This window comes from Polyodon spathula, chromosome 4 (assembly GCF_017654505.1).
Source record: "Polyodon spathula isolate WHYD16114869_AA chromosome 4, ASM1765450v1, whole genome shotgun sequence".
In the NCBI taxonomy this organism is placed as follows: Eukaryota; Metazoa; Chordata; class Actinopteri; order Acipenseriformes; family Polyodontidae; genus Polyodon; species Polyodon spathula.
In genome coordinates this window covers 89,941,383-90,013,471 of record NC_054537.1, presented here as the reverse complement: position 1 = coordinate 90,013,471, position 72,089 = coordinate 89,941,383, and the positions used below count along the sequence as shown (strand labels likewise).

The window sequence follows — 72,089 nt, the reverse complement described above, 5'->3', positions numbered from 1 at the left end:
TGCCTTGACATTGCATATTTTTTGGTCCAAATCAACATCCTCTCATGCTGGAACAATAGACCCCTAGATGTCAGAAGCTAGACATCATTGCAAAACTCAAATGGAAGCAAATAAAGAGATCCACTGTTCTTTTAATAAAGTATTATTATTATTATTATTATTTTTTTAAGAATGATAAAAGGACCAGCATTAAATCTAACCATCTGTATGCCTTATCATTAAAAGGCATCTCATTATTGCATGAACTTTATCCCAGCAAAAGCCTGTTTGTTCCACATTACTTTATGTAAATATCAGCAAGGCTTTTCATGACGCCTACAGTAAATGAAATTGACAGAGTGAACACTGAATGTTTATCTGCTTTCCAAAAAATGAGAATTGGTCTTGGAATTTTCTTCTTCGCATTCTTTTTCAGCAAAAGTGCTAACTGTAGGCCTCACAAAGATTTGTTTGTTTGATGCAGTTTTAGGACTTTAAAAATAAATGGACCTTTAATCCCCATATACAAGTTTACTGTGGTATACCACCCATATTGCCCGTATAGATATTATGTCACTAGCTAAAAATAAGTTCACATATCAAATCAAATGTTAGGTCTTTAGGTAAATTCGGCCACCGATATGGCTATGAACAAAACATGAAACCTTAAAATGACTTCTGTCAGTCAAATGAATTATGAATCTAAAAGACATACCAATTTTGAAGTAGATTACAAATAGTTGGTTCCTAACTGACCTAAACCTATTTCACAATGTCAGCCACATATTTTATTAAAGATGTTTGATGTGGAATTGCCCAATTACATTCAATTAATCACCTCTCAGTAACGACTAATTACATATATTGAACATAATGGCACTGACATTATTCTGAAAATTAAAATAGAACCCAAGTTCAAGCATACCAATAGAAATGAAATGAACATCCCTGGCTAGCTTTTAAACTGGCACTTTCATCAGTATAGCATAAGCATAGCTACTTAAAACTTTGCTATGATGAGCCATAATTAATCATTCTCAACCACACCAGTACCCGACTCGGACCTTTGCTCCTTAATCCTGGATTCCAGGCCAACTACTTGCACCCTGGATCCCCTTTCTACTCGCTTCTTCCAATCCATTGCCCCTGCTCTTCTTCCTTTCATCTCCTCTCTCATTAACACCTCTCTGATCTTTGGCTCCTTTTCCTTAGCCTTCAAACTGCTCATGTGGCCCCCATTTATAAGAAACATTCTCTTGACCTGTCCTCCACCCAGAACAATCGCGCTATCTCTCTCCTCTATGCTTGTGCTGCCTCCCTCTCCTCCATTCTAATTATCCTTGACGTCTCTTCTGCCTTTGACGCTGCCAATCATGCTATTCTTCTCTCCACTTTCTCTGACCTGTGGATCTCATGTACCGCTCTTGCCTGGTTTTCTCTCAACACATCTCCTACGTGGCATGCACTTTCTGCTTTTTTTTTAGCAACATCTACCGAATCCATCCTTTTCTCACTACTTATTCCACTCAACTCCTGGTCCAAGCTCTTGTGCTCTCTAAATTGGACTACTGTAACTCTCCCCTTGCTGGTCTCTCTGCTTCAGCTATCAGTCTCCCTTCAGCTCACTCAAAATTCTGCTGCTTGTCTTGTTTTCTCCCAACCTCACTACTCTCATGCTACCCCTCTGCTTCGCACCCTCCACTGGCTACCTATCTCTGCTCGTGCTCAACTCAAGACCCTTGTTCTTGCCTACTGCTCTCTTCCCCGTGCTCCCCCCTCCTACCTCCAACTGCTCGTGTCTTCCTACACCCCTCTCGTCCTCTCCGCTTCTCCTCTACTGGCTGATTGGTCATGACTTCTCTCTCTCCATCCTCCCATGCCCACTCCTTCTCTTCCCTAGCCCTTCTGTGGTGGAACCAGCTACTAGAGAACTTGATGACTGCTCCATCTCTCACCGCCTTATGCTGCCTCCTCGAACCACCTGTTTAAACTGCACTTGTAGATCTCTTGATCTACCCATCTTACCATACACTGGACTTGCCTAACCTAAGCACCATGTTCCGGACCCTCAATGAATGCACTATTCTGGCACTACTATTGACACTGTAGATATAACTTGTTGTAATCTTAACTTGTTGCTTCCCAGTTCATACTGTATTTTAGTTGTACTAACTACAGTATTTAAATATTAAGCTTCCTTTGTAGCCCTGTACTGCCTTGTACGTGCCTTGGATAAAGGGGTCTGCCAAATAAATAAATAAACAAATAAATAATAATGCCCAATCACTGCTGTACAAGTTTAAAGATTGTAATCTTAGTGGATAACTAATGATTCAATATTTACCCGCAAAAAGCACTAGGCAGAATTTTTTTATGACCACACAAGTAACCTTTCAGGAGATGGATACAGGTGCATAAGAAAAGTTAACTGACACATATATCTGTACTATGTGATATAATGCACCCTACTTTTATTTGATTTCGAAAGACATGGTCTTCTGGAAAGCTATATGACTAAGATTTTCTGTAAAACACTATTGCCGAATATTTTATTTCCCCAGCTGTTAAACCACAAAGCATGACACATGCAGCACTAACCTGACACACAGCTGCCTGGAACATAGCATCAAAACCTCCTTCTGGTGTGTCCATGTTTCCAGAAATGCGCTGCTGTTGAACCACTCTTGTAAACTCTGTGACGCTTTCAGTAAGAGAAAGCATGTGGATAAACCCATGTGCTGGCCTGCACTGTATATCATAGTCACTGTGTAACAAAGAATTGGCAATAAAAAATACAGACAAGTCATGTTTTGGTTGATCACCATTATACAGGCTGCATAGCAGATGTGAAAGTTCAGAGACAACAGATTCATATCAATATTATTTAAATATGCAATACATACTTGTTTTAAAATGTTTGAAATTTGAAGAAACAAAAGGACCATGTCTCCCACATGCATTGAATTTGTTCACATACAGTACGAAGCAGATATGAGACATGTGTTGCAGTAGTAAAACATTGGATAAAAGTTTGGAATCAGGTAATCAAAAGCAATACACACCTGCAGGGATTCACGATTTTAGGTGGATGGACATTAATGTAAGGGGAAACCGGCTTGTCCACAAATGATCCAAAGCCAAGCCGAAAGTCACTGGAAAATTCTTGCATTTTTTGCGACAGAGAAAATCCAACAGACTTTAGTTTATCTAAATTGTCTTGCATCGATGCAGATACATCCACCAAAAAGTACATGTCCACAGGATACCTTTCCAGTTGGTGTACTTCTAAAATAAAGTGTACTTCACTGCCTGGAAATAAATGGATTAAAATATATATATATATATATATAATAAACAGTACATGGTACTCTTAAAGGAGTGATGAGCAAGTCATTATCAATGGTGCCCATTTCATTGACAGAAAATCCGTCACTTTTTTTAACATCTGGATATGCCAAATTAAAATATAAAAACAACAGTAGCAGATAGAATAACTGTTTCAGTGTTGGTTGCATCCCCAGTACCTATATGAGCCACTATGGCATCTCACTTAACAGCATATTCTTTTACAATGTTCACCCTTAAAAGGGTCTTTAGTTGCTTAAGTTAGCTACTCAAATGTTTTCTCAGCAATACAAGATGGAAAATAACATAAAACTGGAAAGACCAACCTGGTCGCAGATGTAATGAAACATCTCTTGGTGTGGCCTGTGAGCTTGTTGAGACGGCATTCATCAGTACCTTCACTAAGGGAGACTCAATAAAATCTGATATACAGCCTTTCTTAATTAGGTTGGAGACAAGGTCACATCTTTCATGCAGTGCAGCTCCAACCAGGAAATCCTATTGAAATTGTTGAAGCACAGAACACATTAATGAATAACTTAAATATAATGGTATTAAAGCTGCTACATTACTAAGACAAAACGGAATTTACAGTACTAAGCAAACGTTAGTGCTAACAGTTAGGGTTCCCTTGACCATATGCATACCGTGATCTATAGCTGTTGCTCCTAGTGCACATTTCAGTGAACACATTTATTAAGTAGCAAAATAAACAACAAAAAACAAAAGTAAAATGTATTTAGGGGATCTCCTGATGATAATTGGAAATTAGATTGATTATAAGCTATAGCAGCTAAACTTCCCATCTTGTGAGTTTTGATTTAAAATTGTTACACTTTTTTTTTTAAACTTGCCCATCCTATGAATACAGGACCAATATTGACAAGTAAGCTCAAGAAAAAAAAAAAAAAAAAGATACAAGGGGTGTATCTTCGTAATGCTCCCTCTTTTTTTTCATATAGGGTTACTACAGCAGAAACGTTTTTTGTTCTTGTTTGAATTTGTTATGCTGCCTTCTGTTCTATGCACTGTGCTTCTTTGAAAACTGCCCCCACATTGCTTTCGGCCACTCAACCATGGCCTAATAAAGGAAAAACCATTTGCTTCCTTTCAAATACTGGAATAAATCAACACATAGCTCAAAATCTACTAAGCTTGTCTTTGTTTATATTATCTAGAGCTTTTATTTGTGTGGAAGAGACAACGGCAGGATTACATTTCATTCTTTATCATCAGAGTTTTGAGAAAAACATATGTATGAAAAATTCCAAAGCAAGCATGATCCTCTCTAGATTTAATAACTTTACATGTTGAAATTCAAGGTTATATTCTTATACAGTAGGTAACAGATTTACTGTATGCTCTGTTTCTTTAAAGTGTTTGTGTACCCCTTTACAGAAATAACTATTTGGTACATGCTATTGTTAATCTGTTTTGTTAATATTAGTAGTACATACAGGAAGAGCACTGTACCTCTTGAAAACACCATCCACATTCTGGTCCACGGTACAGACAGTCATTGCAGCTTGATATAGAGGAAGAGGTACACCTGTCACTAGCTGAAAAAAAACAAAATATGCTTGCATTGATAAATGTTGTACTTTTTGAAATCATAATGAAATGCATCACAATGGCTGAAAAAAAGGGTTAGGTAGTGTGTTAATTACACGCTTTAATTTTATGTTCACTAGTTTGTTCCGATTGTGTTTGCGTTTGCTAACATTTCTGTGTACCTTTTTGTGAGAGGTGGCTTACCGTCAGTCAGCATCAGAGTGTACTATAAATAGGGCTTCATTACAATTACTAGAAGAGGAGGATTGTTTTTTCTTGCGAGACTATGTTACAGTTCCATCATAGGGAGTATTTACACGTTCATGGAATTTAAAACTAAAATAAAAATTGTGTTGAAATATTAAAAAATGCCTAAACACACAGAAACCCCAGAAGAATATGGGTATGACCAGAAGGATTTCGTTGTGGAAGACAGCAAAGGAAAGAAGGTACCATTGAAGTGTGCAGGTACTGTCAAGTTCATACATGTTATGACAGAAAAAAAAAAAAAAAAACTGCCAAGAATTTTGGAAAGTAACTGAAAACAATAATTTCATACGGTATATAAAAAGCGAAAGCTCCCCCAAAAATGATTTACCTTAACCTTAAAAACGGCTAAAAATAACCACTGAAAAATTAAATTAATAAACAGAAAAACAAAAGCCCTAATTATAAAGCCTCTTTGTCTGTGCATGGGAGATTTCTTGGGGTGGCCGATTTCTAGATGTTTATGGTGACTCCCTCATGAGAAATGCAGTTTGGCCTGCAGATTGAAAGCAGAGAGCCTGTTACCAAGATAGTTTCGATGTTGGAAATGTGCGTTTATCTTAGAATTACCTGCTTTTCCTGTACATACTAGATAATTGTGGACATGTGTTGCTGTTTGACAGCTTGTGCTGGCTAGCGCTCTGTTGCTGGTATTAATGAGCGCATGTTTCCCCATATCAACCGGCCTTGTGTTATGGGAAATATCAACTGGATGAGCTATTTTAAAACTTGAAAAACTTGCTCACCAGTGCTTGGAAATTCTGGGCTGTGACTAGTTAAAACCGTGTGGGTGCGTGCATTTGCTGCTGAATGACAGGCAAGGGATTGAGATGGAGATTGAAGCTGATATGACCCGAGAACAGGATTTACTTACATATCAACACGCTGAACAGCTCATGTGACACTACCAGCAATGGCAGCACACACAGTACATACCACACATTGTACAAAAACTCTGGCAGGATCTACAATCTGTGAACGAATCTTCTCTGTCCAATAGCAAACAAACTCTGGCTGCTCGCCCAGCTGTCAGTAGTTTGGACTTGCTTGCTCACACTTCAGTATCCAACCCTGGTTCTCGCTCTCTCGCCCCCCCCATCCCCCCGTTTGGGCCAAAGCCCTTCAGCTGTTTAAAAATAAAAGTAAACACAGTGCAGTAAACATATAACAACACTGCACTGTGTTTACTTTTCTTTTCAAACAGCTGAAGAGCAGCTTATGCCCGAAATATCCTGAAAATAAAAGATTTAGTAATATTTTAAACGAAACCTTTCTATATTATAAAGATATATCTATCTTTTAATATATATATATATATATATATATATATATATATATATATATATATAATATATATATAATATATATCCTTCAGCTCACAGGTTCACCAGCAGGAGGCGTTCATGGTAGGCTAGGAACGAGCCCACAAGTGTTGAAGATAACACAATGATAGCTGTGGTCAGCGTACTTGCCTGCAATGTCAAGGAGCTAACGGAAGAACATGCTGCATGTGTGGTTAGGTAGGGGATCAGGGTTATACCATGATTAATTCTCATTAGCCTTAATTGGCCCGCACCTGTAGTCTGCAACCATCCAATTCCTGGATGATCCAGCACCTTTAAAAGAAAGCCTTTACAGCCAGTCAAGGCCGGCTTCTGACCAGTGAGCAGCGTGAGCTTATCTAAACCCAGGACTGAATGGGAGTACAAGAGAGCAGCTGAAACTGCTTTTGCGACTGCAATCTTCTTTCCTGGGCCAGTGGCACGAGATGGCACTGGTTTTCCCATGCCAGGAGACAAGCTGAAGCCAATAAATGACCTGGTAAAACCAAGAAACCAATTACTTATTCACCGAACGGACGTGGTTAACTGTCCAGTTAGTTTACGTTGTTTTTTTTAATATATTAATCCTGTTTTAACTGTTTATTTTCTTTATACCTTATTACTTTTTGAAGTCACTACTGTGGCATTCTGCTTTTTTTTTTAATGGCTCAATATGCAAATATAGCCTTGTCTGTGTGTACGTAAAGTTTGAGAAAATGGAAACTGCTGTGTACTAAAATGATCAATAAGAAAAACTAAAAACAGAAAAGGATATTTTAGGTACTTAAAAAGGTAGAATAATTGATTACAAATCAATTATCGGGACGTTTCGGACTATAAGTCCTTTATCGGCTGAATACAGAAAAACAGTACTTTAAGAAGTTGATAAAAAACAAACAAGTAATCTTTTAAACTAAATTCCAGAATGTTAATGATGTTAACAATCTCAGAATAGAATGTTCATTCCAAATGGCTCCAAAGTGCCCAGTTTGAAAATAAGTTCACAATCTTTTTGCTTCCTGACAGCATTAGTTCCATAACAATGAACTATCCCACAAATGGTTATGTCCTCAATAGTGTGGTCATCTCTGTTAAAATATCTGGTGACAGGAAAGGTAGAGGTGTTAATTCGTATACTTCTCAGATGTTCCACAAAGCGATCAGCTAAGCGCAGTCTTGTTTCACTAATATACAGCTTGTTACATTTGATGCAGCCAATGCAATATACTATTCCTTTACTAATGCAAGTAAAAGTTTCATGGATAGTAAATAAGGATTTTGCTCCCTTAACTACTGTGTCGCTGTGAATAATTTTATTTATGTATTATTGTATAACAAATAAAACACAGCAAATATGACAACGGAACTACAACCTTATATATACAGTTCTGGAAAAAATTAAGAGACCACTGCAAAATTATTAGTGTCTCTGGTTTTACTATTTATAGGTATGTGTTTGGGTAAAATTAACATTTTTGTTTTATTTTATAAACTACTGACAACATTTCTCTCAAATTCCAAATAAAAATATTGTCATTTAGAGCATTTATTTGCAGAAAATGACAACTGGTCAAAATAACAAAAAAGATGCAATGTTGTCAGACCTCAAATAATGCAAAGAAAATAAGTTCATATTCATTCTTAAACAACACAATACTAATGTTTTAACTTAGGAAGAGTTCAGAAATCAATACTTGGTGGAATAACCCTGATTCTTCAAGCACAGCTTTCATGCATCTTGGCATACTCTCCACCAGTCTTTCACATTGATGTTGGGTGACTTTATGCCACTCCTGGCGCAAAAATTCAAGCAGCTCGGCTTTGTTTGATGGCTTGTGACCATCCATCTTCCTCTTGATCACATTCCAGAGGTTTTCAATGGGGTTCGGGTCTGGAGATTGGGCTGGCCATGACAGGGTCCTGATCTGGTGGTCCTCCATCCACACCTTGAATGACCTGGCTGTGTGGCATGGAGCATTGTCCTGCTGGAAAAACCAATCCTCAGAGTTGGGGAACATTGTCAAAGCAGAAGGAAGCAAGTTTTCTTCCAGGACAACCTTGTACTTGGCTTGATTCATGCGTCCTTCACAAAGACAAATCTGCCCGATTCCAGCCTTGCTGAAGCACCCCCAGATCATCACCGATCCTCCACCACATTTCACAGTGGGTGCGAGACACTGTAGCTTGTAGGCCTCTCCAGGTCTCTGTCTAACCATTAGACGACCAGGTGTTGGGCAAAGCTGAAAATTGGACTCATCAGAGAAGATGACCTTACTCCAGTCCTCTACGGTCCAATCCTTATGGTCTTTTGCAAACCTCAGCCTGGCACTTCTTTGCTTCTCATTGATGAAGGACTTTTTTCTAGCTTTGCACGACTTCAGCCCTGCCCCTAGGAGCCTGTTTCGAACCGTCCTCGCTGTGCACTTCACCCCAGCTGCCATTTGCCATTCTTTTTGTAGGTCACTTGATGTCATCCTACGGTTGCTGAGTGACATTTGAATGAGTTGGCGGTCATCCCGGTCAGTGGAGAGTCATTTTCGCCGTCTGCCGGTCTGTAGCTTTGTTGTCCCCAATGTGTGCTGCTTGACCTTGTTCTTATGAATCGCCGTCTTTAAAATTTTAAGGATGGAAGCAACCCGACGCTCACTGTATCCCTCTGCCAGTAAAGCCAGAATTGAACCCTTCTTTTCCTCACTCAAAACTTTCCTTTTCAACTCTTTGGGCATGGTCAATAGTTATTTTTTGATTCCAATTACTTTTGAGGTACTACTAGCACTGTTTTGCCATCCAGCTGGTCCTATTGCAAGAGGATAGTGATGACCACAGGAGTGGTTTTTATACTTTTCCTCGTTAAATAAGATTTGGTTCAGGTGATCCCCTAATCAGTACCTCATTCAGCAGAATGAGGTGTGCCTGTGTTGGAATTCAATAGACACTGGAATGGAATGGCTGCCATACATGCAGAGATGCTGATTTAAGAAAAATGTCTCTTAATTTTTTCCAGAGCTGTGTGTATGTATATATATATATATATATATATATATATATATATATATATATATATATATATATATATATATTACAAAGTAATGCAACATATTTAATACAAACTTGTATTTAAGACATAAATGCCTGAAATATAAATACAAGAAAGCTTAACTGTCTAAGAAGAGGAGTTTGTTATTTGTACGAAACACGCCCCTATGGGCTGTACAATGTAAAATTGGTACAATTTTAGCAATTTATATTTTTTCTAAGAGTATGATAAATTGTTAATTGTATATGTTATACGTTTAAACTGTACAACATCTGTGCCAACAAAAACAAAAAGAATAAAAGGAAACAGCAACTGTTTTTCCTGCCTAACATCACAGATGCCACCATCACTGTCATTTACTGTCCTGGATGCGCAAAATAGCTTCCTGTGGAACAGGAAGACTGTATTAACATCTGCTTGTGGAACAGGAAAACTGTATGGGGGAGTGTGGCAGGGCAGGAAAGCCCTGCGTGTAAAAAGGGGGCGAGGCAAAGCCCTGCTGATTAAATGTGTATTTAATCATATGGGTGTGTTTAAACTTAAAGAATGGTTTGTGCCCATGTATGATTATGAATGTGGCTGGTGCAGTTTAATGAATTATTGTTTGAAGGGGGTAATTATTGTTAGATGGTCACCAGTATAAAAATTGCTCTGTTTTTGGGGTGGGTGTTCGGAAGGAGGAACATGAGCGAGAATCTAAAATGGAAAAAAAAAAAACTGCTACGGTACTTGTTTATGTTCATGATTTGTTTTTGTTAAACCTTTTACCTTTTATTTTTGCTCTATGAGCAGTGTTTTTTTTTTTTTTTTTTTTGGTTTGTTAAAATATTTATTTTATTTTTTCTTTGCCATAAAAACGGTACATGAGCGCTTTGTCACCCGTAGTACCTGTGTGTGCCTGTCAGCTTTCTGGTCTGGGAATGTTACTGCTCAACTACCCTGGCACAGGGAGTAATTCCCCATTAAAACCTGTGTTTAGCAGGAACATGTCTCCCACCAAGCCCCCCCCCCCCCCAAGTTCTTAAACTAATAAACTGTTTACCAGGCACCAAAACACATAAGTGTACAACACAGTACTTTTCCAGGTATGTGTTGTACACAGGTCTCTTCTCCAGGCCTTAGCCTTAACACAGACAGCCTAAGTCAGGCTTACACTGCACATTTTTGCAATCGGGAGACACAGTGCCACACACATTTCAGACAAGGACCCATTTCTCAAAAGCAACTTTAACCTAACCAGCATTGTAAGACAGTTGTAACGGCAATGTTTGCAAACTGCAGTGTTTCCTAAACACCACCATAAGTCCAGTTGCTCTTGAATGACTACTTGAGTTCACAAGTGATCTGGCATAATCTTGGCATGTTCGTGGAGTTTCTTATTAAGCAATCTTTATTTTATATAGCATCTTTCATAGTGGACCACCATCACAAAGCACTTTACAAGATGCAGTAACAACAAGAAAATCCACAATACTTTAAATACAGAGAAATGCATAATACATGCTATACAGTAAAAAAAAAAAAAAAAAAAAAAAAAAAAAAAAACAATGCACAATAAATTTAAACACAGTGGAAAGTGCATAATACATGATAGTAACAGAGTGCATGAAATAGTAGCATCAGTACGGCAGCTAATAGGAGATATCAGGCTTAAAGAGCATGGAAAGCAAGAGAGAACAGGTGGATCCTGAGACCTGATTGAAAGCGAGCGACGGTGGGACCATCACACACCAAAGCTGGGGGATAGTTCCAAAGAGTCGGAACCATGAAGCAAAACGAGCGTTCTCCAAGTGTGGTGCACTTTTGCTTGGGGATAACAAGCAGGCCAGAGTCGGAGGGCCTCAGCTTGTGGGCAGGGCATCAACAGGTTGAGGAGGTACTCGGGACCTGTGTGATGAAGGGCATTGTAGGTGACCAGGAGAGTTTTGAAAATAATCCTGAACTTCACTGGTAGCCAGTGCAGCTGGGCAAGACGGGGGGTGATGTGAGAATGTTTTTTATATCTGGTAACTATCCTGGCAGTGACAGTCTGAACTAATAGCAGTCAGTTTATGGCACGTGCCGGCAGACCACCACATACAGTTGCAGAAGTTGAGTCGAATAGAAAAAGCATTTCCGCATCCAGGAGGGAAAGGTAGGGACGGACTTTGGAGATGTTTCGAAGATGGTAGAAGGAAGATTTGACCACGGAGGAGATGTGGGCATCAAAGAAGAGGTTTCTGTCAAGAATTACACCAAGGCTTCGTACAGTGGGGGAAGGCAGGAGCAGAGTGTTTCTGAGGTTCAGGGCAGCTATATTTAGATTCATAAGTTGAGTTTTAGATTCTACTAGACACACACAGCATGTGTGGCCTCAGTTGCAAGGTACACACATGACAGAACACAGCAAGTGCTGCTATTCAGTGGTGTTGCTTTGAATAGTCAGCAACTCCACCGTTGCACAGATGTTCACCTAAGTGAAATCCTGTCATTTCTTGTGAACCTCTTTGCCTCATGCTGGACCAGTGTTTGAAGCTTTTACTTCCATTGCAATGTCCTCCCACATCTTCCTTTGTCTTTGATTTGTTACGTTATTTTGTGGATTACAGAATAATATATCACTGTTTATTTCTACTTCATTAATTATTATTTCTACCTAATTTTGGAGTTATATATATATTGATATATAATATATATATATATATATATATATATATATATATATATATATATATATATATACACACACACGTTTAGTTAATACACTTCTTTTGACTGCATTTTGAACCAGTGATGCATTTTTCGTTTGATTTACAAGAAAACTATATTTTATATATTGGCTACTCCATAAATTAGTTTCAAATCAGTTTCCCAACAAAGCCCTACAGAATATATTGAACGCCTAATGATTCGCGTGAACATCATGAACAAGCTGCATTTTCACTAGTTTTGGATAATGCACTTCAGGAGAGAGACTAAAGGCAGCAGGCCGACGTGTAAGTAGCACTCGTTATTATATAGTCACCGACAGTGGACCACGAATAAGGGGTGACTAATATCCAACTGATATATAATAGATATATGGCATATATATCTATATAATATATATATCCATATATATTATATATATATATATATATCTATATATATTCCCATTTCCAGATTTCAACATTAAAAGAGCCAATCAAATCGCGTGAAAGTCGCCAAAAGGCTTCTATATTCACAGCGTTTTAAAAGTCAACAACTACATACATGTTTCGCCTTGTTTGCGGTTCATCTGTGCAGTGTAACTGTACTCCGAATATATTACCTCAGCCTACAGAGTTTTCAAGAGATGTGTGTCCCTCAATTAACCTGAAGATACCATTCACAAGTTACATACAGGTACGTGCAGTGTTTTATATAATTCCAGTTTAATATAATTTGCGTCTTCAACGTATGATGTATGAACATTATCCAAGGAAATTATTGTATAATTGCTTAATCAAATTTACTGTTGTGAAATAGGCAGTATATGAGAATAAATAAACAGACAGGTGTGAAAGATGTAAGGTTAATTGATATACTTATGTTAAAGGAGTAAAGTAATTTAATGTTCACACTTACCAGACTCACAAGTTTCAAGCGTAGCAGTGAGCATACATACGGTGTAGACCATCTTCATTAGACTCTGGTAGTATTTATGTAGACAGCAGGCAATCATAGCAGCTGAGAAGAGACTTCTACAATTTACTCCAGTGCTAGACTTTCAAACACTGATGTGAAATCCCCTGAGAGGGGAGAGCTCCACAGCTTAACAAAGAAAAGAAAGTGGAACAGTTCACAGTCATTTTTTTTTTACACGTTATCGTATTTACCGAGTAACCTTGGTAATCCTTTTCGCATTTCTCACACAAGCTGCCAGAGCAAGGGTTATTTGTTTGTATAACAGCTCGCTGTTTTTTTTTTTTTTTCAGGAAAATATTTTGTTTCGTTTCGACTCGGCTGGTTATTTGTGTTCTTTGCTCATTCAGACACCAATGTCGCCCTTGAACATTGAACAAAAAATTCCTTTCGGGATAACCACGCTTTATATTGTTTGATACCTTTGTTTGAATTTCGAACCAATCTACGAGTCGAGTGTCTGTCGTTGCAGCAATGACTCATTTAATACTGTGGCAACGCTTGCAGCCCACTGACAGTTTAATGAATGCGAGTGCATATTAGTGCTGTGTAGGCGGTATGAAGAATGAAGTGATATCACTGCCCGATTAAAACGCCTTTTTTTTGTCGTAAGGGATACAGTTAACTGTATCTGGTTTAACATACTGTTGTCTTGCTTTAGCAGGTGTGAATTCCCACAGGTAAGGAGTAGCTAAGTAGGGGGCAGGAGAGAGAGAACGGCAGGCTCGAGTGGTGAGCGGACAAATGTGCTGAGACGTGACGATTAGTGAAAGAGGGCCTGCCAGAGAGTGTGTGCAAACGAAGCATGGGAGGGACATAGAACGAGAGTCCAAGAAGGCGAGAGGGAGCGAGCGACTGAATAAGGGAAAGTGGGAGTAGGAACGATAGGGACGTTTGTTGTTTTTGTGGCGTTGTCTTGGCCAAACAGGGACGTGTTAACCCAACCAATACAATGGTTATTCATTGCACCTGGCAACATCTCCCTCTGCTGCTTTATCTTAAGCTTGGCACGGGTCATTACAATATTACCTAATTATATATTAATTCCATAATTATAAAGATGTCCTAAAAACGGTATCATGCATGGTATTCTGGTAGAAGTCCAAGGGAAGTGTGGTATCACATTAATCTCCAGACATGCTTTTTGTGTTATTGATGTGTCTCAAATACATTACTTTTGTAAGATCCTTTCACTGATGTAAAGTACAGCAGTAACCAGCACTAGTGTATGCTGTTCAGAGATGGGGTTTGGTGGTTTCTCAGCAGTCATTCTGTTTCAGTAACTGGTTAAGTTTCTACACAAGCACCAAACCTGGTGATGAACCACTTCCGGTAGAGATAATGGCCCTGAAAAGCAAAGCATTTCCGACAGTCAGAGAGCTTTCTGACTGTTTTTAGTGCTCCATCCTAAAATCAAAAGTTGTCGGAAAGCATAAAAAGAGTCCTGAACCCCAAATTCCGACAGTTTGGGAAATTTTATGCAAATGAAGCGAGCACCTAGTTAGCATACCCACCGTCCCAAAATCAAAGCTGTTAGCGAGTCGTTCCCGAAAAAAATATATCCGCCTGTTTCAAGTCCAAAAGGAATCGAACAGATTGAAAGAGGCAATATAAAAGCAATACGCTCAAATAAAACAGGGTCTGGTGGAGGAGTGAGTGTTAGATTGTGATGGAACCGAATGTGCTTCTTGGGATTGCTGCAGTATTAGAGGATGAAAAGAAAAATAGTAGAACTTTTACCCTAATACGGAAACCCAGGCGCAGCCGAAAATACACTCCACGAGTGTATTGTCAAAGGGTCGGTTGGCTGGACCTTACAGAACCGCAAGTGATAAGAAGATATCAGCTTGATAAAGCGACCACATTAATGTGACGAACTGAAGGATGATTTGCAGTCAAGCACTCTGAGGGGTCATGCATTGCCAGTGTCACTCAAAATATGTACAGCTTTATCAATTTTTGCTATCGGTTCCTTCCAGAGTTCAACAGGTGATGCGCCTGGAATCAGTCAGATGTATGTGTCTAATTGTGTGTCTTATTTTACAGCTGCTTTAGTAAAGAGGTCACGCAAATACATCTAATTCCCAGACACACCACAGCAGCAGGCAAATGTAAAATAATCATTTATTGACATTGCTGGTTTTCCTGGAGTCCTGGGAGCAGGTGATTGTACACATGTTGCACTGCGTGCACCTGTGATGAATACATTAGAATTTTACAATCAAAAAAGATTCCATTCAATGAACATGCAGGTGTTGTGAAATTCTACCTACCACATTATGCATGTATTTACTAAATTTCCTGGATCGTCCCATGACGCCTTCATTATGGACAATTCATTACTTAGTACATGGTTTAAGGCAACCCGAATGTCAGTGCATGGCTCATAGGTGACAGTGCCTATAGTTTACAGCCTTGGTTAATGATGCTCATTTTAAATCCCTGATCAGAAGCCGAACAGAAATATAATGATGCACATACAGCTTCTCATACATGCATTGAATGAACTTTTGGCATATTAAAGTCACGTTTTAGATACCTTGATCGGTCAGGTGGGTTATTGCAATACACTCCGTTAAATGTAGCAAATATATTTTGGACTTGTTGTATATTGCACAACATTGCTTCATCCCATCATATTGACGAGACTGAAATAAACACTTTACTGGATGATGAAGATGATGATATGATGAGCCCGCTGATGTACATCCACTTGTATCCAGTACAAACTCAGAGGGCCAGGCAAAGAATCTGTCCATCATTGAGAATTTTTTCTCCTAACCCTCCCCTCCCCCTCCCATGGTTATGTTAAAGTTGAAATATGTACGTTTATCAATAACCCCCTATCAACATGTCTGGATAACAACTCGGGACAAGCGATACAATTGACTTTGAACCTTTTTTATTACTTGTCGGCATAAAAAAAAAATAAAATAAATGTACAAAAAAAAAAGGAAAATAAACATACAATTCATGGATTTTCAAATAAACAGGAATGTAGCCTATACAAACATTTTGTCTAATAACAAACACCCCAAACCAGCCTGCCACGTCAATGCACAAAAACACTTTTATCCGTTTTCATTTTTTATTTCATATATCTAATTTGATTACATGACGCCTCACACTGCCATTTCTTGAAGAGCGATCGCATTGTTCCTTGGGAACTAACTGTGGGGGCTAGCAACATCTTGCACAGGCTCCACATTAGCAGGGTATGTTACCGTCTCTTCAAATAGACTCAGCGCTACAGTTGGAAAATAGAATAAATAGAATAAATTTCCTATATATGGAATCAAGTTTTTCTATAAATTTACATAAAGTACAAAATTGCACATGTGGCAATAAATGTATTAAATCTGAACAACATATCTTAACAAAATTACATAAAGATGCAGCTGCTTATGTACACATCTGTAGGGTGTCATAGGCTCCCTCCACACTTCCAATGGCCACCTTGCTGAACAGCAACAGTTTTTGTTGCCTCCCATGTATGCAAGTATTTTCTTTATTTGAATATGAATGTCATGCCACCTTTTTTTTAAATTTGTGTCCACGTTCGCTCCCTGACCAGGTGAAGAGGGACTTTTTCTGTTTTTGAGTGTGTGTGTGTTTTTTTTGTTCTGTCTTTACTGGTGTCTCTTCATTATTATTATCCTGTTGTTTCAAAAGTTCTTGTTCCATATCAACTGTGCTTGTTTAGATTTGCTCCTTGCTTGCCTTCATTCCTGACCAGTGGGGACGTGAAACTGAAATTGATTGATCTAATTTACATATAGGTTTCTCATTACCATACAGAACACTGTTTAATGTGAGTACGTCACAATTTGGTGAAACGTAGGTGTGGTGGTGGCAAGACGAATGTCAATAACTAGAGTTTTACACATGATATTAACACAAGTGGTATCAAGATGGAAAACAAGTTAAATTTATTACAATTCCCAACACATAGCTCCCCGCCGCTGTCCCCTGCCATAGACGCGATTAATATTGTTTGTTTTATATTATTACAGTCTACAAATTCATGATAAAGTCGTATACATGTACTGTACAGAAGCACTGACTGCAGCAGACACAGCTTCCCTTCCACCCGATGAACCATCTACACAGCTGACCAAATGCGACCAACGAAAACCACACGTACAAAGGCTAGCTGAAAAATTGCAACCAATTACAGCTATGTACAGTACAGTGAAAAAGTATTTGCCCCTGTCTGATTTTCTGCATTTTTGCATATTTGACACTGAATGTTATCAGACCTTCAACCAAAATCTAATATTAGATAAAAGGGACATTGAGTGAACAAATAACACAACATTTTGATACTTATTTCCTTTATTTATTAAAGAAAGTTATGCAGTACGCAATGACACATGTGAAAAAGTAATCGCCCTCTTAGACTCAATAACTGGTTATGCCATCTTTAGCAGCAATAACTGCAACCAAACTCTTCCTGTAGTTATTGATCAGTCTCTCACAGTGCCGTGGAGGAATTTTGGCCCACTCTTTCATGCAGAACTGCTTCAACTCAGTGACATTTGTGGGTGTTTGAGCATAAACTGCTAATTTCAGGTCCTGCCACAACATCTCAATGGGATTTAGGTCTGGACTTTCACTAGGCCATTCCAAAACTCAAATTCCTTGTTCTTCAACCATTCTGATGTAGACTTGTTTGTGTGTTTCGGATCATTGTCTTGCTGCATGACCCAGCTGCGCTTCAGCTTCGGCTCACGGATGGATGGCCTGACATTCTCCTATAGAATTATGTGATAAAAAGCAGAATTCATGGTTCCTTCAATGATGGCAAGTTGTCCAGGTCCTGATGCAGCAAAGCATCCGCAAATCATGACACTACCACCACCATGCTTGACCATTGGTATGAGGTTCTTACTATGGAATGCAGTGTTTGGTTTTCGGCAGAAATGACGGGGCCCATGTTGGCCAAAAAGTTCCACTTTTGACTTATTTTTCCATAGAACATTGTTCCAGAAATCATGAGGATCATCCAGGTGCTTTTTGGCAAACTTGAGATGAGCATTCATGTTCTTCTTAGTGTGCAGTGGTTTGTGCCTTGCTACTCTGCCATGAATCCCATGTTTGCCCAGTGTCTTTCTGATGGTGGAGTCATGAATACTGACCTTATGTCTCTCTACAGTATTCTAATAAAATTGTATTTTGTCACTTATTAGACAAGTACATCAAGTATTTGACAATCAGAATATTGTATTATAACTTGTTATAAGCAATGTGTGTGCTTGTTTTTTGTAGATACAGGTGTCTCGTCATTCTTTATATGCTTTATTATTTCTTGAAGGAGTTTTCTCAGGACAGCACATACTTGGACTTAGCTATGTGTGGCTGTTTTCATCTTCTTTTCCTGTTTATTTTGGTATTGAGAGGGTTACATTTTCTACGTGTTTCAAATTTATAACAATATTTAATTTTACCATCTGAGGCAAGCAGAAAAGAAACAGCCATTGCACAGCATGGTGGCTAACAAAATATTTGGTTGGGGCTTTAGAGGATATATATATAATAATCGTGCCTTGCAAAAGTATTCAGACCCCTGACCAATTTTCTCATATTACTGAATTACAAATGGTACACTGAAATTTCGTTCTATTTTATTTTTAAACACTGAAACTCAGAATCAATTATTGTAAGGTGACATTGGTTTTATGTTGTGAAATATTTTTAAGAAAAATAAAAAACTGAACTATTTTGCATAAGTATTCTACCCCCACACATTAATATTTGGTAGAGCCACCTTTCGCTGCAATAACAGCTTTAAGTCTTTTGTCCTCCCAAGCTTCTATTTTTTAGTGGACTGAAGCAGATTCTCTTGCAGTATTTTCCTGTATTTTGCTCCATCCATTCTTCCTTCAATTGTAACAAGATGCCCAATCCCTGCTGATGAGAAGCATCCCCTCAGCATGATGCTGCCACCACCATACCTCACTGTTTGGATGGTGTGTCTTGAGGCATGGGCAGTGTTAGGTTTGCGCCACACATAGCGCTTTGAGTTTTGGCCAAAAAGCTCTATCTTGGTCTCATCTGACCACAAAACCTTTTCCCACATCACAGCTGGGTCACTCTCATGCTTTCTGGCAAACTCCAGACGTACTTTCAGATGGTACTTTTTGAGTAGCGGCTTCTTTCTTGCTACCCTCCCATACAGGCCAGTGTTATGTAGAGCTCTTGAAATGGTTGACTGGTGCACCATTACTCCACTCCCAGCCACTGAACTCTGTAGCTTCTTCAAAGTGATTGTTGGCCTCTCTGTGGCTTCTCTCACAAGTCTCCTTGTGTGAGCACTGAGTTTTGAGGGACGACCTTTTCCTGGCAGTGCCTGGGTGGTGTGATGCAGCTTCCACTTCCTGATTATTGATCCAACTGTGCACACTTGGATATTATTTTGTACCCTTTCCCTTATCTATGCATTTGGATTACTTTATCTCTAACTTCTGTAGAATGCTCTTTGGTCTTCATTTTCCTTCAGATTCACAGCCTTACCAATGATCCTTCAACAGTGGGGTTTTTATCCAGAAAATGTGACAGCAACTTTAATGGTTCACAGGTGGAGGCCAATGATAAGGTAATTGTGTCTTCGTTAGGGCAATTTCTTTCATCGGTGCAAACTGGGAGCTTCCACAGCACGGGGGTTAAATACTTATGCAAGCAAGATATTTCAGTTTTTTATTTTTCTTAAAAATATTTCCCAACATAAAACCAATGTCACCTTACGATAATTGATTCTGAGTTTCAGTGTTTAAAAATAAAATATCAAACAGAACGAAATTTCAATGTACCATTTGTAATTCGGTAATATGAGAGAATTGGTCAGGGGTCTGAATACTTTTGCAAAGCACTGTATATATATATACACTACCGGTCAAAAGTTTTTGAACACCCACATTTTTCCAGTTCTTATTGAAATTTATGCAGTTCAAGTCCAGTGAATAACCTGAAATGGTACAAAGGTAAGCGGTAAACTGCCAGAGGTTAAAAAAAAAAAGTTTAGGTTACCAAAAACTGAAAAATAATGTACATTTCAGAGTTATACAAAAGGCCTTTTTCAGGGAACAAGTAATGGGTTAACAACTTACAGCTGTTCTGCAGCAATGGAAGTAAATTAAGCCTTGAAAGTTGATGCTAACAATTCCTACAGGTGTCCCAACTTTTGTTGATTACTTACAAACCCTCTGTCTGTATAAAAGCAGTGTTGGAACAGACTGTGTTACTACACCCTCTTAAGCATTATTTGGACAGTATTGTACTGCAGGAAGTAGTATATTGCTATTATAATGGCGAGAAAAAGTCGATTAACAAAGGAAGTTAGACAGACCATTATAACCCTTAAAAATGTAGGAGTTTCCTTTAGAGAAATTGCAAAGAAAGCCAAGGTGTCAGTGAGTACAGTTTCCTACACCATCAAAAGGCACTTGGAAACTGGAGGAAACTCTGACAGGAAGAGGTCTGGCAGACCCAAATTACTGGTATTACTGGTAGTTAATTTTGTGTTGGGCAATAATATTGTGTAAAATTCCAATTGAATATGTATAATAACACTGTGTCAATTTGGTACAGAAATAAAAGGGTAATGTGACTTACTATATTCGTATCATGTTTTTCATGCCTTTCCAAAGACTGCACAAGAATTAACAGCAATGATAAACTAGATTCACTATATCAGTTATTGGGGATTTCTACATCCTGCAAAAAGTAACTTTGGGTGTATAAATATATTTGTATAAATATCTGAAGTCACAAACGGCCTTCCCTGAACCATATTCTTACTCCAAGCCAAATTTCACATGTGCATTCAATTTAACTTTCATTTTGTACAGCACATGTGTTGCTTACACTGTAGTGACACAAGATAAGCCTTTCCTACAGATATCTATTTATACATAAATTCATTAGGCAAATGAAAGTAAAATTCTAGGACCATTGTACTTAGGAAAGTACATACTGTCTATCAAGAGAAACGCTTTTACAATTGTTAAAAATGTCTAAGGCGCCTGTTTAGCACAATTATTGAGTATCATAATCAAGAGGTATATGCAGGCTATTTGTCTTTCCAACCTCCTGTCTGTATATCACCGTGACAAGGCAGAAGCTCTAAATAGTGTGTGTGTGTGGGGGGGGGGGGGGGGGGTAAGGTTGGCAGAGACGAGGTTAAATCTGTCTCTGCCAGCAATCACAGGTGTGGCCATTCCGCAGTTAAGTAATTGAGTGGGAAGAGAAATCCTTCTTCTAGGAGAGTGCGTTACAGTGCCTATAGGAAGTATTCACTCCCCTTGGATGTTTTCATAGTTTGTTGTGTTACAACCAGAAATCTTGACGCATTTAAATGGGATTTTTTTTTCCTGTGATTCACAACCTACTCAATACAAGACAATTTTTATTGTGAAACAACAGTTAATGAAAAATAAAAATAAAACTGAAATGTCTTGGTTAGATAAGTATTCATCCCCCTGAGTCGATACTTGGTAGAATCACCTTTGGCAGCAATTATAACTGTGAGTCTTTTGGGGTAAGTTTCTACCAGGTTTGCACATCTGGATCATGCAATATTCATCCATTTTTCTTGGCAAAATTGTTCAAGCTCTGTCAAGTTGGATGGGAATCGTTGGTGCACAGCACTTTTCAAGTTTTGCCACAGATTCTCAATAGGTTCAAGTCCGGGCTTTGATTGGGCCACTAGGACATTCACTTTCTTGTTTTTAAGCCACTCCAGTGTTGCTTTGGCTGCGTGCTTGGGGTTATTGTCCTGCTGAAAGGTGAATCTCTCCAGTTTTAGGTCTTTTGCACACTGAAGCAGGTTTTCCTCAAGGATTTAAAGAAATAAATAACATTTTGCTTCTCAAAGGCACACTGTTGTTTTGCTGTTGCTTTTAAGTCCCTTATTCCGATTCACAGACGATAATACAAGTGACAAAGGCCTTTCCCTTTCAGGGGATTCCCAACCAGGAGGCAGCAGCTATTTAAAACCAGTTCATATGCCAGATAAAAAACAGATTGTTACTGGTGAGGATGTTATGGTAATACTATATTTATAGAAACTACAATTATGTAGCTTCTCTTTGCATTGTATTTTGGGCAACGGAGAGTGTTAAATAAATAGGGCTGTTGCCTGTGAATAAAGTTACAACCATGTTAAACTTGAAACTGTGTAATGTTGTGTCATTTCAAATAAAATAATATAATAAGGACACAACATGCACTAAAGCTGACTCCAATTATATATATATATATATATATATATATATATATATATATATATATATATATATATATAATATTATATATACTATTGCTACTTTTTACTTAAAGAATTACTGTAGCATCGTGACTATATTAATATTATTAATAATATATTAATAATTTATATATATAATTAATAATAATAATAATAAACAATATTTTGGTCAGCATCTACAACAGCAGGCCTTTTGTGTGTATTGTTTTTTTATAGGGAGGGACATAGTGACCCGAAATCTTTCAAGGTGGAAACATCATTGATGGAACACATCTTCCCCTTTCTTGAAGGACTTTATTTCTGAAAGATGTGTTTATACGTGGCTGATTTACAATAGTGTTTACTTCTGGATAATTTATATTCAGAAGATAATTTAGTGCTATATTTAAGTGGTTGCTTAGAGAATATTTAGATGATTTTAGAATATATGCATCAACTAGGTAGCTTGAATCAGTTAGATTGTGTGTATCATGTATCTGACTGAGGTCACTGTAGTGTCCCCCACCATAAATAAGCACAGCATTCAAAAAGCATACCATTTACAAAATACCCACAAGAAGTTTTTTTTTTTTTTTTTTTTTTTTTTTGCTGTAAACAGCACAACTTTTCTTTGGAACGCTTTCATTAACTCCTCCCCCCATGTAAAACATAAGTTATTAGGATTGTTTTCAGTAACGTTCTTTCATTCCACTGTGTCTAAATGACATAAATAATTAATCAAGCAATCAGCAAGATCCTTCAGTCTAATCTTAGTTACAATTGACCAGTTTAAAAGATGCAATTCTGCAATTGATTATTTAGCATTGAATGCTACTGGGTGATTTATTTAAATTCTTTATTGACATGTAATTAAAACACTATAACCTCCATGCAGTGATTTGATAAAGAATGGTATAGTATTGTAGTGCTTACAATAAAAAACAAGTAGCATACCTAAAGTGTACTAGGAAATGCATTCCTTTGACACCAGAGGGTGCTAACTGCACCGTAAAAAAAGAAAAGCTGAAGAAACAAAGTATGAAGCAGATTCCATCCATAAAGTGTTTATTTCTAGCGAGCTGTGTATACCTCATAAACGTGGCTCAGATGTGCAGACATTATGTAAAAGTAGGTGTTTTCAGTGAAAGCAAAGTAAAATAGTTATAAGTGAAAAGCAGGCTGTGGCAGAGCAAAGCTCTGCCCTTTTTAAATTGGCAGGGATGGGGTTAATTTTCCCTACCTGCCTGGGTTTATTATGTTCAGGTGGCTGGGGTTGATTAGTTGATTAGGTTAATTAACGATCAATCAGCGCCCAGCCACCTGACATAAAAGGAGGCCTCTGCTTCTCATTTGGAGGAGGGAGTTGAGGAAGCAGGTTGGTGGTTTGTTGTGGTATTTTTGAAAGTTTGAAAGTTTGGAAGTTTGGAATCATAAGAACATAAGAAAGTTTACAAACGAGAGGAGGCCATTCGGCCCATCTTGCTCGTTTGGTTGTTAGTAGCTTATTGATCCCAAAATCTCATCAAGCAGCTTCTTGAAGGATCCCAGGGTGTCAGCTTCAACAACATTACTGGGGAGTTGATTCCAGACCCTCACAATTCTCTGTGTAAAAAAGTGTCTCCTATTTTCTGTTCTGAATGCCCCTTTGTCTAATCTCCATTTGTGACCCCTGGTCCTTGTTTCTTTTTTCAGGCTAAAAAAGTCCCTTGGGTCGACACTGTCAATACCTTTTAGAATTTTGAATGCATGAATTAGGTCGCCACGTAGTCTTCTTTGTTCAAGACTGAACAGATTCAATTATTTTAGCCTGTCTGCATATGACATGCCTTTTAAGCCTGGAATAATTCTGGTCGCTCTTCTTTGCACTCTTTCTAGAGCAGCAATATCTTTTTTATAGCGAGGTGACCAGAACTGCTCACAATATTCAAGATGAGGTCTTACTAGTGCATTGTACAGTTTTAACATTACTTCCCTTGATTTAAATTCAACACTTTTCACAATGTATCCGAGCATCTTGTTAGCCTTTTTTATAGCTTCCCCACATTGTCTAGATGAAGACATTTCTGAGTCAACAAAAACTCCTAGGTCTTTTTCATAGATTCCTTCTCCAATTTCAGTATCTCCCATATGATATTTATAATGTACATTTTTATTTCCTGTGTGCAGTACCTTACACTTTTCTCTATTAAATGTCATTTGCCATGTGTCTGCCCAGTTCTGAATCTTGTCTAGATCATTTTGAATGACCTTTGCTGCTGCAACAGTGTTTGCCACTCCTCCTACTTTTGTGTCGTCTGCAAATTTAACAAGTTTGCTTACTATACCAGAATCTAAATCATTAATGTAGATTAGGAATAGCAGAGGACCTAATACTGATCCCTGTGGTACACCGCTGGTTACCACACTCCATTCTGAGGTTTTTCCTCTAATCAGTACTTTCTGTTTTCTACATGTTAACCACTCCCTAATCCATGTACATGTGTTTCCTTGAATCCCAACTGCGTTCAGTTTGAGAATTAATCTTTTGTGCGGGACTTTGTCAAAAGCTTTCTGGAAATCTAAATAAACCATGTCATATGCTTTGCAATTATCCATTATCGATGTTGCATCCTCAAAAAAATCAAGCAAGTTAGTTAGACACGATCTCCCTTTCCTAAAACCATGTTGACTGTCTCCCAGTACCATATAGGTAATTTTCCATTTTGGATCTTATTATAGTTTCCATAAGTTTGCATATAATAGAAGTCAGGCTTACTGGTCTGTAGTTACCTGGTTCAGTTTTGTTTCCCTTTTTGTGGATTGGTATTACGTTTGCAATTTTCCAGTCTGTCGGTACCACCCCTGTGTCAAGAGACTGCTGCATGATCTTGGTTAGCGGTTTGTAAATTACTTCTTTCATTTCTTTGAGTACTACTGGGAGGATCTCATCTGGCCCAGGGGATTTGTTTATTTTAAGAGCTCCTAGTCCCTTTAACACTTCTGCCTCAGTTATGCTAAAGTTATTTAAAACTGGATAGGAACTGGATGACATGTGGGGCATGTTGTCAGTATCTTCCTTTGTAAAAACTTGTGAAAAGTAATCATTTAATATATTTGCTATTTTTTTTTCTTCATCTACGATTTTGCCATTTGTATCTCTTAAACATTTAATCTCCTCTTTGAATGTTCTCTTGCTGTTGTAATATTGGAAAAACATTTTGGAATTGGTTTTAGCTCCCTTAGCAATGTTCATTTCTATTTCTCTCTTGGCCTTTCTAACTTCCTTTTTGACTTGCTTTTGCAGTTCTGTGTACTCTTTCTGCATACTTTCTTTTTGGTCCTTTTTTTAATGCTCTGTAAAGTGCCTTTTTTTGCTGAATATTTTTTTTTAATTGATCTATTAAACCATTTTGGCAATTTAGTTTTACATTTAGATTTGTCTACTTTAGGGATGTAATTGTTTTGCGCCTCTAGTACTACATTTTTGAAGAACAACCATCCTTCTTCTGTGGGTGTTTTCTCTATTTTACTCCAATCTACTTCTGTTAGTCTCTGTTTCATACCTTCATAGTTTGCTTTTCTAAAATTGTAAACCTTAGCTTTAGTCATTACTTTTGGGGATTTAAAAAACACTTCAAATGAGACCATGTTGTGGTCTGAGTTTGCCAGTGGTTCTCTGACCTCTGTTTTAGTTATTCTATCTTCGTTATTTGAAAAGACTAAATCAAGGCATGCCTCCCCTCTAGTCGGTGCCTTGACAAATTGTGTTAGGAAGCAGTCATTTGTCATTTCCACCATTTCAATTTCATCCTTCGTGCTACCCACCGGGTTTTCCCATTTTATATGGGGAAGTTGAAATCAACATATACCCACTCTGGTCGAATAACCCACCACCCCCCCGACGTACCCCTTTCCCCGCGCAGACTTAGACCCAGGGACCGCAGATCCCTTAGTATGGCTTCTCCTTTGCTACACGCATTTCTAATGTCATTGTATAACAGATTATTGTGCTCACCGTCTGAATCTGGCGGTCTATAGCATGCTCCTATTATTATGCCTTTTGAATTTTTGTCCATTATTCTGACCCATATTGATTCGGTTTTATTTTCTTTGTCCAGGTTTAACACCTGGGCTTCAAGACTGTTTCTTATGTATAGCGCTACCCCTCCTCCTCTTCTGTCCTGCCTGTTTTTCCTATACAGTGTATACCCACAAATATTATATTCGTCCCCATCACTCTCAGACAACCACGTTTCTGTAACACCTATCACATCATAGTTACCTGTTAGTGCAGTAGCTTCAAGTTCTAGAATTTTGTTTCTGATACTTCTAGCATTTAGATAAATACATTTAATGGTTGTCTTACCTGAGTTGTTGTTCTTGTTTTGCATGGATTGCATACACTGGAGCAAAGCAATAATGGAGAAGAATGTAATATATATATATATATATATATAGATATATATATATATATATATATATATATATATATATCTATATATATATAGCCACCGAAGGTTAAGGTCGGTGTCTAGGTTTAATAGTAATAATACAACATCTCTTTCCCGGGGTCCCACCTAATTATATCATAATATAAACCCAGGTTGTCCTAGGGACTTTAAAAGCACAATTAGACACAATTAATTCCTTCAGTTGATCGAATCCAATGTCTAACTCCAAACTGATTAGGCATGAAACTATTGTAAATTTCCAGGATATGAATAGTTGAGAGCCCACTCTTTCATTATACACTGATTGTCACGATAGTAGCTGTTATTTTTTATTTACTTTTTTAACTGAATAAAAAGAAAAAAAAATAACAAGTTATGTCTTTTTTTCACTGTGGAATGTGGTGAAGCTACAGACTAAACTGTGAAAGCTTATTTATGGTAAAAGCAGGGAAAAAAAAGCTCAATGTTATAGTAACACTGTTAGGAGTTCAGAAAAGTCAGCAAGTTTTAAATCTGTAATACCGTGATTACCTTTGAGGATATCGATGTTCTGATCCAGTGGGAAGCAATCAAGTTTGTCAGGACTTCGACATTGAAAGAAGAACAAAAATAGAACAAAGGAAATAGAGGATTCAATCCAAAGTGAAATGAATGATTTATTTCTATACAGTGTTCATTATCATATTTAGTATTTAATTAATACAATAATGTATTTCAAACTGACTTGTAGATAGCTCCTCACCACAACATTAAACAGGGCTAGGTATTGCACTGGGTTAATTCATTTGCCAACTCAGGTCACACAAGTATTATGTGTTTAGTGGTCTCAACTTACATACACTGAATCACATGCATTGGAGCACTTCTTTACAGACACTGGCTATGCTTACAACAACAACTGATATGATGCAATCAGACCTTTAACAGACTATACATTGAGTGCCCGTTTGGTTCATTTTACATCGTTCCATGGGTCCAAATTGAAAAGCAACATCTTCCTTATCTCCTGTAAACCTGTTGCAAATATTGTGTTAAGAAATTGCTATCACTTAACTTCAGGACAAATAATAAATAATAAGGCCAATGAAACTCGATATAAAAACAAAAACAGTGGCGACCAGCAAAAGGGCAAAGAGCTACATCAGTGCTTCCCTACAATTTCAAAACTACAAAATATATCAAGACAGACACACCTTCAGACTTTCTCTGATAATACCACTTGAGTGTCAGCAGCACTTCTCTCTGAAACATATTTATTTTGACACACATAGTTTGTTATAACTTACATTAAAAAATAAATACATATTAATAATAATAAATCAGACTTACTTCTATCTCTGTATATAAAATAAAAACATTTTATTTTTATTTTGCTGTTTCCTTGTACTTCAGAAGTAATCTGTAACATCTTTACAAACGCACTCCAAAAACTACTTGTAGGACAAAAGACACCACATATTAGGTAATGCAAATTCCACCTACAAACAGATTTTGATGCATTGAGATGTATCCTCAAATTGCGCATGTCAACGATAAAGCAGAATCTGTACAGAAACATAATAAGAAAAGTTGTGTCTTTAGTTTAGATTCTTACATTGGTTACATCCCCTGAGTATAATTCCCAGTCTAACATTTATGTCTAAATCAATCTTGGCTGGAATCACTGCCATGACTCAGAATTTACAGAGTACCCCAATCTGAATTTATAAATCTAATAAGCGCAGAATCTAATTTATGGAGACTCTAATGTATGTGTCTATTAGGGTGCAAATCAAACAACCTCTAGGGCCCAAAATAGGCATTTGGGTTCTTACACTTGGCTCCTTTGTTATGGTATAGCCTATATCCCAAATTACTATCTCTTGAAATGGTTTAATTCTCATCAGTTAATTACTCTTTATTGGAATTTAAGATCAATTTAATTTAAGTCTTGGCGATGGAACCTATAAAATCCCCACTGCAAAGAATGTTGGGGCCCAGCCAACCACACAGTCTTGTGATAGCCTAATTAATCAGATAATCAACACTGCTCAGCATGCCCTTTACAACAGATTGAGGTAGAAATAAACTGGCAAACGGGTCAGCAGATTTAGTACAGTCGAATCCCCTAAAGAATTTAAACAGCAGCCAATGATCATAACATGTATTTCCATTATTCTTATATGAAAATAAATAAATGTAATAAATGCATCTCTCTCTCTCTCTCTCTCTCTCTCTCTCTCTCTCTCTATATATATATTATATATATATATATATATATATATATATATAGTATATAGTAATCCCTCGTTATACGAGCGTAATTCGTTCCTTGAAAACTGCTTGTTAGGCGAAATCTGTATAACAGAAATGAAATCCCCATTGGTTCCCATGTTATAATCTTCGATTGGTTCCAGAGCCCAAATTCAGAACGGTATCTAAATATGAAATCACTGAAATTCTGTATCAATTATTAAAGAAATTAGCCTTAAGTGAATGACAAATAAACAATCTCTTGCAGTATGCATGAGTCCCTCACAAATAAAGACCGGGGCTGACACAGTTTTCTTTCATGCGCTGAAGTTGTAAAAATGCTAACAACAAATAATGCACAGTTATGAAAAAGACAATGAAAAGAGAATATTAAATATAAAACAAATAAAAAAGCACTTAATAGTAAAGAAGAGATAGCAGAAGCAACTGACAACCACTACACACGCAAGACAACACTAGAACAGTACAAAGACAAAGAAGGCTCACAGCGCATACTGGGATGGCGATGGTGAATGCCGTGACGTACGTCTTCCACAGACGCAATACGATTGGCCACTTTGAGAGCTCCCTTCTCGTAAGAGCGAAAATATGCTTGTTTAATGGAAAAACAAGTATTAATTTCTGTGTCTCGTATAATTGAAATCTCGTATATCGGTAGCTCGTATAGCGAGGGTTTACTGTATATTTTATATATATATATATATATATATATATATGGACTGGAGAGGAGGTATATATTGGGAAACTATGGCCCCCTAGGGAAGTACTCTACTTATCAACTCTACTATCAACATATAATTATAATGCCCGAAGAAAACTAGTTATTCAAGTGTTTGAGAGGTGACGGTTTTCCATAATGTCCACTCAATTTCATGAGCTGTGTGAGAGAATGCTGCTTATTGTGCAGGGGATGTTGTCTCTCTCAGGCTGGAACTGATTTCAGCCCATGAGCTTCTCAGCCTCCCGATGCGGACTTCCGTCCCTATTCAGTGAAGCACCTTTGTGTCTGTCTTTTTCTCCTGCCACGTCCAGCAGCCTGTCATTTTTACACAGTTTCACTGCCACTGTACACCTGTAACCGTAAAGCAAGATAGCTACTGTCCCTTACTTTCAAATTCTGTGAGGCAGCGCAGTGATTTAGAAAATGTCATGGCTACAACTGTCCGTATCCATCCAGTATACGGCCAGCTGGAACCTTGCTTGATCAATCACATTGCTTGTTTCACGTTCCATTGTCAGCACTGGATTGTGATTATGTGTGTGTGTGTGTACATATATATATATATATATATATATATATATATATATATATATATATATATATACACACACACACACATACACACACATAGTGTTTTTTGAAGTATTCACTGCCCTGCAAAGTTTTCACATTTTGTTGGCATCTGTGTGTACTTCACAACGCTTTCAAATTAGCATTTACATGTAGAATCTACACAAACTACTCCACATTGATAATGTTAAAAAATGCATATCGAATATAAATAAGATTTACAGAGAAAAACAGATTTAATCTAAGTTGCATAAGTATTCAACTCCTTTGCTACTGCAGCCCTGAATCAGCTCAGGTGCAAATGATTTGTTTGAAAGGTCACAAAATTTGTGAAATGGTTTCAGCCTGTGTGTACTCAAAGTGGTTCAAGTTGCAAATAATTTCCCTCAGGTATATAAAGACTTTAAAGCTGCAACTCACATAGCGAACTAACAAAGCAACCATGAAGACCAAGGAGCTTTCGAAACAAGTCAGGGATAAAGTGCTAGAGAGGCACAAAACAGGAGAAGGGTACAAGAAAATTTCAAAGGCACCGATTATCCCTCTCAGCACAGTGAAGTCCATCATTAAGAAGTGGAAGATGCATCATACCACCCAGACACTATCCAGATCAGGTCACCCTCCCAAACTGAGCAGCCGGACAAGAAGGAAACTGGTTTGGGATGCCATTCTGCAGCCAACAATAACCTTGAGAAATCTGCAAAGTTCTGTGTCTGAGATGGGAGTCAGTGTTCGCACATCAACAATAAGCCGTTCCCTACACAAAGCTGGCCTGTATGGAAGATTGGCAAGAAAGAAGCCATTGCTCAAAAAGCCTCATCTTAGATCATGTATGGATATTGTGAAAAAGCATGTAGAGGATACTGCAGACATGTGGAAAAAGGTTTTGTGGTTAGACAAGACATAAATGTAACTTTTCAGTCTAAATTCCAAGCGTTACATCTGGCGCAAGCCCAACACTGCACATCGCCTAGTCAACACCATCCCAACTGTCAGGTTATGGAGATGCTTCTCTTCAGCAGGGACTGGGAAGCTTGTCAGGATAGGGAGAATGGATGGTCCAAAGTACAGGCGAATCCTTGAGGAAAACCTGAGTCAGCCAAGACTCTGAAACTAGAGAGGAAATTTACATTTCAGCAGGAGAATGACCCAAAGCACAAAGCCAAAGTCAAAGTCCTGACTTGAATCCAATCGAAAATTTAGGGCGAGACTTGAAGATTGCAGTCCATCGAAAATCCCCAACAAACTTATCAGAACTGGAACAATTTTCCTGTGAAGAATGGACAAAAATTTCGCCATCTTACTGTGCAAAGCTAGTAGAGCAATATCCAAAAAGACTTATAGCAGTAATTACTGCAAAAGGTGCTTCTACCAAGTACTGACTTAAGGGGCTGAAAACTTTTGCAAACCACTGTGCGTGTGTGTGTGTGTGTGTGTGTGTGTATATATATATATATATATATATATATATATATATATATATATATATATATATATATATATATATATATATATATATATATATATATATAATATATATATCTACTTTAGAAACCATGGTAAAAATTTTAGACGTTACTCTAGTACAAACAGGACATTTAAGAGGCCGGTAAAATTACTCCGGCAATTACTTTAATTATGAAAAAAGTGTCCTCAATGAGTATAAATAATCACGATAAGATCGGAAGAAGTACTTAGTTATTTTTTTTATTAAATCACATTACTAAAATCTGAAGGAAAAATAAAACAGAATAAAACATGTTTACCATATTTTATGGAAATCAAAAGAAAAAGAACTTACAATAAAGCAAAGAGAGTTCACTTTTTAAAACTCTTAGAGCACTCACTATTCAACACATAACATAAAACATAACAATTCTTAAATAACTTAAATAAAGTTATGGCCAAAACATGTGACTATATTTAATCACATTAGTAATAATAACATCGACAGTAGATAAGTACAAAGCATATGGCATGGTTTATATAGATTTCCAGAAAGCTTTTGACAAAGTCCCCCATAAAAAAATTAATCCTTAAACTGAACATAGTAAGAATTCAAGGAAATGGTGTACACGGATCAGGGAGTGGTTAATATGTAGAAAAAAGAAAGTACTAATTAGAGGAGAAACCTCAAAATTGAGCGAGGTAACCAGTGGAGTACCACAGGGACCAGTATTAGTTCCTCTGCTATTCCTAATCTACATTAATGACTTAGATTCTGGTATAGTAAGGAAACGTGTTAAATATGCAGACAACACAAAAATAGGAGTGGCAAACACTGATGCAGCAGCAAAGGTCATCCCAAATGATCTAGACAGCATTCAGAACTGGGCAGACGCATGGTAAATGACATTTAATAGAGAAAAGTGTAAGGTACTGCACGCAGGCAATACAAATGTGCATTATAAATACCATATGGGAGATACTGAAATTGCAAAAGTAATCTATGAAAAAGAAGGCTCAGGAGACCAGAACATTTAGTGGGCATCCTCCGATCCCATGACCAAGTCAGTTTCCTTTTTCACCCAGGCAGGAACTTGAGTTCAGATATCAGCGAGCTACTGACCTCCGGGAGCACCTGGGCCAAAGCAACACTCCCTTCGGAGTCCCCAGCGAAGACCGACATACTTCGTACAGCCAGGACACTAACCTGCAGTGTATGATTCACCATAATGCACCGCTCGAGGATCCCCATATACAGCTATTAATTATTCACTTCCACAATGGTTCGCATATTGTCAGAGGAGGTGTAAAGTTGTTGGAGTGTCAGCAATTGCCCAAGTGCCAAACAAAAACCTTACATCTCATTATGTTTGCGACTGCTTAGTATTGCACATGCCCGCCCAATTCCATGCTCTTTTCTTCATTTTACCACATTTAAAAAGATTAATGATGACAAAGTGCTTATTTAATAGCGGGCACAGAACACCAGGTGAAAACGATTCTTTACATACTCTGCATTTTTAGTGACCACTAAAGTCGCACTTTACGCCAGCTAAACACAATTTTGGCAGTAATATGGGTGCTTTGCAGTCGCAATTCACTTGGCACGTATCCTTACATCAGCCCCATACTGTTTAAACTGGAAAGTCAATTACTCAATAACCCAAAACCTTATCTGAAGCGGTGTATATGCAGAATATATCTGTGTGTTTCATTGCAATTTATGTTTTTGGTGGTTATGTACATGGTTATTGTTTTTTGTGATTACTATACATAAAATAAAAACTTAGACCCATTAACTTACAAAATTACTTATTAATGACAAATACCTGTTATGAATTATTTATCTGGGTATGTAATAATGTATAACTTATAATTAATTTATGGACATATATATAGATATAATATATATACTATAATATGCTTATAATATATCATATATATATAATATATCTTCATTTTTAAACATCCATTTCTCTTCATTTTTATAACATGTAAGAGGTTCTGAATTATGTTATACTCATTGAGATCTCGTTATTCTAGAAACTAGAGGGTGTGTCCTTTCACATAGAGCAGGTGGACCCATCAATGAATTAGCTGAAAGCAAGACAGACAGCTATATGGAGTAACAAAAAAGATCTGCAAACATCATAAAAAGTTACATCAAAACAAAAATAGCATTTGAAGATATGTGATCAAATCATTGTATTTACAGTTAAGACCTAGAAAGAGAAACAAATAAATAAATAAAAGTTGGTTTCTCTCAAAAAGCTTACCAAAAAAAGCAGGTATCAATTGTAACAATAATCCCAGCCTACTGCATGCAACCCAACAATAAGGGAAGGGTGTGTTTATATTGTTTATACTGTTTCTATTCCTCATTGGTTGTGGGGAAAGCGGCAGCCCTAAGTATGTCCATGCAGCTCACTAAAATAAGCGCTCCTGTGAGCTGTCTCCATTGCCTGGTGACAGGGCTTTTCATTTTGTCTAATGCCAAGTGCAGATCCTGTAACACATCCCTGTATCCATCTCCATAAGGTGAGCTCCATGTATATATAAAGTCGTAAGCAGGTTTCCACATTGCCTATGAAGAAAAGAATAACACATACAGTAAGGCATCTGAAATCTGTTCATTTTTTAAAGAAAAGTCTGTATAAAACCACTATTACATGACTGTGTTACATCATAATAACAGCCTTACAGCCTGTCAAATACACACAGTACAGATCTAGCAAGACTTGGTGACATGTACTGTACTTTCTCTGACAGTTTCAACTGTCAAGCAAATGTTGCCAAGCCACTGCTGTTCTTACGGCACCAAATTGAATAGATTCAGACTACATACATAAAGGAACAGACTTACCTCAGAGCTAACTTCTCCATTCTTTCCCTTGTGAGGTGCTTCGTAACCATCAATCTGAGCTTTCGTTAGTCTTGCCGCTTTTTCAGCAAGCTCCCTCCACCGGATTCCAAGCTCTACAGCAATTGTGAGGATGACCATGTTTTGAGTAAGACGCGCAACAAGGCCTTGACAATCTATCTTTAAAAGTGCCTATAAAAGACACAAAACAGAGTAATGTTTTGTAATGTAACATTGCTTGCAGATCTATACACTGCCAAATATTTCATAACAAAAAACAACAACATGTATGCAGACAGAAAACAAATAAGGAGAGAAACAAAATATAGAGATTTAATATGATTTTCTGGAGAAGTAAAACACAAGACTGTATCCAGTACCACTGTCCCACACCTCTCCCAGGCGCTCAGGATTTAACACAAGGTATGGAAATCTTAAATCTCAAAGTTTGGTTAACACTGTTTCTGTATTGTACATTTAATGTGTGGCAAAATTGTGACATTATGTATTTATTAAAGTACTATGAATCTTGAGTCCAGAAAAAAAAAAAAAAAACAATATATTAAACATGAGCTACAGTACTTACAGTTAGAAGCTCGTGCTGGAATTTCCTCTTGCTTTTATCTGAATGACAGTCTTCTTTCAACTTTTCTAGAACGCAAGACACTTTGTCTGCTTCACTTTGTGCAGGGGTTCTGCTAATGTCTTCAAGCGACAAACAAGGATACCCAAGTGCTTCTGCAAAGGCCTTCCAACTGGGGATTTGCTCAGTACACAGAGACTGAATTGCAGAGTACATATACGTCAGCTTCTTAAATGGAAGTACGATTTGATCAAGGAGAACTTTGGTGCCGAGTTTCACGTCAGTAAAGTCAATGACTTGATCTTTTGAAATTACCTTGATGTTTTTGCAATGCACCAGACCAACCTTCCCTCGCAGAAACCCAATATACCACTCTTTCACTTTGGTTAGTCCTATTGCTTTCACCTTTTCTAATCCAAGAAGTGCAATTGTATCTCCTTTGAAATACTCCAACAGGTATTCAATCTTTGGCTGCCTAAGCACAGATTTCAAGGCAACCCCATAGCGTGATATCTTAACTGCCCTGTCCTGAAACTTAGGGCGTTTTAATACTGTTGTCTCAGGTATAGTAGCAGATTGTCCAACCTCCTTTCGTCTCTGACGGCATCTCTGCTGGTATTTGTCAGCAGATTTTGGTGCAGCATCAGGGGTTTTTACACTGAACTGGACCAAAACTTCATGGTTTAAATTTTTTACTTGGATGGCCAGGTTAAAGGAGCCATGTTCGCCTGTGCCAGCCATAGACAATGGAAACTGGGGGCGAAGCACCCTGCCCATTTTTAACTGCACAAGTTTTATCAGTTTAATTTGTTCTGTGGCTTTGATTTCAAATTTAGAATCAAGCGGAAAAGCTTCAATCTGCAGATCTTGGAGTTTTTGAAGATGGAACTGATTCTTCCCCCAAAGCTGCAGCACAACTGGTGGCAAATTTCTGTGAACCTTTTTCATGTCTAAGACAGCAAGTTTTTCTGGCGTTTGATTATGACTGAAAACTGCACATACTGCTGTAAAAGATGGGTGGATGTGCTTAGGACCATAAACTCCAATTGTAATTTGTTTTGAGATGTAATCCCAAACCGACAAAGCTGGAGGCTGAAGGCATGTTGCTTTTGCTGCTGCAATAATATACATACGTGGTCTTAATGTTTCCAACCTCACTTGTAATGTGTCTTTATAAATGTAACAGTTCTTCATCTTTTCATAGGGTCCTTCTTTTTTTTGACCACACAGACAGACAATGTCAGCCATGACTTGGCTCAATGGGTCATTCCTGATCTCAGCAGCAATTTTCATCTCTAATGAAATACATTCCTTTGTGCTGAGGTTGCTGACTCTGACTTCCAAAAGTGGGCTCACTGTTGTTAAATAGTCATTGTTTAGTCCTTGTGGTGGGTCAAGAACAGCCTTTAAGGAAATTTCCTGAGTTTCTCCTGGTGCAACATGGCCTTGAGGTATATGGGCGCTGATATCAGAGTCAGGTAACTGTACAGACCCTCCAATACAGTCAACCTTACAGACTACATGTGTCTCTGCAGCCTGGGTCTGAGCCCAACCAGGGCTCTGACTTATCACGCCCAAATCAAGGCATGATCTAGTGAGCTGCCTGTGGCTCAGCCATGCCATTTTGTATGCTTCTTTGTCATTCTGAAGCCACTTAAAATCTGGAGTCAAAAACTGGCTTGCAGCAATGTTGCTTTGTTTAGGGGTTTCTTTTACATTACTGATATCCAAGAGATCAGAAGTGCTTTTGCACCTTCCGGACTTTGAGTTGGCTGTTTGAAAATTCAGCAGGTGATTGACATCCATTTCATCAGACGAAGATCTGATTGACTCTGTCTTGTCATCACCAAATATAGCAAAGGGATCCTCTTTCAATATAGACTTATTTGCAATTGTTTTCTCATTTTCATATGTATTGACAATATCATCCAGGAATGGATTTGAGCCTGACAGTCCATGCCAAAATGGGTTTGAGCTTTGGGTGGCAGGCTTATCATTGGCCTTTAAAATAAGCCAGTCTAAATAATTTTCTGCCAGAGACCCATCAACATTACTTCCTGTTAAAAAAAGTGTATATTTTGAGAATACTGCTTCACTGATTACTTCAAGTGAAAAATGTATATAAACAATGTATTTAATGAATGTAAATAAACATAAATATTCTGAAAGATATGAAAAACTGAACATTATACAAGTCAATGAAAATCCTACTCAAGAATCATCATAGGTCCTATTTATATTTAAAATATTTTGTGATGTCATCCTTTGATCTTTTGATTGATTATTCTTAACTGCAGAGCAAGCCATTACTGACTATCCTTTTCACTGGGGATTGTGACTATTTTTCAAAGCTGTTACCTGCAGGTAGTAAATTGTATATTTTTTGGGAAAGGAAAATACACCAGTAATGTTTGACTTCAGAGTTTTAATTTGACCTCTAACCCCAATGTAGGTAAAGCCTTGTTTACTTATGAAGTTATGAGTCCAAAGCAAGGAATACCACTAGAGATGTTTTAACAGGAACTGTGTCATACGAGACTGCAATTAGTCAGTATTGGGGATTTAATTAAATGAAAGTCCATGCAATAGTTAAGAGTATATACCTTTCAAAATTTTGTTGTTGAAGGGTCCTTCATCAATCAAATCAATCAGTGTCCCTTCAGATCTGGTCCGAGCCAAACCTCCAGTACGAAATGAATGTGGTCCAACAGCTGACATTGTTACACCTGTAAAATTTAATTTTAGTCTAGCATAATGCTCTGTACAAAAGAACAATGAAATTGATCATACCAGTAAATGCTTAAAAGAACAAAATACATGCAAACAGTATCAATACAAAAATACATTCAATAATGTTAAAAAAAAAAAAAAAAAAAAAAAAAAAAAAAAAAAACACATGTCTCCAGACACTTTTCAGTTTGAATATCTGCTATTACTAGGTAAGAGAATAAAGCTGGGCTTCAGCGAGTTACAGAAAAATAATTCCATCTAGGGTTTATGTGACAGTTAGGTCGAGTACTTTATAAACGGTCACAGAAACCTGAGATGGAATTATTTTCCCTTAACTCATTGAAACCCATCTATCATTTTTTATAACACATGAATATTATCTGTAGTGCTGGGACGAACAGAGGATTTTCATGTTCAGATAGTCACTCAATTTAAATATTCATTTAGATAATTGTCTGTTTTCAAAAAGTAATAAAAGCCATTGTATTGCTCAGAACGCAGGCAGACTGCACAGCAGCAGGGGCAGGGGGTCTTGGCCCATGTGTGTGCCTGTGTTTTACAGCACAGAATTACAGTAACACTGCAAAGTAGAAAAATATCACAGGAATAAAAAATACGCTGTGTGGCCTTACTTTAACCAGTGAATTAACTACAAAATAATGGATGCCAAATAGCAGTTCCATGCTTTTATTGTTAATATAACCTACGATACTCTATTTTATATGTATACAAGCCAGTTTGTTATCTCTACCTCCACTGAGTTTACAGCAGTATGTATATGAATAGAATACTGCTCTTGAAGTCTAAATATGTGTTATCCAAATCTCTATTGTAATCCTATCAATTCCTTGGAGAACTGACATCTGGCTGTCTATGTGAGCATATATACTCTGCTGTCTTATAACATTAGCCTATTACAAGAATTTTTTGAGAAATCTTGAGATGTTTGCATTTTGATTTGTGAACAACTACAGATATATGTGCCTTAGCATCAGACATTTGGAATGACTTCATTGAAAACACCATTGCCTGCTTTAAGCTAAACATAAAACTTTACATGGACAAGCAGCTGTTTCTGATAAAAACACAGTTTCGCTGGACAAACCAACCTGTCAAATTTGGGATCAAGTTTTGGCTGGCAGCGGACCCTACTCCTACCTGTGCAAAGATGAAACTTGTCCAGCTGGTTATAGACTGGGTGACAATATGGTACTTAGGTTGTAACCGTGCTTAGGAAAAGGGACGAATGTTACCAATGACAAAGTTTTTATTTCACTGTAATTAGCAAAACAGTTGAAAAAAGAAAAAAATAACAGTTTGGAGCAGTAAACAAAGCGAGAAGAGAGTTTCCACCACCTGCACAAAACGTGAAAGAAATCACCGGTCTCCAGTTGCTGTATTTTACAATTTAGCTACTGGACATGGCAGCCATCAATTCCTTCATTTGTACAATGAATGTACCGGGGAAAATATCATCTTATGATGCTAGCCACGGAGCTTTGGCAGAAACATTTCGATCAGAAAACTGCAGAAGCAGGGAAACGCAGCTCAACCTGGATACAGTACGCAGCCATCAAGTGACACACAACAGAAAACAATGCCAGGTAACTAAATGCAATAAAAATAAGTTTTGATATCTGTGCCCAGTGTGAAAGAGCAGTATGTGGTAAATGCACACAAGTTGATAAGCATTACATCTGTGTGGATTATGATAATATGGGGGCTACTTTGAAGTACAGTGCCAACAAAACGTTTGTGAATCCCAATGATAATTATGGAAATTCCATAGTTTTACCATGACAGCCTTCTTGAATCAAAACCAGTCTTTTCTTAAATATCCAATAGGGTTTATATTAACCAATTCCATGTTTTTTTAACCAAAGTGATGTGTGAATTAGACAAATAATGAGTAATTAAGATTCAGGGTATGTAAAAAAGTAAGTGAACCCCTGGTTTCATCAGCTCAATGAAGGGGATAATTAGAATTAGTGTTTAAATAATTAGATCGATCTTTAGGGGTGAGTTTGGGAGGCACCACCCTATATAAAGATCAGAAACTTTGTGAGTTTGGTCTTCACCATACTGGTGTGTGGAAACACATCATGCCACGATTAAAAGAACTCTCAGAGGACCTCAGAAAAACAGTTATTGATGCACATCAGTCTAGAAAAGGTTACAAAACAATTTCTAAGGATTTGGGGCTCCACCAATCCACTGGCAGACAGATAGTTTACAAATGGAGAAAGTTCAAGACCACAATCACTCTACCCAGGAGCGCTCGTCCTACTAAAATCTCTCCAAGAACAAACCGGAAAATCATCAAGGAAGTCACAAAGAACCCCAGAGTAACATCCAAGGATCTGCAGGCCACTCTCATCTTGGCTAATGTGAGTGTTCATGACTCAACTGTCAGAAAAAGACTGAACAAGAATGGTGTTCATGGAAGGATAGCCAGGAGGAAACCACTGCTCTTTAAAAAGAACATTGCTGCCCATCTGAAGTTCGCCAAAGTGTACACAGATGATCCACAAGACTTCTGGAACAATGTTCTCTGGACAGATGAGTCAAAGGTAGAACTTTGTGGCCTCTATGAGAAATGTTATGTTTGGCGAAAACCAAACACAGCATTTTAAAAGAAGAACCTCATCCCAGCCGTCAAGCATGGTGGTGGGAGTGTGATGGTTTGGGGCTGCTTTGCTGCCTCAGGTCCTGGACGGCTTGCCATCATTAACACAACCATGAAATCTGCATTGCATCAGAAGATTATAGAGGAGAATGTCCGGCCATCCATCCACGAGCTAAAGCTGAACCAAAAGTGGGTCATGCAGCAAGACAATGATCCTAAAAATACATGCAGATCTACAAAAGAATGGCTGCATAAGAAGAAATTCCGCAATTTAGAATGGCCTAGTCAAAGCTCGGACCTAAACCCCATCGAAATGTTGTGGCAGGACCTGAAGAGAGCTGTCCATGCAAGGAAGCCCTCAAATGTCACTGAGTTGAAGCAGTTCTATAAGGAAGAATGGGCCAAAATTCCTCAAAACCAATGTGAGAGACTGACCAACTGTTACAGGAAATGCTTAGTTGAAGTAATTGCTGCTCAAGGGGGTGCCACCAGTTACTGAATCTCAAGGTTCACATACTTTTTCACACATGGATATTGAATGTTGAATCATTTATGGATAAAAAAGTAATCATGTTTTTGTGTCATTTATTTACCGGGTTATATTTATCTATTATTAGATTAAAATCAAATAACATTTTAGGTTTGAAATATGTGAAAATCATAAGGGGTTCACAAACCTTCTCGGCACTGTATGTTTCCCTGAATGCACATTCCCGTTACACAATGTGAACAGAGTTATTTTCTTTTTTATAAATAATTATTTTGATTTTAAAATTCTGTATGTAGGCCTGCATATAACAAGTTTACAGCTGATAACACAATATTTTCTTCTGAAATGTTTGTTTTATTATAGTTGTTAATTTTTTGAAGTCGTGCTATGGAGTAGGCTAATGTGAAAAAAAAAAAGCCTTATGTTATTTTTGTAAATAATTACTTTGTTTTTTAAAATGTTGTATGTACATACAGCTGTTTACACAATATCTTTTGAAATGTTTATTTTGTTATAGTTTTTCATTTTTTTACGTCATGCATTATATGCACTAATTTAGAAAAAATACCTTTTGTTATTTTTGTAAATAATTACTTTATTATTATAATGACTTTATATTCAATTTTGTATGTACACATAGCAGTTCACATCTGTTTACACAATATCTTCTTTTGAGATGTTTATTATAGTTTCTAATTTTTTTACATCATTCATTATATGCGCTAATTTTGAAAATTTATGTTTATTTTTTCATTTTAATACAGTGTTTCTACTATGCAAACATTAGCTGTGATGTTCATAAATAAAACTTTTGAGTTGTATCCGATAGTTTGCGTTCCATTTTCATATCGAAGCCATTTAAAATGTACCCATCAAAATGACTACCGCTGGCGTTCTAGGTAGTAGCACACACCCTGCAGTTCCAGTGTTAAGCGAGACATTTCAGAATGACATGCTTGCCTTTTTTCTGTCATGAGATTCTCATTCACGCAAAAGCAGCACAACGCTTTTTTGACCCACATAGCTTTCCTAGAGAACAGTATGCTTGCACGCACATAATTTGGTTGACATTAAAGCATAGAACAAATAAATAATTGGAGATAAAAAAGAAATGATGGAATCTTTTTAACAAAATTTAATCAAAATGTTTGACTCAAAGTAGCCACCTTTTGCAGATGTAACAGCCGAACATACTCGTGGCATTCTTTCTACAATGGAAATCAAATATTGGTTTGGAAAGTTCTTCCCAACAATGTTGCAGAAGTTCCAACAAATGTGTTGCACTTGTAGGTTGCTTTGCTTTCACCCTTCTGTCCAGTTCATCCCAAACCAGCTCGACGAGGTTCAAGTGCTGGCCATTCCATGATTTGAAGCCTACCGTCTTGTTATTTTCTTCTAAGGTAGTTCTGACATAACGTGGAGGTATGTTTTGGGTCATTGTCTTGCTGTAGGATGACCAAGTAGGCGTATACCAGACGGTATTGCATGGCACTGCAAAATGCTGAGATAGCCGTCTGATTCAGGTTGCCACTCACTCTGTGCAAGTCGCCAACTCTGGTTCCAGCAAAAGAGCCCCAGACCATCACGCTTCCTCCTCCATGTTTGACAGTTGGTGTCACACACCGAGGAACCATTCTTTTGCCTACTCAACGGCGTACAAAAACCCTGCGTTATGAACCGAAGATTTCAAATTTTGATTCATCGGTCCATAAGACCTTCTTCCAGTCTTCAGTAGTCCACTGACGGTGCTTCATGGCCCAGGCAAGCCTCTTTTTCTTATTTTGCCATCTTAGCAATGGTTTTCTTACTGCCACTCGACCTGTCAAACCTGCAGTTCGAAGTCTTCTCTTCACAGTTGAAACTGAGACTTGCTTACTTCGACCACTGTGCTCGAAGCTGTTGTCCTGCGAGCCGCCAATCACGCAAGCTGTTGACCCTCAGAAACTTGTCTTGATTCTGTTGTGGCTTTGGGTCTGCCAGACCTCTTCCTGTCAGAGTTTCCTCCAGTTTCCAAGTGCCTTTTGATGGTGTAGGAAACTGTACTCACTGACACCAGTTTCTCTAAAGGATAGACCTACACTTTTAAGGGTTATAATGGTCTGTCAGTCTTCCTTTGTTAATTGCCTTTTTCTCGGCACTATGATAGCAATATACTACTTTCAGCAGTACAATACTGTCCAAATAATGCTTAAGAGGGTGTAGTAACACAGTCTGGTCCAACACTGCTTTTATACAGACAGAGGGTTTGTAAGTAATCAACAAAAGACACCTGTAGGAATAGTTAGCATCAACTTTCAAGGCTTAATTCACTTCAATTGCTGCAGAACAGCTGTAAGTTGTTAACCCATTACTTGTTCCCTGAAAAAGGCCTTTTTGTATAACTCTGAAATGTACATTATTTTTCAGTTTTTGGTAACCTAAACTTTTTTTTTTTTTTTCCAACCTCTGGCAGTTTACCGCTTACCATTCTACCATTTCAGGTTATTCACTGGACTTGAACTGCATAAATTTCAATAAAAACTGGAAAAATGGGGGTGTTCTAAAACTTTTGAAAGGTAGTGTGTATGTGTGTGTGTGTGTGTATATATATATATATATATATATATATATATATATATATATATATATATATATATATATATAAATAAACTTGATTCTATTTTTGTCAGAGCTCTTTTTCATTTGCCATGTTTGAAACTGTAGCGCAACGTTTGGCGAGGCGGTAAATAAGTGCAAGGTATTTTTGTAATTTCAAGCGAATACAAACGCCTGAATTTTGCATCCGAATACATGTCAAAAAATATTCAGATATTTGTCCCAGCACTAATTACACTATGTAACACAATTTTTGTTCCTGGGTAGTAAGTGTTATTTCCTAATTGGTTATGCCTCAAAAGTATAGAAAATAAATATTATTCCCCACAAACTTTGCTTTTGTGACCAGGACAGTGATATTTCAAAATATCATTATTTCCAATGGGAAAACGGGCAAATGTGTGTCTTTTCGTTCACATAAAGTCAGAAAAAAACAACACTAAAGTAATATAAAAATGACTACAAAAGATTTAGAAGTGAGTAGTTTTTCGAGATTTACGATTATACTGTAAATACAGTATAATCGTAAATCTCAAAAAACTACTCACTTCTAAATCTTTTGTAGTCATCTTTGTATTACTTTAGTATAAAGACATGTTAATTTGGATTCATATGTTGTTTTTTTCTGACAATGTGAACGAAAAGACACACATTTGCCCGTTTTCCTATTGGAAATAATGATATTTTGAAATATCACTGTCCTGGTCACAAAAGCAAAGTTTGTGGGGAATAATAGCCATTTTCTATACTTCTGAGGCATAAGCAATTAGGAAATAACACTTACTACCGAGGAACAAAAAAATTTGTTACACAGTGTTATCTGTGATAAAAAAAGACAATAAAATGGGAGTTAACCTCTTATGCCACCTTATCCCGCAGGCGGAACATGGTACTGCAATTACACATTACATATCATAAATCATCTGTAATATTATTACAAGCCACCAACACCTTAAACACAGATATTACATCAGCAGTCAGTACATTGCTCAGTTTGTTTTTTCTGCTTTTTAAAATGGCTAATTTAGCTTGACCAATAAGAAAGTTAGCCAATTTAACTATAGACTTATTCCCCTTAGAAAAATTAACCCCATATATGAAAACAACATGGGAGAAATTCATTACTAAACAATTGAACAACTCGTCTAGTAAATTCATCAGAGACTGCAGCCTTGGACAGAACAAAAAACAATGAAATAGTTTCTCTCTGCTGACAAAAAACACACTTATCTGCCTCTGACTGGATAATACTGAGAAACGAGTTCACAGCAACAATGGTGTGCAGAACTCTCCACTGGAGATCACCTACTCTTTTCTGGATTGGTGGTTTATACAAGTTATTCCAGGCAGGTTTAACAGAACCTTCAACACCCAATCTCTCCATCCAGTGCGTATCTGGGACATCTTTCAACAGTTTAAAGTTCCTAATCTTAACACACAGCCTAACGCTCCAAACTGCAGGCTTAGAATGCTCCAAACTATAAAAGGTGTCCTGGGGAGTCAGCATCCTGATCGACAGCAGGTCCAACCTGAAGCTTAAAAACCTCTGGCTCTAAACCCTGAGAACTGCCCCCTTTGAAAAACTAACTCACAGCCTTCATGCCCTCAGTAGACAAGGCTGCCCACAGCTGTATTAAAAAACCCTTTATCATCCTAACCGATCTCATTCCCAGCTCAGAGCTAGGTCCTCAGGGCTTTTCCAAGCTTGCTTTTTAAGATCCACTAGCTGCACAATTTTTATCAATCCTTTAGTAGCTAATAAACACTTAAAACTATTTAACAGCTAATAAACACTTAAGACTCTAAAATTGGGCATTTTAAATTAGGATTATGTACCAATGGCTCTTCTAAGAGCCAATACAACTCCACACACCTAAAATCTTGTTTTACTCTAAACAGAATCCAGGCATTCAGCAACTCCCTGTAAAAATCAGGTAAATCAACCAAGTCCAACTGTGCAGTATTCAATAAAAACACCTCTGTCTGTCTAAACCCAACTTCCCCACCCGTTGGAGGAAAAAAAAAAAAAAAAAGCCAGCGCTCTCCAGGGGAAGAGATTCATGAGAATAGAGCAATCTCTGTAGAGAAAACAGTCTAAATGCTGCAAACCTACTGACAACATCAACCAAGCCCTGCCCTCCCTCTTCAACAGGCAAAAACAGCACACTCTGCTTTATCCCGTGCAATCCGTCCCAGAAAAAATCTACAATCACTCTCGGGATCTCTTTAAATAACAGTGGGGGGTCTACACTTCTTACTCTGTGCCATAACATGGAGGTTAGTAGGTTGTTAATCACTAAAACTCTACTTCTATAGGATAGTTTAGTGAGGAGCCATCACCAGCTCTGCAGTCTACTTTTGACCTTATCTAACATCCCATCCCAGTTCTCTTTAGCCACCCCTTCCCCTCCCAAGAACACTCCCAGGTATCTAAAAACTGCTTGACTCCATTGTAACCCTGAGGGGAGATCTGGAGGCCTACTGCCTTCCCAATCACATAATAAAAACGCACTGCTTTTTGACCAGTTTGTCTTTGCAGAGGGCACTGTCAAGCAATCATTTAATGTTTGAACATATTTTTTTCCCCAAAACAAAGACTACAACATCATCAGCATAGGCCACCACTTTTATAGGCTCCATTGGTACATTTGGAATGGACAAGCCAGATAAAAAAGCCTTAATTTGTGGAGTAATGGTTCAATTGAGAGTGAATATAACATCCCAGACATGGAACAACCCTGGAAAATTCCCCTCCGCACCTGAATAGGAGAGCGAAGCACAACATTGATTTTAAGTGTACTAAAGCATTACTGTAGAGTAACTGAATTTTGCCCAAAAAACTGGGCCCAAAACCAAAAGTCTTAACTACATTAAATAAATATTTATGATCTACACGATCAAAGGCTTTCTCCTGATCTAAAGAAATTAGACCAGCTTTAAAACCCAAGAGCTTGGAGGCTGCTATTAGATCACGAATCAGAAAAATATTATCAAATATTGATCTGCCGGTGACACAGTACGTTTGATCAAAATGCATCACACAATTCATCACTTTGCGCAACCTATTCGCCAAAGTTTTTGATAAAATTTTGTAATCTGTAAAAAGGAGACTTATTGGACGCCAGTTCTTTATATTACATAAGTCTCCTTTCTTTGGTAGCAAAGTCAATACTGCGCACCGACAGCTCAAAGGCAGTGCCTCTTCTGCAATGCTCTCAAGTACCACTTCAAACAAGTCTTTTCCGACTGTAGACCAAAAAGTCTTCTAGAATTCCACTGGTATACCAAAAATCCCTGGTGCTTTACCATTGTTCAATCCCATAAGAGCATCAGAGAACTCCTGGAAAGTTAACTCTCTCTCCAACTGGTCCTTCTTTTCTTCAGGAACCTGAACCAGACCTTCTAGGAACTGCTGCACCCACACTGTACTTCCGGATGACCTCAGGTTCGCTCAGTAGTTGTCCTTGATCCGTCCGTAAACAATAAATAAGTTTACTCTGAGCAGTTTTCTTTTCCAAAGCAAAGAAGTATTGGGTGGGAGCGTCCATTTGAGACAAGTTAAGGAACCTGGCGCGCACTAGCGCCCCTTGTACTCGTGTATCCAGCAGAACAGACAGTTTACTTTTTTTAAGCTTTAGGTCCTCAGCCTGTCACTATAGTTTGACCCCAGAGCTCTATGGAGCTCATTGATGTCCTCTTCCAGCTCTCTCATTGTTAAACTAATACTCTTAGTAATATTTTTAGTATACTGTTGGAAAAGTAGTTTACTCTGAACCTTAGAGACATCCCACCATAACCTTAAGGATGAAAAATTGCATTGTTGCCTTCACCATTGTTCCCCCAAAAAATTTAAACATTTAATAAAATGAGTATCATTTAAAAGCTTTGTGTTTAAATGCCAATATGAAGTGTACACACATGGAGAAGGGATAAGCATGTTCAAATTAACGAAGCTGTGGTCAGAGAAACCAGTAGGACATATATAACAGGTAGTAAATAAATTTAAATGATGCTTAAAAACAAAACCTATCAAGTCTAACTAGTAAAATATGTCCAGCACTCCCTTTCACCCAAGTATACTGGCGAGCATCAGGTTTCATCAATCTCCACACATCCTCTAGATCATGGTCTCTTAAGACAGAGACCAGCTCACTGGCTGACCTTGGATGGGGTTCAGAGTCCTATCAACCTTGTTATGTACTGTACAATTAAAATCCCCACACAAAAAAAACACATCCTCAGGCTGAAACTGTGCCAATACTTTATTCTTAGTTTGGAAGAATAACACTCTCTCTCACCATCATTTGGAGCATAAACATTTAGAAAGACAAGAGTCTTACTACAAATACTGACCTGGACTTTTAATAGCCGCCCTTCAACCTCTTCACTCACAACAAAAGAGTCCGGTTTAAAATCCTTAGAAAATAAAATCGCGACTCCTGCACTGAAATTAGTGCCATGGCTCACCTCCCCGTCCCACTGTTTAATCCAATCTGCCTTACATCTGTATGTGTTTCTCGAAGAATGGAAACACTCATTTAATTCCGCATTAAATATTCAAAAAACTGCTGTTCTCTTTCCTACATCTCTCCCTCCATTAATGTTTAAAGTACCTAAATTAAAAGTCTACATAATAGGAGTAAAAGAGAAAATAAAAACAACAAACCAATAGACAGAAAGAGATAATTGTGCATATCTAAACATTTTTGCTAGATTTAAAAGAAGCACGCACTTTGCTCATTAAATACTTCAATCAGTCTCGTTCTTTTTTCTCAATTCCTATAACTGACGCGTTGCGCATCAATTGCTGGGCAGAACTTACAAATCAATTCAAGTCGGGAAAGTGAACAACTACACTAACATTACTTTTACCTTTAATTCGCTCCAGAAAATTACGAATACTTTCATTACTGTACCCGCCTCTCTCCGACTGACTAGATAGAGGGCATTTCACAAGTTACTGAGGAGTCAGTATTTCTCTCACTCGCATCATTATCAGCGTCTCCGCTGTCTTCCACTTCCAATGTACTCTGAGTCGCTGAGAGATTGGCAGCACTGCTAACACTAACAGAGACTGCACTCTTCACAGCTAAACTATACTCAGAGTCATCAAAATGAGAGACTGTTTCGCTTAATTAATCTCCTTAGTTTTTATTTTCCTTTTTCTCCAGGCATTTTAAAATCAATATGTGCATTAATCACCTGCCCACCCACCTCCACTTCCTCCTCTGATCGTATCTCTGCACTGTTACTATCCCTTTTCAGATTTCTTTCTCAGTATCTGTATTTTTAACTGTTCTGGTATGCGTTTTGGAAACATTCAAATCATCAGCAGCCTCATTGAGACCCCAATTCTTCCACAACATTATCAGTTTCTTGAACTCTTTGAACTGTCAGCTCCCTTTCTTTTTCAGCGACGGACTCTGCAGCAGCAAATACGGCTCCCCCAGTCTCTTCCACACCGAGCACAACTGCAGTATTCTGAGCTGCAGCGTCGGCTGCCTTACTCACAGGCACCTCTCTGCTCTCACTCTGTTCACTAGTTTCTCCCCTTTCATTATCGTGGTCCTCATTGTTTTTACAGTTTTTTGCAATGTGCCCCTCACACTCGCAAGTGAAACATTTCATTAATTCTGTTGAAGCAAAGATTACGTAATCGGCGCCATCAACATAAAACCTAAAAGCTATGTTTAATTCATCGTTAGTATTATTTAGAAGTATATAGACCTGTCTGCTGAAAGAAACAGGTTTTAATACAGGTTCTTTACAGCCCAAAGGAATCATGGACATACCGGACATTATCTGTCCGTGCCGACTTAGTTCTTTTAATATCAGATCACTTTTGAAATAAAGGGGAACATTGGCAATAGTAACCTTTTTAGCAGGGAACGCAAGAGGCAAAACAGAAACTAACACTCCACTAATTACTAATCCCTGCTGCACTACCTTTTGAACTAATTCCTCATTACTGAGGAAAACCACTACAGCTTTACTCATCCTTGAAGCCAACTTAATGTTTCCACACCCAACTACTTTTCCGAGTTCAACAACGCATTTTTGCACTGGTACTGTAGCATCAACAACAATGTTAATGCTGTGCCTTCTAGTTAAATTTTCAAAATTGGCGCTTCAACCCCTTCCTCCCCCCGGTTTGGCCATAACGGCCGTCAATCTGTAAAACCCAACTCTCAATCGGATTTAATAACCCTATAACATAAGAAAAAAAGAGAAATATATATATATATATACACACACACATACATACATACATACATACATAATTAATAGAAGGAAAAACTGGGGAGAGTCCCTCACTCACTCTGTGCTCTGCACACACGCCACAAGCACTTCCAACAGACACCGTGACAGACAGCACCAACAGAGATAGATAGAGATAGATAGATAGAGATAGATATAGATAGATAGATAGATATTGTGAGCAGGGAGTTAAGTTCCTCCCTGCTGAAGAAAAACATGTGCAAATGCACGTTTATTATGAGGTGTTTTGTTAATTATCACCTGCACCTGGTAATGATTGTAAAAGACATTCAATACCGTACTGTGGCTAAAAGTGAGAAATGTCAGCAAAAAAGTGATTTATACTCTCTTCATACGTACAATAACAGGTTAAGGTTAGGAAATATTTTATCAACTATGTCACAATGACATATCAGCTTTTTGAGAGTGTATGCTTATGAAATTGTTATTTACATAAATGAAAAACAAATGACGACTTATTATTAAAAGGGCAAAATAACAACCACCTACTACTGCCCTCTATGGTCCTTTTACTATTATTATTATTATTATTATTATTTTAAAGATGGTGTCAGTAATCATTCTTAAGAACTGGTTGCCAAATGTTTTTTAATACCTGGTTTGGTCAAAATTATGGTTATAACTTCTGACACTTAAAATACAACATAACAGGTTTTCTTCTGATGTTATATGCAGCGTTCCAGATAAGAAACATATCTGCTGTTTTTACGCATTACCTTATCTGGAGTGGTGGTGATAGGGGTGTAATTGAACTGGGTCAGCATGTGTTTACACCTGACCATGGTGTTATCTGATTGAATTTCAAGGTCAAACAATAGATTGATGTAGCTACCCTTAGAAGTTTACCATAGTAAATGTGCATGGTTATTTGACTGTGGTAAATCATGGTAATTTTTTCTTAATTTACCGTGCTTCTATAATAAAAATAAGTATATCTACAGTATAATTAGGGCTTCTGTTTTTCCGGTTTTTACTAATTACATTTTTCAGTGATTATTTTGAGTTATTTGAGTAATGTAATTTGAACTTTTGCTTTTTATATAATGTATAAAATGTGTTGTATTCTGTTACTTTAGTTTGTTTCTGTCACAATATACTAACTCGACAGTATCTGCACACTTCAATAGTAGGGGAGACCGGGGACAGTTGTAACACGGGTCAATTGTTACACCTCCAATTTCTTCAATCTGAAACAAGCTAGAGATGAAACTCACTCTGTACCTGCTCTGTTAGACTCTCTGCCTGCCTCTAGAAAATAAACTACCTGTGCTTAAAGCTTAAGATTTTATCTACAAAAAACAATTTACCAACTTTATTTTTGTGATATTCCTGAGTTCCCCAGTTCATGAATCCAAACCTACATTGACTGATGCTAGTTTTGTTGTTTCTTGTCAGAACATGACGTTTAATAATGGCTCCCAGGGTTGGGGCTAGTTGTAACAAGTGTTACAATTGACCCCATACAACACTAGCTCATTTTTTATTCATTATTTTGCTTTCAGTATGCTAAGAGTTAGAGAAGTATGAGCGTACTCATTCCAGTGAAGTGCAGAATGAGGGAAAGTCAGTGCAATCTGGCAGAATCATTTGATATTTGCCATATAACATTGTCCAGATTTTGTAAGGCCAGAAAGAAGTTAGCTGAGGAAGGATCTAGTAAACTACCTCATAAGCTACTGCAGTGCAACTCGAGTCTTCACTGAGGAGCAGGGGGGATAAATCAGAATATCTACGGAAGGCTGCAGGTTTGCAAGATCATAAATTGAGCATTGTGTAATATAATGCTGGACTTAGTTACTAGCTGATATCGACAACACAAGTGTTGAGAAAAATGGTAGTAGCCTATCCTCTGTGTTCATGGCCCTTTTCATTTATTCTTATTAAATAGCAGAAATTGGATTTGAAAACTATTTTAAAAGTGAAGAGGTGTCTTAATATAAGAATGTGTGTATATAGCCTCAGAATTACAAAACATTGTTGGACATTAATTGAGTTTTCTCTCTCTCTCATATATATATATATATATATATATATATATATATATATATATATATAGATAGGAATAAAAATGGGTGAGGAACAGCCAAACTCAGCTAACAAGGTGAGGTTGCTGAAGACAGTTTACTGTCAAAAGTCATACCCCATGGCAAGACTGAGCACAGCAACAAGGCACAAGGTAGTTATACTGCCTCAGCAAGGTCTCTCCCAGGCAGAAATTTCAAGGCAAACAGGGGTTTCCAGATGTGCTGTCCAAGCTCTTTTGAAGAAGCACAAAGAAACAGGCAACGTTGAGGACCGTAGATGCAGTGGTCGGCCAAGGAAACTTACTGCAGCAGATGACACATCATGCTTACTTCCTTTCGCAATCGGAAGATGTCCAGCAATGCCATCAGCTTGGAATTGGCAGAAAACAGTGGGACCCTGGTACACCCATCTACTGTCCGGAGAAGTCTGTTCAGAAGTGGCCTTCATGGAAGACTTACCTCCGACGTGGACTTAGCCATACCTCCGACGTGGAAACAAGGCCAAGCGACTCAACTATGCACGAAAACACAGGAACTGGGGTGCAGAAAAATGGCAGCAGGTGCTCTGGACTGATGAGTCAAAATTTGAAATATTTGGCTGTAGCAGAAGGCAGTTTGTCCGCCGAAGGGCTGGAGAGCGGTACACGAATGAGTGTCTGCAGGCAACAGTGAAGCATGTTGGAGGTTCCTTGCAAGTTTGGGGCTGCATTTCTGCAAATGGAGTTGTGGATTTGGTCAGAATTAATGGTCTCCTCAATGCTGAGAAGTACAGACAGATATTTATCCTTCATGCAATACCATCAGGGAGGCATCTGATTGGCCCCAAACTTATTCTGCAGCATGACAATGACCCCAAACATACAGCAAAAGTCATTAAGAACTATTTTCAGCGTAAAGAAGAACAAGGAGTCCTGTAAGTGATGGTATGGCCCCCACAGAACCCTGATCTCGACATCATCGAGTCTGTCTGGAATGACATGAAAAGAGAGAAGCAACTGAGGCTGCCTAAATCCACAGAAGAACTGTGGGTAGTTTTGTGCCAACCTATCTGCCGAGTTCCTTCAAAAACTGTGTGCAAGTGTACCTAGAAGAATTGATGTTGTTTTGAAGGCAAAGGGTGGTCACACCAAATATTGATTTGATGTAGATTTTTCTTCTGTTCACTCACTTTGCATTTTGTTAATTGATAAATATAAACTATTAACATGTCCATTTTTTAAAGCATTCTTACTTTATAGCATTTTTTCACACCTGCCTAAAACCTGCCTAAAACTTTTGCACAGTACTGTATATATAATGTGTGTGTGTGTGTGTGTGTGTGTGTGTGTGTGTGTGTGTGTGTGTGTGTATATATATATATATATATATATATATATATATATATATATAATATATATAATAACAGCACATCTGGAAACCTGGAAACCCCTGTCTGCCTTGAAATTTCTGCCTGGGAGAGACCTTGCTGAGGCAGTATAACTACCTTGTGTCTTGTTGCTGTGCTCAGTCTTGCCATGGTGTATGACTTTTGACAGTAAACTGTCTTCAGCAACCTCACCTTGTTAGCTGAGTTTGGCTGTTCCTCACCCAGTTTTATTCCTCCTACAGAGCTGTTTCTGTTTCAGTTAATGATTGTGTTTCAACCTACATATTGAATTGATGATCATTAGCACCTGTTTGGTATAATTGTTTAATCATACACCTGACTATATGCCTACAAAATCCCTGACTTTGTGCAAGTGTACCTAGAAGAATTGATGCTGTTTTGAAGGCAAAGGGTGGTCACACCAAATATGGATTTGATTTAGATTTTTCTTCTGTTCACTCACTTTGCATTTAGTTAATTGATAAATATAATCTATTAACATGTCTATTTTTGAAAGCATTCTTACTTTACAGCATTTTTTCACACCTGCCTAAAACTTTTGCACAGTACTGTGTGTGTGTGTCATATATATATATATATATATATATATATATATACATATATATATATATATATATATATATATATATATATATATATATATATATATATATATATATATATATATATATATATATATATATATATATATACGTATAGATGGAGCCTGAGTAAGTGCCAAGCAACGGGTTACATTTTCGTGTGGTCCAGACCTTTAACAAAAATACCGCGAATGGCGCGCGCGTGAAAAGACCATTTCTGTTAGTTTATTTTGTTTTGTTATGTTCGGTTCGTTTGTTGATTACAGAAAGAATTCTTAAGCACTGCGACTAATACACACTGGACCCTAACTAACCTCACAGGACGGCTAAGCCGTTTACCTGTCACAAACACAAACACCGTACCCTGCTCTTGACTGCTCGGAAACAGAGCACACCTTCTGTCTCCTTCTACTCAGCAGCCCTGAGCAGTTTAGCTGCCTCTCTTAAATACCCTGCACCTGGCTCTAATTTACAATTAGCACCAGGTGCAGGGGATTACTAAACAATAAAACAATTACATCAAGTTGCATTTTCACATGTTTTGGCAGGGAAGGATTTTAACCCCCTCCCTGCCATCTTACTATATATATATATATATATATATATATATATATATATATATATATATATATATATATATATATATACACACACACACACACACATACATATATATATATATATATATATATATATTATATATATATATATTTATTATAGTTTACAAAGTGTTACATTTGACAATGTTGACGAGGGTCCTGCTCCCAGGAATGGGCATGTCATATGCAGACAGGCTAAAAGAATTGAATCTGTTCAGTCTTGAACAAAGAAGACTACGCGGCGACCTCATTCAAGCATTCAAAATTCTAAAAGGTATTGACAATGTCGACCCAAGGGACTTTTTTGACCTGAAAAAAGAAACAAGGACCAGGGGTCACAAATGGAGATTAGACAAAGGGGCATTCAGAACAGAAAATAGGAGGCACTTTTTTACACAGAGAATTGTGAGGGTCTGGAATCAACTCCCCAGTAATGTTGTTGAAGCTGACACCCTGGGATCCTTCAAGAAGCTGCTTGATGAGATTCTGGGATCAATAAGCTACTAACAACCAAAGGAGCAAGATGGGCCGAATGGCTTCCTCTCGTTTGTAAACTTTTTTATGTTCTTACCATCATAAACCAATTGGTTGAGCTAGACAGAAAATGGGTGAACACGCCTGTCTAGATAGTAATAGTAAGGTCTACAGTTGAACCTTTAATGTTAATCTTTGTTAAACCACATCATGAAGAACTATAGCGACACAGATGAATAAGCGTAGGGACATTAAAAACTGCTGAACTACCCGTTGAAGCTGATATAAATCCCACATGGGCGTTTCTGTCAAGTGCCACTGTGAAACATTTTAAAGTAATGGATACATAATGATTTAGCTGCCCCTGTGCTAGCATAAAGTCAATAACTCCATACTGACAACGTCATCGTAAAAATTATCCCTATTAAATTAGTTAACCTGTAACTAACCTAAATTCGACGGTATAATCTGCGTTACACAGTCCTGCGTGTGTCCGATTTTTTACGACTCGCTTCCGACCTGGATCCGCTATTACAGGACGCGACCCGAACCCGCTGCAACACCGTCTTCTTACCCGCGGCTCGACCCGTTTTAATAACACCTGCAACCCGACCCAAACCTGCAAGTGTTTGTCCTTTACCTACTGCCTGCGTCAACTGACTCTCTCACGCTCTCATTCACACACAGCTATCGCTACCATTCTCCACAGACTGGGTTTATAGGCTATACAGCATGGTGCCTCTAGTGTTCTGGATATATTTTAACATTGTAACATATTAACTTACTTTACTATAAAATACCTGTCTAGTCCTTTCATGCCACCAGTTGAAAGGGAGCTACACCTGTGATTACGCAGAGATGATGTACCAGTTTTGTGGTTGTCATACACAAAAACATAATGCCAGGTTTTACAAGCAACAAATCCAGTCACATGTTCATTATTTCCATTCGCTATGATTCCAAAAGAATTCCACACTTGTGATTTACCTCTCGAACTGTTATCCAGTACATTATATTTACCCTGCGCTATTACCGAGCCGACATGATAAAAGCATCTGGAGGCTTCTCAAACAAGCGAGAACACCGTGCTTAGTCAGCCGACTCCTCCCTAATCGCACACTGCTTTCGTGCAGGAAATACCACTATATTTACCTTCTAAACTGTTATTTGGGAGACGAGTGCGCTGAAAGGTCAGAAAACGTTTTTGGTTCTTCAAATTCAGACCTGAAAATTCTTTTTTTTTTGGTACCAGTACCCGAATCGCAAACCGCGACAAAGTTCACATTTCTGACCCGAACCCGACCCGATGCAGGACTATCACAACACAGTGTGGGATTGTCAGTCTCTAAATTTGTAACAAAATAAACACACACACGCACTGTATATGCCCCATTATTATGTACGATGACATAAATACATGTACACAATAGACAGTGTAAGAGTTACTGAAACAATGGCCTGGAATTTTGCAACTTGTAGTTTAATAATAACATGCTATATTTTGTAACATGATATATTTATGTAAAGAAAAATAACGTTTCTGTGTATTTGTTTTTAATCAATGGCGCCATTTGTACTGGTGTTTGCCACACCACTGCACAAAAAAACAAGTCAGTCTTGTTTGAGCGTAAACAGCCCTATGTGCTGTTTAAATGAGTAAGACAAAAAAAAAAAAAAAAAAAAAGAGACAAGGTTATTTTCACAGTTCGCAGTCATTTATAGAACCGATAGTACTGACTTGACACCTGTGTAGGGTTAATACAAATCAAAACAACTAAAGAAAATGCATTTTATTCTTTATTCCTAGAGTTAGTATTGTCGCTAGCACTGGTTCCGAAAAGTAATCGAGTGTATTTTACACCATACACTGTTGTACGTGTATTACGGTTACATAAACTTATTGTACACTACAGCAATACTTTGTTTGAGTCTAACAAGCTACCAGCCAAAAAATAAATACACATTTCAAAAGTGTTATGTAAATAGTTAATTAATCACAAGTGCACTGGCTTTCACTTTTCTTCAGTTTGCAAGACAAGGCTTTGCAAACGTTTCCACATTATACAACATCTATCTCGCAAAACTACTTCTTTGCAAAATAACCATTTTAGAGTCTTTTCTAGAATAATACAATTAAAACAAACCACTTTGGTCGTGCAAATTTTCTGTACTGAGTATGCTATATGAAAAAGAATAACTCAAAAGACTCACCACATCCACAACCCACGCAAAATGTTTTCAGAGTAAATCGCTGTACACTTTCAGCCAATACAGTACATTTGCAGCAACTTTCTACTGTGTCTGTAAGTAGTATCAGGTAACGAACACACCTTGCAACTTGATCCACCTAGCACACAGTAACTACTTGAGAAACGTCAGTGGGGCACTCTGGGACTAACAGTTTTGCAAACCATTGACGCTTTGTTTCAGTTCGTGCAGCGGCTGACAGCAGAACTACAATACCCATACTGCACGTCATGTTTACATTCATGGAAGTTGCAACACCTGAAACCAACAGGGTGAAGAAGTGGTTTCGGTGAACGTCACTCGACGAGAAGTTTTTTTTTTTTTTTTTTTTTTTTATAGTACATAAAGAAACAGTACATGTATGGCTATGTGCAATGCAATACTGTATTATTCCCGTGTACTGTGTAGGTTTGCCAGAGTAGGCTATCTTTTCAAGATTTAGAATATAAACAGGGAACTGCATATTTTCATTGAAGTAGATACCCGATCATTGCCCATGTTGACTTAAAAAAAGGGCAGTTCAAACTATTACCCCAGTTTATAGACATATCATCAAATGAGCACTTGATATTAATGAATATCCATTAAACCTTAGGATCCTAGACAATGCATTGTGTCTTCTACACCAGTACAATGTTATTCTTATGTTTAGCATGAAAAGTTGGGAAGTTCTATAATTGCAAATAATTGGACTAAGTAGAAAATAAAACACTTTCAATGAGATCTTCAGCTCACAGTCCTTGTGTCCACTGGGGATTCATTACACTTCAACTAGTTACACACTGACAGCTTTCTTCATCAATGATACTTGGGAAAATAAATGAGACCAAATTCTTTGTTTAATTCTTTGGAAGTCCTTGGAAAATGTGCATTTGTAGATACAAACCTGTTAAAACGTATTACAATGTCAATGATAGTATTGTTAGTAAAACCACACTCCCCTAAATTCCTGTACATTTTAGAAATGCATTTTACCCATAAGGGTATGTGTGGTTTGGCAATATGCTTTAAACATATTCAGTTGCCCTATTTATTACAATTGGTTTCCCATTTGTTTTTTTGTTTGTTTTGTTTTGTTTTTATCAGTTATTAGAGGTATTATGTGAAGTTATTATTATTATTTATTATTATTATTATTATTATTATTATTATTATTATTATTATTGTTGTTGTTATTATCACATTACAGTTAAGGATAGTAATAAAGTACAATAAAATTGGTAGAAAATAAGATCAAATTCAAATAAGAGCAAAGTAAAGAATAAGGCAAATTATTTTATTTAAGAGCAAGTTCGACTAAGAGCAGTTAACTTCTAGTAAAATGATTTGCTCAAATGAGTAAAGTCCATTAAGAGCACGCAGGAAGTACAGTAAGTAGATAACAATAATTTAAAATAAGAGCAGTTACCAAAAATGTGAATATGGATATCTAAGAGTAGAATCAAGTACAAGATACATCGAATAGTTATAATTAGGGGCAGTAGTAGAATATGACAAAGTATGTAGCAGTTCAGTAAGACTACAAGCTGATGCCAGTACTGGTACAATCGGGTGTTATATAGTCCAGTATAGTCGAGAGTTGTAAGGTTTACAGGTGTTGTCTGAACAGGTGTGTCTTCAGGAGGTGCTGGAAGGTTGTCAGGGACTGAGCAATCCTGATATCCTTGGGCAGGTCATTCCACCACTTAGGGGCAAGGCTGGAGAAGGAGAAGTGGGGGGGCGGATTAGTGTGAGTGCCTTTGTTCAGTAATAACAGTGTAGTTTTCAGAACATTATTCTCAGGTGAATGATAGAAATTCCTCCATATGAATGGTTTAAATTCTTTTAGCATACTATAATGAAATATCAAATATCTACCAACCACATTTTTATAAACAGTATAATAGTTCTCAGAAGACATTCAAAACTCCATTAACACACAGTGTCCTGGCATTAAAACAACACATTCAGAAGAACCTTTTACTGATGTAAAAAGCTTGCAATTGTTCTCTAATGTAAAAGTTCCCAGACAACATTTGTATACACAGGCATGCCTTCAGGTTAGGTTGATTTTTTTTTCTTTTTAGAAAAAAGTGCACAGCTGCGCTGAACTGCAGCCTTCCACCTCTGCATCTGCTATTCCTGCCACTGGCCAGCCTTGACCACAACACTACTCTATTACAATCCCCAATAACTAAAATGGTTATACAAACACATAACTAATACAAATATGTAAACAGTTTAACAAAGCTTAGAAAGATAGAAAACCTGACCTGAAGTAATTCTGGGACAGAATGTGAATGCTTCATTGCTACTTGTTTATTGTGTGGTACTAGGTTATTATTTCTCAGGAAACATGTTATTCAAGTTAACTCATGTGCTTAGTTAGGAAATAAACATCAGATATTTTATCTGTAGACATGCAGAGCAAAGTGTGTTATGCAAAAAACAAAGCAAAAAATAAATAAAATAAAGACTTTACTGTATAATGTTTCTTTGCTTGGTTGTTCAATTGGTGACAGTTCTGTACATTATATATCAGGTAATGAACACAAACAATACCACAGAACATTATGCAGTTATGTGACACGTATGCTACTTAGCTACACATCCTAATCAGGTGTAAATGCCAGATTATACACAAAAAGTCCCTCCCAGCCAGAGAAGCCTCTAAATGTCTCTGTGGTCTGGTACCTAAAAAGTGCTTGAGATGAATTGATAATTAAGTGGTAAAGACTGCTGGATGTTGTTTGTCATGTAGAGTAAGTGTAAAGAGGTTGGCTTTTTGTGTGTACTAATTGTTAATAGGCTACTGTTAAAGACCATGCATCAGAGCAAATGATAAGCAACTTGTCACATCCAAATGGGTGAAATCTAATTTCATTTAATGAAATAGTTTTTGAAGTGACAACAAGGCATATTGAGATGTTTAGTACAGAGGATACTGTAAACAGTATGATTAAAAGAGGACATAAAATAATTACATAAAGATAAAATCTGCTGAAAATGAGTGAATGAATTGCCCGTTGGTGTGCTCATACATTGTACTGTATTAAATAATATTGACATTGGGAGTTGCTTGTGATGTACAGAGTCTGACCTGGCCCAAGGCATACAGTGGTTAGAGCATGGGACTGTGGCTTAGAAATAAGAGGATAAACTGTACCATGGTAATAAAAAAAAATATATGACATTGTTTCTGAAGTACCAATAACCCTGGCATTATTAAACATGGCTAATTGGATACAGAGAAAGTAATTAAGGTCTTCAGATCATAAAGATGAGCTACAGAGTCATTTGTTTTTACATTTAATCGTTATGTTGTTGTTATTAACCTGTGAAGTGTATATTGATTGTGAAAATTAATTTGTAAATCCTGTCTATACTGCTGACAAGCTTAGTTTTGTGCATCGCTTGCACATTGGCCTGCATCAGGATATACATTTTTACAGTCGGGCATGGTGGGAAAAGCACACAATAGTTGACGATAGTCTTCTATAAGAGCATAGCAAAGTGTAATAAAGCATGGTAAAGCTTAAGCATTGTAACGATGGTAAACCATGCTAAAACTGTAGAAACACAGCATAAAAATCTTTTAATTTAACTGAATTATATTTGTTCCAAAATATTGCAAGTAGATAATCAAAAAGTCACAGAGCCCTCTAAAACTATGTTAAATATGTTTTATAATGAAGAATTTAAATGTTTGTCGAACCTCAGGGTGAGACTGATTATATATATAGTATATATATAATATATATATATATTATATATATATATAGATATATATTCTGTTCTATATATATATATATTATATGATATAAAGTGCCTTGCAAAAGTATTCATGACCAATATATATACAAATGGTACATTGAAATTTCGTTCTGTTTGATATATTTTTAAAATATATCCCTAAGATTCAACCTCTGTGCTGTGGAAGCTCATATTACCCTAACGAGAATTACAAATGGTACCAGCTGCACATGTTCTGGAAAAGGTTTTAGTGGTCAGATGTGGGACCCAAAGGAAGTAGAAGCTGCATTTTTGGTCCAAAACAAGAAGAAGAGAAGCCACAGAGAGGCCAACAATCACTTTGAAGGAGCTACAGAGTTCAATGGCTGGAGTGGAGTAATAGTGCACCAGTCAACCATATCAAGAGCTCTGCATAACACTGGCCTGTATGGGAGGGTGGCAATAAAGAAGCAGTTACTCAAAAAAGTACCATCTGAAAGCACGTCTGGAGTTTGCCAGAAAGCATGAGAGTGACCCAGCTGCGATGTGGGAAAAGGTTTTGTGGTCAGATGAGACCAAGATAGAGCTTTTTGGCCAAAACTCAAAGCGCTATGTGTGGCGCAAACCTAACACTGCCCATGCCTCAAGACACACCATCCCTACAGTAAAGTATGGTGGTGACAGCATCATGCTGTGGGGATGCTTCTCATTAGCAGGGACTGGGCATCTTGTTACAACTGAAGGAAGAATGGATGGAGCAAAATACAGGAAAATACTGCAAGAGAATTTGCTTCAGTCTGCTAAAAAACTGAAGCTTGGGAGGAAATTTACCTTTCAGCAGGACAATTATCCAAAGCACAAGGCCAAAGTAACATTGGAGTGGCTCAAGAACAAAAAGGTGAATGTCCTACAATGGCCCAGTCAAAGTCCTGATCTCAATCCCATTGAGAATCTGTGGCACTATTTGAAAATTGCGGTCCACAAGCATTGTCCAACCAAACTGAACAACCTGGAGCAAATCTGCCAAGAAGAAAGGACCAAAGTCATTTCAAGCTGGTACATACTTACACCGAAAGACTTAAAGCTGTTATTGCAGTGAAAGGTGGCTCTACCAAATATTAATGGGTGGGGGTTGAATACTTATGCAAGCAAGATATTTCAGTTTTTTGTTTTTCTTAAAAATATTTCCCAACATAAAACCAATGTCACCTTACAATAATTGATTCTGAGTTTCAGTGTTTTAAAATAAAATATCGAACAGAAAGAAATTTCAATGTACCATTTGTAATTCAGAAATATGAGAGAATTGGTCAGGGGTCTGAATACTTTTGCAAGAGAGAGAGAGAGAGAGAGAGAGAGAGAGAGAGAGAGAGAGAGAGAGAGAGAGCATTCTACATATGTTCTGTATACAGTAATGCTTTCATATATTTCCTCTGTTTTGTCTAGAAAAAAATAAATAGTATGATTCCTGAGGTCTTCACTGGCCTCTTGGTTGTCTTTCAGATGGTCAGTTTTGATAACAGTTTTACAATGCCTACTGTTTCCTATTATTAAGAATTTTTAATAAACATGTTTGACTATTACATAATTAGCTAATTATGAGAAAAATCTGCAGTAATAATACATTATTTCCATTTCTATTCCATCTGCCTTTGAACACCTTTAATCTAAAATTCAATATGTTCTTATACATATACATAGCCTATACAAATGTATCAATTAAAAAAAAAAAACAGCATATTTACCTATTCATTTATTTACATTATAATCATACATTGTAGTCTATTTACTGCAGTAAATGCAATATTGGTAAATTTTTAAGATTCCATCATTTTTAACTTTGGTTACAACGGATAGGAATAATGGAAACTTCGGAAACCGTTCTCCTACATCTCTGACACAGGCAGAATGTCAAAAGCATTTAATATAGGAAGGTTGAGGAATAAGTATTGGATGTCAGTGACCCATAATTCACTGATTGGAGAAAATAAACCTAATTACTTAAAAAAAAAGTTGTATTTGTGTTGACCTGCCTCTACACAAAACATGAACTTTCAGCACATGTCCTCTTCTGTGAAGGTTGGGTTGAAACACCACATTAAAAAATTGCTGTCCCTTGGTAATCTGAACCCCCAGTGATAATTAGTCTAAAATTATTTATTTATGCCCTTAGTTAAAGACAGCTGTACAATGTGCAATATCCTCTTTTCTTCCATTCACTGTGATTCTGGAAATCACTGATCAACATTTACCCATTCCTTTACTCCTTGACTTGTTCACATTATAAGACCCATTGGCTGTAGATGGTGTTCCATCTCTTTGGAAAACAATGGGGTCTGCTCAATTGATAAGAAAAAAAGCATTTGATCTAGAAACAGTTATAATAGGGCCTATACATATAGAACACATACTGAGATGGTGGTAGATGTTGGTTTGTGTACCATTGATACATAAAGGAACAAGGCACTAAATACTATTGGCAGAATACATATTTCCTGGATTTAATGTTTAATATACAATCAGTGTGAAGTAAATGGGGTTGAATTTGTATTACACTTCTGCTTTTTATTTGTACCTTCTCTTTTCAAAAGTGTATTTTTACTAGTGTCATGTAAAACTGCAACTCATGGGATTACTGACGATGACAGCTGCCAATTGTTTTTTATGGGTTTTTTTTTTGTATTTTAGATAGAGAATGTGTGCTTTTGTTAGATATGCTGTCTCAGCACAACAGAAAGAATGTAACAAGACAGGATGGAGTCAAAGACAAAGATTAGCCATGTCTCAGCAGGGCAGGCTTGATACGAAATTTCCTGGAAGACACCATAAGGAACAGCAATAAGCAGGTTTGATTTAACATTTATACACCACCTGCTAATCAAAATGCAGTCAAAGAAAGTGGAGATATTTCTTGAGCAAGTGCAGGCAATGTTGTTTTTTGGGGTTTTTTTTATATTATTTTATACATTATAAAAGTTGACACCTTATCATTTTAGCCTTTTATGGTGAATCATGACATCGTTGGACCATATCATTTTCATCCAACAGTCCAATCTTTCTGCTTCTTTACACTACTGCTGTGTAGTTTATTGTTGGTATCACAATGGTCTCTGACTGCAGTCTTCTGTCTGTTGCAAAATTATTTGCATGGTATGATATGGGTTGAACGGTTCTGTCATTTTTTGTGGCCACAGCTGTTACTTGGCAAATTATTTCCTTTCATTTTGCCATTGCTTGTACCCTCTGATGACTGGGCCAATAACATGACTGTCTTTACTAGTGTTGCACCTGCTTGATATGGACTAAATCCCATGTGTCTTTCGAATGCTGTTGGATCTTTGCCTTTATGCAATTGATCTGCTCCCACAGCTTTATAATATATAACTTCTCATCCAAACAGGAGTGTCTTTTATGCACACTGAGATCTGAGTTGCTATGAGCAAGGAACAGAGCTCATCTTAGTCTCCGTCTTTGATTTTAAACAGCACCTTCCTGTTAATTTATATGATGCATTTTTAACTTAGACTTTACTTAATGTTCCTATTCACTTTATTGCAACATCATTCATTTTTCACATTTTATCAACCATCTTTATTAAAATATAATTGCTTATATTTGTTTGTCAGTGTGGCAATGTTGCCCTGCCCCTGGGTGAGTGCGAGGAGCTCGAATATCCTATGCCTGAGTGGGAGGAGCCTGAACGTCCTAAGCCCAAGAGGGGGGAGTCGGTGCGTTCACATCCCAAAGAGGGGGGAGTCAGTGCTTCCACAGCCCAAAAGGGGTAGTCGGTGCGTCCACAGCCTGAGAAGGGGAATTCCATGGCCCTAGGACTCAAACCACCAGCAGAAGGAGAATGCCTGCTGTTTCCACCTCCACCAATAGAGGAAGAATGTCTGCTGTTTCCCCCTCCATCAGCACAGGAAGAATGCCTGCTGTTTCCACCTCCACCAGCAGAGGAAGAATACCTGCTGTCTCCATCTCCACCAGAAGAGGAAGAATGCTCACTTAAAAGTGAGAAAGAGCTGCACCTGTCCCCTGCAAGTGAGGAAGAGCCGCACCAGTCCCTTGCAAGTTGAGGAGAGTCGCACCAGTCCCCTGTAACAAGGGTAGACTACATGCTGCTCCCACCTCCGTCGCCAGGACACTACACTCTGCTTCCAACTCTGTCACCAGGAGACTGCACGCCGCTCCCACCCCCACCCCCACCAGCAGGAGCAGAGCAGCAGGAGCTGCCTTTGCCTCTGCCACCTACACCGGCAGGAGCAGAGCAACAGGAGATGCTTCTGCCTCTGCCTCCGCCACCAGCAGAGGGTGAATACCTGCTGGGTCCCCGTCCGCCAGCAGAGGGTGAATGTTTGCATGGTCCCTTTCCACCAGCAAAGAGTGAATGCTTGCTGCGTCCCATTCCACCAGCAGAGGACGAATGCCTGCTGGTATCATTTCCCCCACCATCAGGATGAGAGGATTTGGAGCTGCCTCTGCCTCCATCACCATCAGGGAGAGAGGAGCAGGACCTGCCTCTCACTTCACCAGAAGGACCAGGACTGGATGCTGGTGGTCCTCAGCAGACCTTGCATAGGCTGCTGAGGGAAGCAAGGAGAAGAACCACCCGGCCGCAGTGGCCGAGAAGAGGGCCAAAACCCGCACCCCAGCTTGTCCTGACTCCCTGCACATCATCGCTCGAGGATGCCTGCCTTGCTTCGTCCAAGGATGCCTGCCTCGCTTTGCCCAAGGATGTCTGTCTCGCTTCGCCCAAGGATGCCTGCCTCGCTTCACCCAAGAATGCCTGCCTTGCATTGCCTGGGTTGCCAGCTCTGCTTCGCCAGGGGTCGCCGTCAGCTCTGCTTGGCCGCAGGGTCAGTGTATCCAGAGCCTCACCAGAGGGAGGTGCCGGCTATGAAGGGGGGGGGGAGGTCAGGAGACCACCAACCCCAGCAGCTTTTCTGCTGTGGGAATTGCCCCGGCTGAAGAAGTCAATCTGGGAGCTGTCAGCACATCTGCTGACAGCCTCACCATTGGCAGTATTTCCGCTGCCAGTGGTACAGCAGGAGGAGAGACTCGCCCCACTGTCAGCACGTCTGCTGACAGAATGGCCAATAGCAGCCTTGCTACTGGCAACATTGCCACTCATGAGCCCCTTAAAGTCCCTATTCTTGACCTGGGACTTTGAGCGAGACTTTTGGGATTTTAAGGTGGCCATTGAGGGGGGGGGGGGGGGGATATGTGGAAATGTTTGCCTGCCCCTGGGTGTATTTCTTTGTTGTATGTAGCTTGTACTGTGTTAATGTTGGTGTATAGTCATTGGTACACAGGATGTAATATGGGGTATGCGCACAAGTGTTTAAAATGTATATTTGTATTTAGGCACGAGCATTGCACAGCACTTCACTTGCAGGTAAAATGTAGTAATATGTGAGCAAGGGGAATTTCACTTATTAATTCACGTGCAGTTGTACCGAGACTCCAATTGAATGATTGATTAGCAATCGAGTCTTGGTACAGCTGCATAAAAGCAGCATGTTTTCACTCATTCGGGTTTGTGTGTTCGGTGAGTGGAGAATGGGATTGTAGATGGAAGTTATAATAATCAAAGTAAATAATAGCAGCTCACCGTATTTGTCTGTGTAGTTCATTTTTGTTTGTCTCTTTGTTTTGGCTGCCATTGCCGTGTCCTGTGTTTTGTTTGCCTTTACAACATTTTATTTTCTGTCTGTTCAATTATTAAATGCTGAGTGAAAACAATCGCTCAGCTTCACCAACCTCCACCTCTCTTTTTATTCTGTGTTGGTTCCTTTTTCTGGTCTGACATCACCCACTACAGCCGTCTTTGTGACAGTCACATATCTGTAATTCGTGCTATTTGCACTATCCAATATAAACTACCACGATCTGTAGCAGGTCTTCTGAGTGGTGTAGGACAATGAATATTCATACTGAGTAATTATTTTCTTACTGTTCTGCTGGACATGGATTGTTCATTGCTTTCACTGATGAGCATAGTTTGTAATGTTGGTGCTGATCTGAACCTGTAATTTGCTGTCAATGTCCTTTCCCCCTGGTGGTTAACAATTGCTACCAATCGCGTGTAGATCTCCCAGCTGAAGACTGGATATAGTGGTAATGCCAACTTGCAGTTCCATGAGTGACTCTGAAATGTGAACAAAAGTACTTGCTTTCCAGTTGGTCCTAAACAGAGGCAATCAGTTTTACGTACACCATGAAGCAGTGCGGAACAAAAGGTTGAAAAATATGGATGGCTCTCTGAAACCAAGGTTTGGGAGTTTTTGTTGGACGTTCAGAAATACTTGTCATTGTAATTATGTGAAAGATTGAGCTTGTACAATTAAATGCTAAAAATAATGAAATATTATAGATAATTGTGGTGGGCTTTTACTACCAGTTCATCAACTGAGTGATTAGGTTTATGACTGACAAGCGTTAAGGAGAAATGTAATGTACACCTTTATTTCATGGAGATTTGGTAGTTCTGGGAATATCACTGCTGACTGAACATTGTCTTGTGCAAAATGCATTGGACATATGTTGAGAAATTGAATTGGTGGACAATTTTAGGTTGAGGGTGCTGTAATTGAAATGTGCAATGATTTTCATTCATTGGTCATGGTTTTGTTTCAACAACAGAAGCAATTTAAAAATAACATTGTCTTTTAGATGCCAGAAATATACATATCCTCGATATTCTAGAGCAGCATAAACCCAAAGGAACACTAAAGAAAACAGCTGCAAATATTATAGACAAACATTTTAAGACATTTAATAAAGCTAAAGATTTAGGAACCTGGAGCCTGCAGCTGCTGCACCTACTCCTTCTAATTTCTCATAAACCAATTAACTGGAAACTTCAAACTGTTAGTGATGTGGAAACTCCTAGGGCAAAATTGAACTACACACTTCTCTTTAACCTGTGACCTAAGACAGGTGACCTATTTGGGTCATGTGACATTTTGGTTTCCAGATGATAAAGTCCTAACGCTTAGCGCTCTTGACTTCATACTCAGTAATATATTTATTCTGTGATTCCCTAGGTCAAATTTGGTCATGGGTATCATGCATAATCATCAAAATTAGCCCCTTTGACAGTTTTATTTTAAAAAGCTGCCCCTTGCTACAGTGTCAAAGCCTTGTATCTCAGAAACAAAATGAAGTAGTGACTTCATATTTTCTGTGTTATATAAACCCTGCATGCCTAATGTGTTGGTGACCACATAGTTAATGTTTGGTAAACAACTGTATGCTTTTATTTTCTTATACATTCCATTATGAGTGTTGTCCATTAAAAATGAACAATGCTTTAACCTCTGGTCATAACACTAATATAGACCATTACAGGTAGTTGCTAGTAGAAATAACAATTTCAGTGGCACATTGTTTTTAACATCTGGACATATCAATCATATAACATAACCCACAGACCATTTTAATGGGGATGTTTTGTTTTTGTTCACAAAACTCCCATTTCTAGTTTTTCAATACATCATGACATAAATCTTTTATCCTCAATATTTGAGTAAGTTGTTAATATTTTATAAAGGCTATTTAAAATGTAAAACTATAACAAGGAACTTTAATGGTCAACGTTAAAAAAGGACTATGAACATTTAATAAAAGACAAGCTTCTGTGCTTTTCAATTAGTTCCCCTCAGCAGGGTAAAATGCTGTGCCGAATTTCTTTTTCTTGTTGTCAGATTTTTCTTATGTTAGATTTTTGTGTCATTCACAAATGGTTACTTCATGCAAATTAACTTGTAGTTACCAGGTATATAATTACATGGAACTCAACAGCAATTCTATCCAACATCTAACAGAACCACAATGATAAAAGAATCAGGCACAAGTATCTGGGTCACATTAGCACATTCTAGTAGACAGTTAGAGATAAAATAACAAGAGAAGGGGGAAAAGAAGATTTTAGAATGATGAAACACTGCAGTCATAATGTACAGTATCTTTTTATTTAGTGTCTACTGCTTTTACTGTATAATCATTCTGAAACTACAAGAGTTAAATCAAGGTGGCTTTGTTGTTTTCAAATCAACTAGAATGTGAATGGGAGTTAGTCAGGCCATCACACTGTATTAAGAACCACCTTGTTAGCAATTTTCAGAGCAAATTAATAACATTCCAATGTCATGGCAGGGATTTATAATCTGCTGAATAGCATTTTTTAAAGTAAAACTTTAGCATGCACGCTTTACTATTAGACTTGTCTTTTACTAATACAAAATAATATAAAATAAAATAAAATTAATAAATAAATATATGTACATTTTTTTATGCTGTGTCAAATCTGGCTCAGGTGACAAGTGATATCTGTTTGGTCATCTTAACAGACCCTCAGGGAGCTTGTGTCCACCTCACCAAACTACCACACAATTTAGCATGATTGGCAGTCAAGACAGAATGATAAGTGGTGATAAGGTCAGTAATAAGGTGTGCTTACAGAGCAGTGTGCTTAACTGTAGAAAATGCCATTGCCCTCACTTATCAACATCAATCCAATCTCATCTAAACAGGCTTTACAACGTATCTCTTTAGCACAGCAGTGTGCTTGGAAACTGAGGGGTAGATGTACTAAATTCTTGAGTGTGTCGCAAACCAGTTGCAGACGAGTCAGAAGTCTAGGGTGAAATGTACTAAATATGAGTAATGCTGTTAGCGACTTTTTAGGGTTTACTTTGTGTCAGCAGTTTTTCTTTGCGGTTCAACCTTAGATGAATATGTAATTATGGGCGTTCCTGCATAAATTTGGAAAAAGGGGTGGAGATAGTGTAAATGAGGGTTCACAAATATTATGAGATATACTAACGCTGCAGGCAATTGCAACACATACAATTACATCAATTTTTTCAGAACTTTTGAAAGGATGTTTTAAACAGTCACAATTTTTGTTGATATTTCCCAGTCTGCTTTTTCTCGTGCATTGCCAGTTGTGCTCAATGCATTTTTGAGTACCTAATTTTCACTAAAGTCAGGGTATACTTCCAAGCATTGAAAACAAATTTCCATGACATTTCTGGTTTCCCCAATATGTCGGGATCAATAGATTGCACACATGTGCCCCTAACCCCTCCAGCTCATTCTCAGTATCTGTATAGGACCTTGATCTATTGTGTGTTAATTGTCTAGACTACTAAGTAGGCCAAGTTAAAAATAATAATTCAAATAAAATACAAAACCTAAAATCATTTAGTTTTAATTTAAAATATATTTTTTTCACACTGTACACCAATGTGTACAATACAGTAGCGTGATTTATTTTGTTTTACCGGTAAGTAAAAAGAAAGTGCTCTAGGTATTCATTTGATTTTACTACTGTACTTTATACTGTATAGGCCTGCTGTACAGATTTCTATTTTTACATAATGTAATATGAAGACTTCCCAAAACACATTAGTGTTATTTCAGTGCAATGATTTATATATAAAATGCATTGAGAACTGTAAACGTATGTGTGTGCGATTTTATTGTATTGTTTTAAACCCACACCTCGGACAAACAAGTCCGGTTTAGCAAGGCACTACTGTATGATTATGAAAAGCTTTTTGGGGGTGAAGAGGGAGGCCCCAGTATAGAATCTGATGTGAATAAAAGATTATTTTAAATTGAAACTAAATAATTGTAGCATTTTTTAATTATTATTTTTAACTTGGCCTACTTAGTAGTCGATACAATTAACACATAATAGATCATGGTCCTAGAAGATTCTTAAAATGAGCTGGAGGGGTTAGTGGCGCATGTGTACAGTATATTGCTCCCAATATGATGGGAAAACCAGAAATGTCATGGAAATTTGTTTTCAAGGCTTGTAAGTAAACCCAGACTTTAGTGAAAATTAGGTACTCAAAAATGCATTGAGAACAAAAAAAATGCATGCAAAATAGCGGACTAGGAAAACTGTTTAAAACGTGCTTTCAAAAGTTCTTAACAAATTGATGTCACAACTGTCTGCAGCTTTAGTACATCTCATTAAAATATTTGTGAACCCTCATTTGCACTATTTCCATCCCCTTTTTGAGAATTTATGCAGGAACGCCCATAATTATATATTTATCTGAGATTGAACCGCAAAGAAAAACTGCTACCGCAAAGCATTCCCTAAAAAGTCTATAACAGCATTGTGTATATTTTGTACATTTCACCCTAGACTGCCGACTCATTTGCAACTATTGCGACAGGCACAACACTTTAGTACATCTACCGCAAAATGTATACTTTTTTAATTGTTGCAACAAAAATGCAAATTGTGTTAAGTAATTAATATGTGGTCGGGTATTTTCGGATAACAGTTGTTGGAAAGTCTTTGCCTAGAGATTTTGCCAATAAAGGCAATCTCTGTCCAGAATGTGACTTTGGAGAGTTCACCAGTCAAGAGTGTTCCGTGCTAAAGTCAATCAGGGTCTGATGTGTACGAGGGGAACAAACGAAAGAACCTGTTCAGCCGCAAGGCAGTAGCAAAGATCAAGTACATCAGCTGCCAATGTCAATATGGAGGGAATAGCTCTGGCCTTGTGCCCAAGATGTCATGCATATTTAGGTTGTATATCTAGGATTTGTGTCACAACTGTGTCCTCGCCAATTAACATTAAAGAAAATACCCATTAAAGCTCATAATGTAATTATTAACCATAATGAACACAATACCTCAATAAGAACTAGCGATTCTGGCATAATTATCCCTAGATTCATGATGAAAAGAGATTAGCAATTAATATTATGTATATTTAAGTATTTAAAATTAATCATAAATGTGTATTTGTTATAAGACTAAAAGAAACCTAACAATCAAAATTATTATTACATTTATTCATATTCTCAAAAGAAGAAGAAAAGTTTAGGCTTCATAGTTAAAAACATAGGTATAAAGAAGAAACAAAATAAAGCATTCAAGGAAAAGTAATGCATTGTTAAATGTTCATAATTAATCCTTGATGTGCTCTCTGGTTATAGAGTTCTGCATTAGTGAAGCAGTCTTTAGTAGTTCGGTTCAGTCATGCATTATCTATACATGTGCTAACTTCCAAGTGGCTAAGTACGCATGTAAAATGCTCCAGCATCTAGTTGAATAGATGCACATTACA

The 72,089-nt window shown here is 37.7% G+C and overlaps 2 protein-coding genes across 3 annotated transcripts in view; both read right to left on the bottom strand.

The window, feature by feature from the left end:
* The window catches only part of LOC121315075 (integrin beta-8-like), a 24,187-nt gene extending 10,532 nt beyond the window's left edge, over window positions 1–13,655 (bottom strand). The window contains exons 1-5 of the mRNA XM_041248975.1: window positions 13,087–13,655; window positions 4,798–4,883; window positions 3,651–3,822; window positions 3,042–3,288; window positions 2,578–2,743 (exon numbers count right to left, since the gene is read on the bottom strand). Of these exons, the coding sequence (XP_041104909.1) occupies window positions 2,578–2,743; window positions 3,042–3,288; window positions 3,651–3,822; window positions 4,798–4,883; window positions 13,087–13,183 (768 nt within the window). The 5' untranslated portion in view covers window positions 13,184–13,655. The remainder of the gene's footprint in view (window positions 1–2,577; window positions 2,744–3,041; window positions 3,289–3,650; window positions 3,823–4,797; window positions 4,884–13,086) is intronic.
* Window positions 13,656–33,779: 20,124 nt separating this feature from the next.
* Window positions 33,780–57,378, bottom strand: LOC121315074 (metastasis-associated in colon cancer protein 1-like). Of its 2 annotated transcripts, none has more exons than XM_041248974.1 (5): window positions 57,244–57,374; window positions 37,851–37,973; window positions 35,251–37,304; window positions 34,668–34,856; window positions 33,780–34,388 (listed from the first exon to the last, which is right to left on the bottom strand). In XM_041248974.1, the coding sequence occupies exons 2-5, from the start codon at window positions 37,963–37,965 to the stop codon at window positions 34,176–34,178; spliced, it is 2,571 nt and encodes an 856-aa protein (XP_041104908.1). In that variant the 5' UTR covers window positions 37,966–37,973; window positions 57,244–57,374; the 3' UTR covers window positions 33,780–34,175. The 2 variants fall into 2 exon arrangements, 1 of the variants encoding a protein (XP_041104908.1); XR_005950196.1 differs by having other exon boundaries at window positions 34,297–34,388; window positions 34,668–34,780; window positions 57,244–57,378.
* Window positions 57,379–72,089: the final 14,711 nt, after the last annotated feature.

Coding starts and splice junctions, on each gene's coding strand:
- LOC121315074 (XM_041248974.1), bottom strand. CDS start 37,965: ATGTCAGCTGTTGGACCACATTCATTTCGTACTGGAGGTTTGGCTCGG. Junction 37,305..37,850: donor CAACAACAAAATTTTGAAAG/GTATATACTCTT, acceptor TTTTTTTAACAG/GAAGTAATGTTGATGGGTCT. Junction 34,857..35,250: donor TCCAGCACGAGCTTCTAACT/GTAAGTACTGTA, acceptor TGTCTTTTATAG/GCACTTTTAAAGATAGATTG.